Source organism: Sturnus vulgaris, chromosome 5 (genome assembly GCF_052056855.1).
Source record: "Sturnus vulgaris isolate bStuVul1 chromosome 5, bStuVul1.hap1, whole genome shotgun sequence".
Taxonomy (NCBI): domain Eukaryota; kingdom Metazoa; phylum Chordata; class Aves; order Passeriformes; family Sturnidae; genus Sturnus; species Sturnus vulgaris.
Window position 1 is genome coordinate 62,635,715 of NC_142247.1, and position 72,089 is coordinate 62,707,803.

The 72,089-nt window shown below is 38.5% G+C and overlaps 3 protein-coding genes across 3 annotated transcripts in view; 1 reads left to right on the top strand and 2 right to left on the bottom strand.

Moving 5' to 3' along the window:
* Positions 1 to 1,345: 1,345 nt before the first annotated feature.
* FAM185A (family with sequence similarity 185 member A) lies at positions 1,346 to 44,254 on the bottom strand. Its single transcript, XM_014868931.2, has 8 exons — positions 43,873 to 44,254; positions 30,019 to 30,128; positions 27,091 to 27,183; positions 22,614 to 22,752; positions 17,900 to 17,941; positions 13,236 to 13,331; positions 10,796 to 10,930; positions 1,346 to 1,591 (listed from the first exon to the last, which is right to left on the bottom strand). Exons 1-8 carry the CDS (start codon positions 44,237 to 44,239, stop codon positions 1,476 to 1,478), a joined length of 1,098 nt encoding a protein of 365 aa, XP_014724417.2. The 5' UTR covers positions 44,240 to 44,254; the 3' UTR covers positions 1,346 to 1,475.
* A 6,649-nt stretch (positions 44,255 to 50,903) lies between these two features.
* Positions 50,904 to 72,089, top strand: part of CCDC146 (coiled-coil domain containing 146) — a 59,608-nt gene continuing 38,422 nt past the window's right edge. The window contains exon 1 of the mRNA XM_014869050.2: positions 50,904 to 51,056. Within this exon, the coding sequence (XP_014724536.2) occupies positions 50,907 to 51,056 (150 nt within the window). The 5' untranslated portion in view covers positions 50,904 to 50,906. The remainder of the gene's footprint in view (positions 51,057 to 72,089) is intronic.
* FGL2 (fibrinogen like 2) lies at positions 55,891 to 62,518 on the bottom strand. The gene is made up of 2 exons (XM_014869053.2): positions 61,780 to 62,518; positions 55,891 to 59,052 (listed from the first exon to the last, which is right to left on the bottom strand). The coding sequence occupies exons 1-2, from the start codon at positions 62,516 to 62,518 to the stop codon at positions 58,346 to 58,348; spliced, it is 1,446 nt and encodes a 481-aa protein (XP_014724539.2). The 3' UTR covers positions 55,891 to 58,345.

Below are 72,089 nucleotides of genomic sequence, written 5' to 3' on the forward strand. Positions count from 1 at the left end.
TATTTTTCTGGATATCCAAAACCATTATAATTTAATAATTTTGTAACTTTAAAAAGTATCATAATAACTCATGTCTAATAATATTGTAATGCCTTTAGTAATACTATTAAAAATGTTTTATATATTAGTGTTTATATTAAAAATACATATAATTTGTCATATGCATCAGTGCCCACCTCACCCCAACAAACAGTACACACAACAGTAAACAGGAAGTGGAGTTTTTAACCACCCTGAGTTACAGTAGATATGCTGCCTTTGACTCTTGAATTCCATTAGCCAGGGGCAATTATACCTCCTGCAGAATCCTATGGCAAAGGAGAAGTTAATTTCATAATTTACCATTATGACTTACAATACATACACATACATACAACTTATAGCCTGAGGTGACAGTCTGAATTCTCTCCTGCCCCTCACCACCTCCTCAGCTGGCAGGGATTCTTACATTTCAGCTTAAAACATGAATTTCACAACTGCTTTTATAAGGCGCCATAGAGAGGTATGGAAAGGCTTTTAAAAGCTCCACTTACTTTACTGTGTGCTTATATTTCAGTAACACAGAATCCTCCACAAAAATTGGGCCTGCCCTTGTGCAAGGTCTACCTGCTCCCCTCACCTCCCTCCTCTGCCTTCCTGCCTCCAAGAGCTGCCTGGCAGCTTTGCAGGACAGGGGTCTGAGTCACTGCAAACAAAGAGATTCCAGTTCTCATTTACAGGGGCAACACTTCCTTTCTATGGCAGCTTTTCCTTCAGGGGAATATTCATGGGGACTCTCCCCTGAAGTCCAGTTGGAGAAGTGTTCCTCCTTGAAATCAGCCAGATCCATTCACTTTTATTTATTTTAAGAGCAGTAGTAGACATAGCTGGAGTTCTTATTCCTATCCACAAACCAGAGGTTCAGGATGACACGGTGCAAGTTCTGCCATTTCACAGAAATATTTTTACACAGAGAGTACCCCTTGCCCAGGCAGAAACTGCTCAGGGTTCAAACACCAAATAAGAAGACCACATAAGAACTACACTGAAAGTGATTTTTTCCTATCCCTGATACAATTTGGTTGAAGAAAATTCTCTGCATTTTGCATAATTCCCACAGTATTGAGACATTTAATTTGAAAGTATAACAGAGCTTGCAAAGCATGTCACCTTGGAAGTGTTGAAAATGTTTTTTTTTAATTTTTAAATGACATCTCCAAACTTTTGTTTGAAAGCTATCAGCTTTTAAACTGATACAGTAAGTGGGTCAAGTCATATAAATTCTGAATATGTAAGATCATATCATTCTTAAAAGGCACTAATAGTAAACCAGACTGTTTAGCACCAGCACTGTCACAGGCAAATGTTGGGTTAAAATGCTCTCATTTTTAATAGTTTCTCTTTTATATTAAGAATAATCATCCAAAAAGTTTCATAATTTTACAGAAATGTTCCTTTGTAGTTTCTTGATTTAATCTCTTTGGCTTCTTTCACCTTTAAGAACTTTTCAGCTTGACAGACTGGATCCAGCTTTGGCTTTTAAGATACACTTTGCCATTTTGTGTGTCAGCCTTAATCCATTTGTCTGTTTCATCCCTTTGATTCATGTGACCTGGAAAAGAGAGTTGTTTTAGTTTAATTTGACACACAGTAAATATTTCATCTACACATTGTCATTTTTTCCAAGCTCCCTGGAAGCACTTATAGCACTTTAATTTGGTAGAATCTGTGTACTTTTAGCAAAGACTTCTGACATTTCCTTCTTGGTACAGTTTTTTTGCATTAATCTAATTTCCCATAATACATCTTTACAATAGAGTAGTGGTTTTTATTATATAGTACTGCACTTTTTATTCTAAGCTTAGAAACATCTTATGGTGGCTTGACCCTGGTGGGATTTCAGGTACCCAAAGCAACTCTAGCATTCTATTCCTCAAATGAATCGGCCAGAGAAAATATAATAAGAGGCTCATGGGTCAGGATAAGGACAGGAAGAGTTCAGTCACCAGTTACTGTCACAGGGAAAACAAACTCGACTTGGGAAAAGAATTAATTTCATTTATTCCCAATCAAATCAGAGAAGGGTAATAAGAAATAAAGCCAAATCTTAAAAACATATCCCACTCACTCCTCCCTTTGTTCCAGCTGCTGATTTCTCTACTTCCTCCCCACCAGGGGCACAGGGGAATGAAGAATGAGGGTTTTGGTCAGCTCATGCATTATCTCTGCCACTCCTTCCTCTGCAGGAGGAGAATTCCTCATGCTCTTCCCCTGCTCTGGCATAGAGTCCTCCACAAGCTGCAGAGGGATCTCTGCACCCTTCCAGGGGCTGCAGGGGAATCTCTACTCTGCCATCTGGAGCACCTCCTGCCCCTGCTTCTGCACTGCCTGCACATCAGCAGGGCTCTTTCTGCCACATATTTTCACTCCTCTCTCCAGCTGCTGGTGTGCAGCAAGGTTTTTCTCCTTTAACTGTGTTATTCACCATCACTGATGGGTTCAGCCCTGGCCAGCAGTGGGTCCACCTTGGAGCAGGCTGGCTCTGTAGGACACAGGGGAAGCTTCTCGCAGGTTTCTCACAGAATCATCCCTAGAGCCCCTCCCACTACTAAAACCTTGCCACACAAACCCTACATGTACTGGTTTTCTCTGGAATAGGGTTAATTTTTTTTATAGTAGCTAGGATGGACCATGTTTTAGACTTCTGCTGAAAACAGTGCTGACAATATACAAAATCTGTTATTTCTGAGTGGCCTTTTCACAGCATTAGGGCCTTTTCTGCTTCTAATACTGCCCTGCCAGTGACGAGGCTGGGGGCACACAATAAGCTGTGAGGGGACAGAACCAGGACCAAATGACCAAAGGGATGTTCTGAACTGTATGGTGTTGTGTTCTGTAACAGAGCTGGCAGAAGGAGGAGCAGGGGACATTCAGAGTTATGACATTTGTCTGACCCAGTACCTGTTATGTGAGATAAATCCCTGCTTTCCTGGGGATGGCCGAACACCTGCCTGCCCTGGGAAGTAGTGAAAGGATCCCTTATTTTGTTTGGCTTGTGTGCACAGCTTTTGCTTTATCCATCTGTCTTAATCACAAAGTCTTTTTATCCCAACCCATTAATTTTCCCACTTTTACTTTTCTGCTTCTCTCCCCCATTCCACTGGTGGGGAGTGAGTGGCTGCCTGGTGCTCAACAGCCAGTTCTGGTTAAACCATGACTCTACATGAGATACTAATCTGGCTAAGTAATTTCAAAGATTTTAAATTGTTATTGTAAACACTGAAAAGAGGCATAGTAAGACCTCATTGTCCAGATAACCTGACATTTTGCTACTATTACTGTTTCCTTATGATAATGGCCTAAACCCCACCCCCACAACACTGAGGTATATGTCTTCTTATGTGTTTCACATAAACTTTGTATTCACAGCCATGCTCTGAAAAGCTCACTGTATAACAAAAAAGAGAGTTCAATTCAGTGTCATTTAAAAATTAAATAACTGAGGCCAAGAGACAATAAGCGACCTTCCAAATTTATACAAAAGATTTGTGTCCATATAGGGAATTAAATTTGGATCCTTAAAGTCCCAAATCAGTGCCTTTATCACAAGATCAACCTTCACTTTGGTTTATCTTCACAAAATATCATTTATTATTACTTTAGCGTTCATTATGTGTGAATTCTAAGTTTAGAACTAATTTGAGCCTGGAATAGCAAGAGGATGGCAGCAAAGCAGATTCTGAACCAACTTTGCAAACATGCTCTGCTCTGACCTGTAACACAGCTGAAATTAAATTTTGGCCACAGCAAACAGTGGCAAAACTCCAACTGACATCACTGCATTGGTTTCCACAACTCAGGCCTACGTGCCAGAACTTTTCAATAGCGTTTCAGTGCTTTAGCAGTTCTATGTGGGATTCATTTAAGTTCATGGGCCAAACCCACAGCAATTCACAATATGTTGAGATATGGTTTGGAAGTACAGAGCTCTCAGAGAAGTCCAACAATGTCAGAGTCACTTCAGTGTCCCCTGTTATTAGACTACAACATGCCTTCAGGTGTCTCCATGGGGATGTCCTAGTACAATTTCTGCATTCCTCATTGCTCCAGACAGCAGCAGTCTCAATCATACTCAGTGTCAGTATCATTCCTACAGTAAAGCAGAATCCTCAGACCTACTCACTATCTAATTGGAGACTTAAATCTGTGATGAATCACCAAGTTGGACACATGTGTTGGTTATGGAATCCATTAAAATTGAATTACTGATTTTCAATAGTATTGTATCAGAGAGTACAGAACGAAAGTTAAAACAGAATCTGTCCTTCAAGCATAGATAGCCCTTAAAACATTTCATCAGTCTGGTTTTCAAACAGGAAACAACCTTCAGGTGATAAGAAATTGAACCAACGAAGAAATATAAAGAAAAATTTCAGCTGATCCTGTAACAGAGTTGTAGAACACTAAAAATACCGCTTTTTCTCCTAGGGAGAGAGGACACAATAAATGTAAGCAAAGATACACTTCCAGAAAGTGCATATTGGAGTGCTTGGTCCCAGCTCCTCTCGCTCATGTTTTTGTGACTATGGCTTGTACTTCTGTACAAGAAACAAACACTGAAGCACGAATCAGTGCTGTAAATGGTTTCATGCACTGCTTACATCTTGGCAAAAAAAGTTAAAGGAGAGTTTAGAGAACATAGGAACAAATTTACAAGAGCCATTTTAAAGCTACATTACTGTCTGAGCTGTTTCACATTTTGTTTTTGCTATGTGAATGTAAAAGAAAAAGTTTTGTTCCTTATACTTCTTCTGGAAATTTGCCTGTGAGGCAAATACTAAGATTATTAAGCCCATCACTAGTAGAAGGTTCAAAGTTATTTCTGATATTTAAATAGCTCTGGGTATGAGGCACTAATCAAGCAACAAGGTTTAGTTGAAAACCTTTTGACAATCGCTTGGGTCTTAACTGTACTCACTGCTGGTACTCTGAACACTGTGAGAACATAAGTGGATTTTGAGGAAGACTTTGCTAGCTTGATTAAATCACAAAAGCAAACAGCCCCATGGACTGAGAAAGGGGCGGGGGGGATTAATTTCAAAACCCACCAGTCAAGACAGCAGCACGAGATCAGAAGACAGATACACCATCATGCTGTGTGGCCACCTTTTCAATTTAATGCCCAGGGAAAAGGTTGTGTTCCCCCCAACCCCAACTGAACTCCTTGTGGTGTTTAAAGGAAAGTAACACTTTGCAAAACTTTATACAGTCAAGTATTGACTGTGTATTTACTTGTCTTCCTAGAGACTGGAGAAGTTGAGAGCTCTATTTTCATACCACAAAACACAAGAAGAGGATCATATTTTAAGTGTTGTTCATTGGTAGCGTTAGTGCTGTGGTATATATCAAAAGGCTGTGAACAGCTTGAGTTGAATGCAAGCTGAAAGCAATAAAAATCTGTAGGATAGCATCTCATCTAATGTGTTTAATAAAAGTTGGATGAACTTTCTATTTGACTCAAAGGAATGTAATCTTTTCCAGATACAACCTGGGTCTTTGTTTATTTTTTTAAGATACTGCTTAAGGATCAAGGCTTCACAGAGGGCAGTGTGTAGAGGGACATTATAAAACAAAGCTCTTCCCACTCAATTCTAATGGCCAAGAGTCAATAAAAACTGCTTCTAAGAAAGAAGGAAAGTTCTGAAGTGCCTTGAGAACAGACAAAACAGGGGGGGCCATAACAGCAGATAGTGTTACATCTGGGATCAGAACTGCAATGCTGACTGCAACAAACCCAAGACAGCTGCACAGTGGGAGAAGGAGCTCTACACTTGGGCAGCTGGTAAGCTTCAGATAAAACCTGAAGTTTCAGCAGACCGACAAAATACAAGCTTTCAGTTATTTCCCTTTTAAAGGCACGTTGCTTGTCTCATGTTATTCACTGCTCCTTCAGCTGTGTTTGTATTCAACCCTTGAACTCCAGGCAGCTAAAAACACAGACATTACCTTGGAGTAAACAATAGAGAATTTCTCATAATGAAGACTCTTAAACATCCAATCCATAAAGCTTTGTGCTTGGTATAAGAAACTCAGGCAGTCAGCCCACTCTGGCACACTGGCCTTAAAGCAATCCTAAAGGGAAGGGCACAGCATTCCATAGGCTGCTCTCCCAGTACTACTGTATGAGGGACCACTGAGTGAACAGTGAGAAGTAATTATTCCTGATGGCAGGAAACATCTGTCTAGATCTCCTTTGCTCCAGCAGGGAACATCAGGCAGATGTTAAAGTTTTAATATTTCAGTGAATGCCTGGGTTGACTGCTGTAAGGAGAAAGGTGCTTCTCACCACAATCTATGAGGAGAACCAGGCAGGATGAGAGGACCTGAAGCATGTTAATAAGAGAAACCTGAAAAGTCAGACAGGACAGTAGTGTCAATGTCCATCTTTTCAAAGGAATCTGGTAATTACAGACAGGCTGACTCTCCAGAGGCACAGGAAGAGGGAGGCCAGCTAAGAAGTTCTGCAGTATTAAAGGAATAATTGGATACTTGATCAACCCATAACGTAGAGGCAATGTGAACCTGAACATTTTCACAGGGGAAAAGGAGTTAGAGAAGTCAATGGAGGATTTCCTCTCCATGTCCTGGATACACATCTGAGGGAAGGCCTAAGTTAACATGGGAGAGTCCTATTACCTGCATGGTCACCAGAGGCATGGCTCAGAGGAACACTGCTCTCAGGTGGCTTAGCAAAGCTCTTGTGCTGCAGCTGGGATGGAGTTAGTACCAAAACCTGAAAGCCCTGTTAACTGCTGCAATTGTTGTCATGCTGACAACAACTGGGAGCAAGTATGTCTTGACTTGGGAAAAAACAATAACTCCCAAAGCATATGCTCTTTGAATAAAGACAGAAAAAAACCAAAGAGGTTTGCCAGTTGAGAAAGTAAAAACAGGGAGGCACAATAACAATGACAAATATCCACAGCCTCTGAGGAGCACCTGGGACATGGTGGGACATGGTGGGACTTTTACCATGGAAACTCACACAGCTGCTGCAAAACAGATGAAGTGCCTGTAAAGTTAAAAGATTACTCAGCACCAAGCAGATGGCATCAGGTGAAAAGTTGCCACTGGATATGAACTTGGCACTAGAACTGGGACAGAGATGAAGAAACATGCAAAAATCAGGCAAGTCCCTGGCACCACTCAGAGATGAGATTTATATAGTTTATTTTCCAGACAATTAGGTTTGGAAATTTACTCCATTAGCTACAACGACTCAAAAGTCTCTGAATGACTGCAAGACTTTTTCCAGCAAGTTTACAGTGGTCAACACACAAGCTGGCAACCAAGGGGCTGCAGTGTGTCCAGTGGCTGCATTTCATTTAGTCCCCATCCACCCACATGCCTGATAACCTTCCTGTGTTACTGTGGAGTGGGTGGGAGCAGATGGTCACAGCAACGTGAGACAAGAGAAAACAGGGCTGAAAGCCTCTCCTGAGGAAGCAGTGAATTTGGTCTGAGGTGCTCACATCACCTGGTCTTCACAACCTGCAGTACAGTACTGATAGTCCTACTGCCTCCCCAGACAAGTGCTACAAGGAAGTTTACCTTGCTACTTAACTAACTTTCCTTTACCATAAGGTCAAGTTATAATTTTCAGTCCTATTGCCAGGGGACAGAACAATTTATTTCTTTATTACTCTGTAGCAACTTCTTATATACTAGAAAAATGCATCTTCTCTTCCCTTTGTCTTCTCTTTTGAGACAAAACCACAACTTTTCAGTCTTCTCTCATTAATCATGATTTTAAGACTGATCACATGTTCTCCTTTAGATACTCTACAGTTTGAAGCACAGTACTCAAAACTGGACACATTCCAGCAAAGTATTACTAATGCCATGTAAAGCCAAAGGATTATTTTGAGTTTTACAGAACCATCATGTTAATATGCTGGTTTTTTCACTAGTGCAACACTACTGTTTCCTGATATTATTTAAATATCGCTTCTCTTGGGACTACACAGGAAATTGTTCCTATCCCCATACTTTGAACTTAACTTATTGGAAAATGGCCTAAAAAGCATGTAAATCAAAATTATATGAACTTTAACCTTGACCTTCAACATGTTTGCAACTCCTTTGACATAATGTCTCCTAAGCTCCTTTTCTGCTTAAATATTTAACACCTTTCAGCCTGCTACTCTTTCTCTTACCACATGTAGTACCTATAGCTAATTACTCATAGGCATAAGGTTTAAGAACACAGGCAGACCTGGAGACAGGAAAAAGGGAGAAATTGAGCAGTAAGGGCTTCCCTTCTTGCCAGGGAAAAGAAAGAACACCTTGACATGATTGCAATTAGAAATTACTGTAATTACTCAAGCATTCTAAAGGCAAACAGCCAAACACTTTCACTGATGGAAGCTGGACCAGTGCTTAGTATGAACTCTGTTTCTGTAACATTACATTATACCATACATACTACTTCTAAGACTACCTACTGATGCCAATGGAAATAGATGCCTTGCCTTTGCAAATTGCTTCAAAGAATAAACTCCCTGTCACTGTTCTCTAGTTCTCTCCCTTTCTCAGCAAGAGTTTCAATTTCGCAGGAAAGTCCCTTCTTTTCCTAAAACAGCAAAACACATTTTCACACTCTCATCCCTCTGTCTCTAGAGCTCTCACTCAAGACTTCAATCATTTTGCTTTCACTAAATCCCACTCTATTCCTTGGCTATCTGGAAAAACCCTGGATATGAGGGCTTGTGGGACTGTAGTGTACTGACTGCCCTCTCAGTGTGGAAGTGGGTAAATGATAACTGCTCTAAAGCAGTAGGGAAGGCTTTCCTAAAGCAGGAAAGTGCAGGACAAAGTGCATGTTTACCCAAGTCAAAGAACTCTGCCCTGTCTTCCCACTGGACAGCCTTTTCTCTAAAGCCTTCAAATATTCCCAGAGGCAAGTAAACTTCTTAACAGGTCACAGTTCCTGTGCTATTCACACGAGAATTGGATTTTCTGAAAAATCATGTTTTCAAACTAATCTTTGAACTCAAAAGCATAAAACTCCTAAACTGCCATGCTCTTGTGATACAGCTTTTAACCACTTGGCAAAACCCCTCTTCACTATCTATTTTACATTTCTTCAGTCACAGCAGCAGGACAACTACAGACCTTGTACCTGAAACTTCAACAGTGAATAATGTTCTCAGGATACAAAAATGGTATTAAATGATTTTCAATTATTTTTGAATCTAATTATACAAGAAAATTATCAAATATCACCCTTAGGAAAAAGCAATTGCTGATAGTGAGGGGGCAGGTGCTTTGCCCGCAGAAAGAATACAACATAAGGTAAAGAGAAATGGAAGCAGGAAGTATCTCCCTTGTTATGTAATGCCTTAACTTCTTTAAACAACTGATAATCATTAACCTAATGCTGTTGCCTTTGCATAATTCTTGATGATTTCTGTGCCTTTGAGATGTGTATATTTGAGAATTAATTAATCAGAGTAATTTTTGGCCTCAAGTACCAAGATAATTTCCATACAGAACAGTGGGTTGAAAAATTGCATCTGCTTCAGTGATGGCTGTCCTACACAAACACTGACTGGGTTGTGAAACCAGAGAAGTCATTCAGCTGTGTATATTTGAAACACCACTCTTATCTTTAATGTTGCCAAAGTACAAGATGATTGATTGGCCAGTGGTCCTCATTCACTGAGAAGTCTCGTTTTACTGCTGAGGTGATTATTCCACAGAGTCTTGCTGGAATCTTGGGTCCTTCCACAGATTTCTAGCCTGAAAACTTCTAATTATGGTTTTTAAAGAAACTATATTTAATAACCACTACTAAATGGAATAGATATATAAGCAGGCTCCATACTAAAATTATGTAACTACACTTCTAATGTTTCCTGACTTTGAGATTACCATCTTACATGGGGGAGGAAAAGAAAGAGTTTTTTGTACATGTTTTCTTAGGCTTAAAACCAGAGCAAAACTCAAAGCCTTACCCAATCTGCTATCACATCAGGTCACATTGACATAACACGTTCAAACATAAAGCTGGAGCCCTCAGACACATTAAGTTAATGTTTTCTCTAGAGCAAACTGTGTAATTGGTAAAAGCAACAGCCTTAAATTCCAGATAGCCACATCTGGAGTGGGGGAGAGAAATGCACACCCTGACAGTGAATTGTGTAACTGTTTTCTAAAGCAGGAAAGAATAAGACCTGGGATTCTAAGTTCAATTTTAAACTCCTTACAAGAATACTTCCAGTAACTTCAGCTACCTTTCCATGTACTCTCTCTATTCCTCCAGCTCCAGCTTCTTCTGCTTTTCTCATCTCCCACTCATCATTTCTCAGCCTATCTCCTGCACTACTGTACATTTATAAATATGCCATATATCCCTTTTATTTCCCCCTTTGACTCAGAAACAGACAGATTTTTTTAATTATATTTTTAATATCACAGATTGCCTAGGAAAGTCTGTGTGACTTTCTAAGCCAACAAAGCAATGGGTCAAATTCAGCTCTGGATTATCTCCCACAGATTCACTGGACTAGCGCTAAGGAGGAATTTGGCTCTAAGACTTTTGTTAGAAGAAGTTGATTACATTCACAAGTCATTTACCAAATAAAATTTTTAAGTCATCCAGTAACATGGGGAGTACAACAGCACAAGCAAACATCTGAATGTGAAGCAGATTAAACAAGCAGCCGCCAAGGACAATAAACTAATAAAGAAATGTGGATGCCTTTGACTTAGGCCAGACAGACATTCATTGGAAGCCAAGATTAGTAAGCCTTACCACTTAGAGTCACATGATCATCTTCAGAGGCACTCTGTGTTTCTTTTAACTTGATCTCTGAGCTCACATCCACTTTTCTTCCAGAAAGCTCTAAATAGGCTTTGAGAGATGCAGGTACCTTGACTGTAATTGAACCTGGTATAAATTTAAGTGAAAGCTAGTCAGTTTAATCCTGAGATCAAAGCATGAAATAGTCCATTATTTCACTAACTTGAATCAAATCATCATTTGGTTGTGCTTGGTTAGGTTTTTTAAAAAGTCTTCAGAAACAGTAACCTCTTTTTTTTTTGTCACTGAAAGGATAAATGAAGGTATCTTCATTTATCATTAACAGAGTATGTCACATACAGAAAATGGTATCACAGTATTTCCTTCACAGACATGAAAATAAATAGTGATATACACTTCTAGCAATGTCTTTTGATAGAGGATCTTATTACAGGAATGATCAACAGAAGTAAATATAATAGATCTCACAAGTATTATGACTCTAAGTTCATCTTCCAGTTGCATATTGACATTCCTGAGCAAGGACAGAGCATCAGACTTGACAAATAACCCAGTCACTGCATGGCAAATGACGAAAAAATTGCTCCTCTGGCAGGATGAGACATTGCTCACTTACTGTGAACACTGGTGATTGTCTTTGCTTTACTGCTTAGGGCCAGCTGTTCACATCCTCCAACAGACACAGTCTCAAAACTGACCAACCACTTTAGACTATACATCACTAAAATGTAAACTAGTAGCAAAATCACAGCTTTGGTGGCCTGAATAAGTCTACTTTGAGATTATCACCAGAAATTCTGACTTCTGCTTCCCCTAAATATGTGCATCTATGCCTCAGGCCAAAGGCAGAGAGTGGGCCTCCAACCTGCCCACATTAGTCATCTTTGGAATAACTCAGTCACAAAGCTTGAAAGCTCTCTCTTATACATTAGATGAAAACCATGAAAAAATTAGAATATGTTTCTTTTTTACGTGCTCCTTATTTTTAGCTCTATTTGCAACATTCACTTTAGAAAAACACAAAACAGTTTCTTGACACACATCCCAGAAGCTTAAGCAGAACATGGTAAGAATAACAGCTAAGTAGCACCAGAAAGCAACCCTAGCTAAGCAATTTAGACTCAGCAGAATCACTTGCCTGTGACAATTCTGATGAACAAATAACTTCCAGTATAATTTAGGTCTGCATTTTGCTGGATACACAAAAGCCTTAGAATAAGAAAGGGAAAAGGCCTTCATCTTCAGGTCTTCTTTGGAGAGTTGCTCAGTGATGACTCACAAAAACCAACACACATGCAGCTCATTTATCACAAAAGGGACTTTTTTCTACACTGCAGCTGTCAGCAGTTATTCTGAATTTACAGGGTAAACAAACAGAACTTCAACTTTGCCTTTACTAAACTGTGCTGCCAGAAGAGATGTCAAAAAATATTCTGAGAAGAACATTAATTAGCTTTTATTAAATACATTCCTCTTTTCTTCTAGCTCAAAGAGGCATTAACTTAACAAAATAAGTGACACAAAAGGCAACAAGAAATAATATAAAAATAAATTTCTTTGCACTAATGAAACCAAAATAGATTGCACAGAAAGATGCAAAATTATTTCAATTCATTGACACTATCAGTTCCCTTTTGAGTAACCATTAGGTTTAAACAGGGCACAGGCATTGTCTCACAGGAGACAGAAGTGGACCAAATACCATGTTCATTTAAAACCACCTGAAGTGCCTGATATGACATTAAAGTCATGAATAAAAATGCTCTAGTGTGTTTTGGCGTGTTTTGGATTTTTTTGTATTTTGTGCTTTTTGGTGTTTTGCGTTTTTTTTTCCCAAACTAGAATGAACAAGATGTATTCAGGGCTCTGTACTTTACAGTATCATATTTTCAGAATGTCAAAACTATGAATTCAACTTTAGGTGTGAACTTTTATCTAAGAAGAGAAATTTTAATGAGTAAGCCGGAGAGAAAATGAAGGAAAAATGGTAATGCAAGGCTCTCCCATCTTTGTTTTTCTGCCTTCAAATTTTCATAGTAGGACATTTCAGTCAGGAAGGAAAAAATGGATGTGTGCCAGTTATCACTGAACACACAGCATCATGGAGAAAACTGTGCTCAAGGCAAAGGAACACTGTAACCTGAGTCAGCTCTGCAGAAATTCTGCTGCATATATTACCAGGAAAAAAAAAAAAACATTGAAAAACACAAACGCTTATAATCCATCTTAAATATTCTTGTCCCTTACAGAGATTATTGTATTTTAAGTATTTATAGGTATCTTCCAATAATAATGCAAAAAAAAAGTAAATAACGAACAATCACAAACTATTTTTTACAGATAGATAAAAAAGCCCCAAAACAAACCCTTATCTCCTTTTCTTTTACATCAAAATCTGCCACAAAAAAAAAAAATTATTTAGTTTGCTAACCTTTCTGGGATTTCAGATCCACTTTTCTTAATTGACTGACATAAACATCTATTGTCCCATGATACGTAGAAGCTTTTAGACTTCCATCTGATGAATCTAAAAAACAAAAGAAAAGAACTTGTGTATTATTCACTTTTTAAGTAAGCATTTGGAAGAACGTTTCTTTGTACCTCAAATGGATTTTTATCAATTCTTCTGTGCTTGAGAAGTATCATAGTAATTTACATAATGTCAGCCTTCACAGAGAAAAACAGGTTTCTTAAAAAAAAGGTATCTTCCCAGTCCAGAATGGGGCACACTCGGTCCTCAGGCTGTAATTCTGCTGTTCTCCATCTATAAGAACCCAACAGCAGTGCACATCTTTCTACAGGAATGTCTTTATATTTGTGTGAAAATCAAGCATGAAACTTGAATACTGAGATCTCTTTTATTTGTCCAAAAGAGTTCATTTGCTCAGACTCTGTGCAGGAAGAACTTTACCCAAGAAAGCTACTCCATGCAAAAACCAAGCAGCTGTTCACTAAAACATCTTATTACACAGAATAACTGAACACAGGCTTTGTAAAGTCAATAAATCTGAATTATCAACAAATGTGTTGGTATGTGCAGGAAAACAGCATTTGTTCTATACCCTGGAATACGGAGGCCTACATTTACTGTTATGTCTTATTAGCAGAAATTTATTATCCTAAAACTTTGAGAAGAAGCATTTTTACAAATAGAAAATCTTTAAGAAGCTTTAACTGTACATTTGAGTAGTCTTTATTTGCAATGTATTCCAATTTTAAATACTTCTACAACGTTAAGTGAAGTCTCAAAGAGTTTACTTTCAAACTACTGAACAGGCTTATACCCAATAAAAATTGTAAAGAAATTATGAAGAAACTCTAGAGTAGCATAAAAAATTATATTTGTACATGAGCAAAGTACTGAGAGGTATTTTTAGAGACAATGCTAGAAATTCAAGTATTGGCAAGAAATCCTAAGATACTGATAGAGACTGGTTTCTGAATATGCATAGAAAAAACCCAACAGTCAAACTGTTAGAAGTAGCTAAAATAAAATAAAACCTGAATGAAATTTCCCATTTTAAAAAGTAAGAGCATTAATGAGAGAATGAACTTAATTATTCATAACAAGGATTATATTAATATTTTATGCTTGCCATACAGTTTTAGCTCTAAGTAAACTCATCTGGAGCTTTTCTGACCCCAGGTTTCAAGCACAGATGCCAAAGATCAGTGCATTGCTTACAACAGCAAAAACACAGAAAAGGATCTTCATCCCACAGCTAAAGCTGATTTCTTTGGACAGAAAAGTAATTTTAAAAAAGGCAGCTAGTCCATACTTAGTTGAGAAACTGAGAAGGGCTTTGGCTAAAAAGAAAACAACAACTAGAAGTGGATGTGAATGTTTCTGCCATCTCAAGACTTTGTATTAAAGAAGATCTGTTCAAAATCTGGCAAAAAAAAAAACCTCTTCATTAATAATGAAGAGTTTTACTTGTCTAACTGAAAATGAAAGATCAGTTTTAACCAATGACTTTTTAGAAGGTTGTTCATAATAGTTGAAAAGACAAAGTCATTAGAAATGGAAAATTTGACACGCATCAACCTTTTTAACGCACATTTTAAGTGATCACTAGAAGTTTTCATGCAAAGCTGTTTTTGCAGATATTCCCCACCAAATTTAGTAACAGCCAATCACCAACTCTCTCTCCTTAATCTTGACAGAGATTAAGATTCAATTTAAGATACAAGTAAGAATACCAAGAAATATGGAATTGTTCATCACTTCTGCAAAGTCCATAGAGATGCTGTTTTATGTTTGTGTCTCTAACTCTTAACAAATAAAGGGGAATAAAAGGAAAATGGATTTTAAAAACTCCCAAAGATGAGGAACAAAAAGTGCCCAAATCTAAATAAATTAATATTTCAACTATGAAAAATTACCCTATACTAAGAAGCGTAGGCTGATTGGATAAAATACATAACAATGTAATGGAGACAATACATATTTCATGGTTATGACAATAAAATCTAAGGCAATTTAATTTCAAATATATATCCAGTGCTTGCTGATATGAATGTGAATACCTGAAGGTAAAAATAAGGAAAAAATGTATAGTTTGAATTCAGAGTTTGCTAAGGACTGAGAGGGAAAAGCTTTTCTCCAGATTTTTCAAGGGGGAGAACAAGGACAAAGCCTTTTACTAGAAACTGAACAGATGGTCACTCTTGAGCAGCTTTAGCAGTTTAAGAATTTACTGGTACTAGAGAAAAAAAGATGAGAAAAACGAGCACAGTGAAGCAAGATGTTCTTGGCAAGGACAAAAGTCTTTGTTAAGTTTTATGAAAATTAAATAGAGCTTGAAGAATAAAACCTAAATCACATAACTTGAGAAAGTCTGCACAGCAAGATGAGTGAAAGGCCTACAAAGGCAACATTTAATATCACTTCTCCCTTCACTTTATCAGCCAAGCACTAAAGAAAGGATTAAACACAAGTGATCTTTCATTAAATCTAAGCAAAAACCTACTTTTCCTAATACCACCTAAAGACTGACCTTGTTCATGGTAAAATCAGTGACAAAATCAATGTCTATAGGAACACAAAATATTTATTATGATTTGATTACAGAGTGGAGGAAGCATAAAATTCCAACATATCTTAAGTGTGATGAAGATTTAATTCCTGCTATCTACTATTTTGTGTTGATAGAAAACTGGCAAATATTCTTGGTTTAGTTCATTGTTCTAATACTGTCATATGAAAAGTAAAAGAAACTGAAATGTATTCACTAAATATACCTCACTATAATTTATTATTTAGAATTCACTAAATTGCACATACTACTGAAAAATCCTTAGCAGTCCTGACCATACTTACCATGGGGACCCAGCAGAACAAATGATGCACACAAAGCAAAGAAATCACTCATGAAAACAATTCCTTTCCTAACTAAATTATCCAGGCTATCCTTTTACCTCTTAATGATCTATTTTCTACCCCAATTTTAAGTTATATTCATTGGTTGTAAAGGCCATGGTCTCTTTTTGATAAATTACTCTGCTCCTAAAAAGCCCAAACCACGTGGCTTGTCTAGCTTGGAGAAAAGGAATCTGGGGTGACCTCACTGCTCTCTGCAGCTTCCTGAGGAGGGGAAGGGCACAAGGAGATGCTGAGCTTTTCTCCCTGGTGTCCAGCAAAAGGTTGCATGCGAATGGTTCTTTTTTAGGAAGCATTCTTTTACAGAGAGAGTGCTCAAACACTGGAACAGGGTTCCCAGAGAGGGGCTTATGCCCCAAGCATGTCACTGTTTAAGAGCCCCTAAAGAAGACACTTCAGCCCTTGGCCAGGCAGTTGTTCTGGATGATCACTGCAGGTCCCTTGCAACTGAAATAAGGGATAAGGCCTCGAGCAAACTGGTTGAGTAGTAGGTGTTCTCATTTTTAGAGTTGAAAATCTGGATCTTAGAAGTTTTTTACCTTTAGAAAAATCCATAAAATTCCAGAGATGTTTAATACTCTTTAGTATTATTTAGTACTCTAACTAGTGCTGTCAGAATTGAAATCTGAAAAATAAAGTTTCTTCAACTGTAAGATGTGTCTTAATACTGAAGCTGAACCTCGTTAGTTAAGGAAAATAATCATCATCTGTTGATGGAAAAAGCTACCTTAAAAACCTTTATTTAACCACTCTTCATACACTATGAGTTTATTTAAGAGAAGGAAAAACAGCCTAGCAAGTTGAATTTAATTCTGTGGTTTAATGACTAACTCATAAGAATGTGTCTTGCATTCATTTTCCAGGAATGTTAATGCAGAGCTCTTAGAAACATAAGAAGAGTTGTTAACGGTCCCTGAACAATTCTTAGAGATTGTCCCTGAAATACGCTTAGTGAGTGACTACACTTCACACCACCAGCAGAAGTCTTCAAGATTTGGGCCTGAGGAAATCTTTGTACAATCAAAAAATACACTGAGCCTTGTCTACAATTCTGTTACTTCAATCTTCTGCCATAGCAATAATTAGAATTTGAGTTTCTCCCTTTGGTGTTTGTGTGCTGAAAAATGCACTGATATAAGGTATCAGTGATACCACAACTGATAGCTGAGTTACCCTGTCATACAAATGCCCAGGTTCCCAAAAAATGTTTATGAGCTATTTTCATTTCTGAAGGGAAAACTATTAGCATAATAGTTTGAAAACACTGAAATTATCAAAAGCCTTCCCATCACCTCCCCAAATAAGTAATACTACAATGATTAGCTTCCTTATATAAAACTTAAACGCAGCTAATCACTGACAGCAAGAAGTGTAAGATAGAGAACTACCTTAATAAGGGCACAACTGTGTTTGACGTAGACTTAAGAATCTTCTCGTGTCCTTTTATCCCATCCTAATCTCCCAGATGATCCCTAGGCTCAGTCTAACTTGTGTGAAGTCCAGCAGCTACAGGGTATCAGTGAGATCGTGTGCCTTGCCCAACCACAAAAGGCTGAGTTTGGAAAGGGCCACACTTCACACTTACCAGTGCTACTCCTGAAAAGGAGGCAAAAACATTGGTGTGAAATCACCTCCTCTTTACTTCCCCTGTGAATATTTAGATTTTAGAAAGGGGAAGGTAACAGCAAGAGAGACAGAGAGAAGGCAGAACCTACCGACTGTGATACTCCCTGCTTTGGTCTGTAGGTTGGTATTACCTATAATGAAAAGGGGAAAAATGTTAAAAACATATTATTGAAACATATTATCTATTTATTTTTTATATTGCAACTTTACAAGCAAAAGCCTCAACACACGTGGGTAACAATCAAGTGATTCCAGACAAGAAAAACATTGAGTAAAGCCACAGACACCACCTGGATTTGAGGGAGAAAAAAATGTAGAGAGGCACATGCAAAGCTAATATTGTTTTATTTTATTTCAGGCAATTTTTTGTTAATTGCTCTGACGCCTGCAACAGCACTATGGATGATTTAAGTTCAATTGCATGAATAACATAAACAGTTACTATTTTCTCTTTTATATACCTATACCCCATCTCTGCTGGAAGGAATCTCGTGTGCCATCTGCAAAGGCTACTTCCTGGACCCACTGAACATTTCCTACTCCCTCCAAACTTATTCTTACGTGCATGACAACCCCTTATCAACGTTTCCATTGGCTTCAGTCAGAGTATGTTGGGCAAAGTGGAGAACATCAAACAAAGGGGGTAAGGCATAAAATGTGGAATGGTCTTCTACTGAACTTGCATCACTTTAAACAGCCACAGGTGTTCCAGCCTTAGAATTTCAAAATACTTATTCTGCCCTTTCACCTAGAACATCAAGAGAATCTGGAAGGATGACAGATGTACCTCATAACAGAAGAGACATCTGCACTACTGACAGTCTAACTAAATTGTAGGAACTTCTACAGTTCCATGTATAAATGTGCCACAGAAAATGCTTTAAATTAAAAACCAAACCACACCATGTCATCCCTGCCATTCTCTCATCCTCTCAGGAGAAAGGCTGAAGAAAAAGGCTGATCACAGAAACCGACTACAGTTTAGTAATACACAGTAGTCGTAATTTTCAGATCTTTCAGAAGAGGTTTTAAAAATGGCAAATAGATAAAGCTCTACCCTATCTTATGTAATTACACAGTGGTAAACAACCATTAGGGCAGAGTGCATTCCACTGTATATGACCTGTATTTTTCTTAGTGGTTCATGGGCTGAAAGCTAGAAAAGAAGCCTATCATCAACAGTCTTAAATTCATCTTTTCAGGCACATACTGTACAAAATACTTTGGAGTTCTGAAAATCAGAGCAGAAACAAAAGCATTTTTCAATGACCTTGAAAGATGTTTGGCTTCACTCTTTGCTGTTTTTAAAAGGCATGCCATAATTATCCTACTCTTTTTCTCATTTTATCATGACTGGCATTTAGTTTGGTACAACCTACAAAAAGACCTAGGGTTTTGTTAACTGGCAGCTCCCATGGAGCAGGTGAAGATAGATTATATATTCTGTCAGCATATAGCACTTGGGTCTGTTCTTTGTTTTTCTGGGGGTTTTCTTTGCTGTTTTGATAAATAGATCCTTGAAAAATATTCAACAAGTAGAAATCAAATTCCTTCAAGACACATACTTATATGGCAGAACCACTGATGCTGTGCAATGTCAACACAACATACTGGTGTGAAAAGTTCACCTCAAACATCTAGCTAGAACAAAAGCTGCTTTGGAAGCAGACAGGAATGTCTTGCACTGTCTATAGACACTGCATTTTCGGTCATGTACCTGTTCTCTGAAGGCCAGAACTTAGGATTTGAAGTTAGGCAAGTATTTCTTGGGCTTATCAAGGGCAAAGAGAAAAAGAATGGACTAAAGGTAATTAAACCAAATTCATTACTACAACCAACTGATTTCAGCATTGTAATGCAATACTATATCCAAAACATAATAATTTTATCAGAGCAGTGCCTTGGTGTTTTGGGGGTTTATTGCTTCTGAAGAGAGAGTTATCTTTTCTATCATCTACAATCTTTGCTTCTTCAATGAACATAGTAAAATTTCAAATTACAGTATTGCAATCAGGATCAGTATAGGACCAGGGGCAAAAGATTGCTTTGGGGATGTAAAGGCAACATTTCATGTTGTGTTATTTATATTCCTTCCATTTGTTTTGGAGGCTCTCAACAAGGCAGGACTATTTCAATGCACAAAAAAGGGAAACCATTATGCAACTTTTTACCACTTTAGAAATTACTTTTATTTTCACTTCTTTATAGACATGTCTGTAATTTAGTCTGATGAAATTTTAAAATGTAAATTTACAATTCCACTCTACATACAGTGAAATCCAGAAATGTAGCTGAAATATATGGAACACACTTTGGTACATGAAGAGATATATTTTCTCTTATTATTTAAGAGGGATTATAGAATGCCAAGCTCAAGCATTGGACTGCACTACCTTTGGAAGATGGCAGATATTCTACTTTGTCTTATTCAAGTCATTCACAAGGCAGTTATATGTTCACCCTTTCCTGTAGATACATTAATGCATAAATATATAAAGGAACCTCAATAACCTTGTTTTCCAGGGTGATTGCTTTAGATAATTGAATAGGTACTAGACTATGACAGAAGAAAAGGTCAAGAGGAAATATAAACTCAACTAGACAAGGCCTCGAGCAAGCTTGGTCTAACTGAGCCCACTTTAAACATTATTTGGGAAGGAATTTGATATCTTGTCCAAATTTAAGCTACATTTATAAAATAAATTAATAGTTAATACAACTCAAATCAAGACTTTGGAACCTGCAAAGAGGGGTTTCCTGCTCCTCCCATGTGCCCCTTGGCAGAGAAGGCTCACTGTAATGTTATTTTCTCTTAGATAAAGAAATTTCTCAGGATGAAATTTCTTTTACAGATGTCAACTCAAAAGCTTAATAGCACGGGACATCTGTAATGCCTGTTACAGAAGCTGATGAAAATTACCCCAAATTAACTCATTTCAAAACAATGCATTACTCATTTGCCACTGGAGCATGAAGCATGCAAATGAGCAGTTGTGAAAGTCTGAGCTGTACCAGTGTTGTGACTGTACAGCCTAAGTTTCAACCATAGAATGTGTCTCACACAGGTTTGTAAAGTCTATGCTGCCCTAACTTAAATTTTCCCAGTGCAAAACCAATGAAATCTAGCTTAGTTTTGTGCAGGATGTCCTGATTTGATGCCATCTATAGTGTCAGCTGTAGGGAAATGGTGACTTTAGTTGCCCAAGACACAATCTGTCCAGGTGTCTACAGACAAAACTATTGCAATTGAGCTACCTCATGAGCAAAAATCAGAAGTAACCATTTTTTTCTAGAAGAAATTTATAGTAGGAGTTATCTTGTCTGCTAATACATGTTTGTATGTGTACTTTAAAAACCTTTGCTCTTACTATGAAAGCATGATTGGGGAACATGATATTTTACAGAAAATATTTTTTTCTCCAAAAAATAGGATAAAATTACCAAGCAAATGTTAATGTGCAATTAAAAAAAAAAAAACATACAGCTAAAACATTAGTGTTCCAAACTCATATAGCAGAGAGGTCATAAAAAAATCCTGAAGTAACATAAGAAATGTCTGCATAATTTGGATACAATTCTATTTGTTTCCAGGCTGTTCTTCAGCTTAATGGCAACAGACATTACTGAAGGAAGTAACTTATTAACTACAGCTATGATTTCATTTTTGTAACAAGAAAATAAAAACAAACTCTTGGATGTCCACAAAAACATGAACCTGCTCCCAAATTGATCACTCCACAATATCATTACACTGTATAAAAGTTAGAAAAAGCCAAACCAGCATGACTTATCAGACAGAAGTTCCAAAAATAATACAAGTCTACACGTTAGAAAAATACAATAGCAAGAGAAAAAGCAGCTTATTTCTCTCAGTGTATGCTAAAATTAACTTTACCTAAGAGGTCTAGAAACCATTTTCACATTTAATATAAATGGACAGAGGAGGTGCTTCTTCAATGCAGAAATAAGTAATTTCTCAAGCAAGATGACAACATAAAATTGCTAACAAATTGTAGCAAATTCTTTTTAAGGGATATAGCTGAAAATTTGGAACTCTGACAGAGCTGAGTAATTTTCTTTGTACATCTTCCAGCTTGTTTTACTCAATGTTAAATCACCACAAACGCATTATAGCACAGTCTGAATTCAGTGGGAGTTTTGTTAAATTAGAAAACCACACCAGATTTGAACCTCAACTGCTGCTTAAATAAAAGACTCTGTAGTTTATTAGTTTTAGATCTACGGGAAGGACACCAAAGGGTGGATGGTTTAGAGACTGCTAAGAAGTCTAAGTTCTAAGAAGTTCTAAGAACTTCTTCTAAAAACAGAAATTGTCACCATTCTTAATATAAGGTGCCAGCAAACACACAGGCTATTTCTAATAAAAAATTCTAATTGTTACTCTCTACTACAATAGTTCTTAGTAGATGATCTGTCTAAGATTTGCTTCTCCTATGAAGACGATAAAGGATGGGGAGAGGGAAAGAGAAACCTCTTGACAACTTTTAGTATCATTTTCATTGCTGAATTTTAGAATATTTTGATGTTCTTAGTATGTGTGACATTTCTTTCCTATAACACACACTTTTTGCTATTAATAATTGGGCTTATGAAACTGTTTTCAAAAACAAAGTCTGCTAGGTGGCAAAAAATCAATTAAGTCTCTAATAAAGATAGAACTGTTTTGCTCATATACTGTGCACAGCTGATTTAGTGATAGTTACTGCATTAGTCCATTTGTTACTGTGAACACTACTGAATACCTTCAAGGCAGCTTAATTTGTGATATATTTTCCTTCTTACCATGAACACTTCCCAACATAATATCACCAGATTCTGAAGAGAGAGATGCTGATTCTGCATAGAGATACTTAGTTTTCAGCAGCCCATCTTCAGTAGATATATTGATGGTTGTCCCTTGCAGCTTCTCTATATTTACACTCTAGGAGAAAGAAACATAATCGAAAATTTGTCATCACAGCTTGAAAAAGCAGTGGGAAGTAACACTATTAAGTCACAAAACAAATGGAAAGCAGTTGTTAGTGCAGGAGAAATGGAATCAGGTTCTTATTTAAAAGCTACACAGGACAAAACAAAAAAACTTCTCATCCAAGAGCTCTGACTTAAGAGCTAATGATGCTTTACTACATTCCTATGAGTTATTACATCCATTATTCAGGTGAAGAACCCAAGTAGTCACAAACAGATGAAAGAAAACTCTGATTTAATTTTCAAAAATTAAACACTTAATTTTCAAAAGCAAAAGAAGGATTAACTTTAATTATGAAGACTGAATCTTCGTAGAGCATTATGACACTTAGAGCATTGGTGATCAATTCTCTGCCACCAAACTGAAACATCCACTGTCTTTGTTACATACATACAGCTATTTATAAAGATTTTTAACTGGCTTAATTTGTAGATATATCTTTGGTGAAGGTTTGCAAAAAAGCCCCACCCAGATGCCCTTTTGCTCAGGATAATTTTCCTATTACCTTGGTTACTCAGGCTTCTATTCTTGGACTTAAGCCTCAAGACATACAAAGCCCTGAAAAAACAGTGATAAGATCTCTATTTCTACGTTTTTTCAATAGAAACAGAGAAAAAAGACAGAATATGAAAAGTTGCAGTATGGATTTGGGAAATAAAAGGTGACAGATTAAGTTATCTCTGTAAAAATGATGAGTCACGTGATAGAATCTCAATCTATTTGAACAAAACAGAACAATTCAAATGCTTGTGCAACAACCATATCAAACTGAATTCTATTCTCAGTTAAATTTGATTTATGATGGAAGCATGCAATAGGTCATACTTGAACCCCTACTCAATTTGTTTTTATTTTGCTTATGCAGACTTTCAGTGAATTGCACAAAATCCTTATTCACTACATGAAACAAAATATGGCTTTCTCGATCAAACTGTGCCTCACTCAATTTTTAAATCCTCCTTGTCATTTTAGCATTACCATCTTGTGCAAAAAAAGTTGATATAAAAAATAAATCTGTCAACACTTCCAGTCTAATATTATATAAATAAGTTATGGATGAAGCAAGAGGTATTCTGACAAATAGCCACTAGTGCTGCACAAACTCGGTGCTGCACTGTATCCCAAAAACTGAGCTGAAGAAACTGATTTAGTATGGACTGTATGACAGCCAAATTATTCTGTGGCCTTACCCTACCCATCCATTCACAAAGAGCCACTAAATTATAAGATTACAGAATGGACTACTGGCTTAAGACTTTTCCCATGATGCTACAATACAGATTAGACCACCAATAATTTAGCAAGATACATTAAACTTTAAGAAAATCAAAGTGCTATGCATAATCCATAGCAGAATTAGAAATACATGACAGTCAGTGTCTACAACCACTGCAGGTGTTGCTGCTTAGAATTATGCTACAGATATAAAGAAAATCCAATAATAAAAGGCATAACTTGACACTACTGAAACAGACAGCAATTCAGCTTTTCATCTTCTACGGCTTGCAACAAAACCTTAATAACCAGAGATCTTACAGGTTAATTTGCATTGCATCTGTCCTAGGAAAGCTTCCAGAGTCTCCTCCACTCCCTTGCCCTGCATGGCAAAGAGCAAACCTGCTGTGACACATGGCCACAGCAACAAGTAAAGGGAAAGCCACTCTTATTTCAGGCTCTATGATCCAACCTGTTCTAAGAGTTCAGTGACTTGCAAAGAACATTTCCCATTTGAGCAGAGCCATCACTGATATCAGCACAATGAAAGTAGAACAAAGCACACTTTAAAGAGAAGGAATAAAATTAAAATATCTGCATAGTTTGGATACCAACTGGCTGCCTTGTGGCATTCCTAACCAGGCAAAGGGAAGTTCTCTTACTATAGAATGCACGTTTTAACTCTATTTTAATATATTATTTTATTTTAAAATTAAGTGCTTTATTGTAAACAATCTCACATACCAACTCATTTACCAGCCTCAACTACCTTCCTTAAAATTGCACAGTAATATAAAGAGTTGTCTCAGCTCCAGATCAGAAGAAGTTCCTATAAACAATGAAACAAAAACTACCAATACAAAGAACATTTGTTTCAGGACAACTCAAATCAGGGTAGAGGCATGGAGGAGGGGGAAGTCAGACTGCTCAAGTATAAGAATAAAAAAGTATTTTAGATGGGGAAAGCATGGAAAAATAGGATTGCTTTTCAATGAAAACAAATATGTTTTCAACCTCAAATTCTTTAACTCTTGTGATTTTTGGCAGAACATAGATGTCTGGCTCTACTAAGCAAGTGTTATAGAAAAGTCCCCATGGCACAGATTAGCTAATAACTCCCCAGCCAAACAAATTTCATTAAGTTTTGTCCATTTAACCACCAGATCTTCTGGAAGAAATTCCTTCCCTTGGGCATAGAGCCTTGGGGCTTGCAGTTACTAAAACTGACCACATGCTCAAGTTCCACTGGTTTCATCAGCATAAGTCAGACTGAGAAGGCTTTACACCTGAACACATTTTCAAGATAAAACTAACATCTTGCTATGTTTAAATAAGACATATACAGCTCCTTCTCCACAAATCCCTGCTCTTGGCCTTCCTTTCTGTGCTATCATTGTTCAAATGTTTTACTAGTGTCTTCTCCCACTTCCCCTCCTTAAAAAATATCCTTCATTTCTCAAGTGTTTAGTGCCTTTTACCACATCCTCTCCCTCCCCACCTCCAGGAGAGGGCTGGAAATGCTGACAGAGCCATAATTACATAATGATGACTGCAACCGATGGAAGAAACATCTCACACAAACACACAGAGGAGACATAAGGCTGACTGATTATTAACAGAAGTGACCAATTGAGAAATCTGTCCTTCCTAACTACACTACAAAGTTTGTTAGTGAGAAGTTCAATAACATAAGCCAAAATATTGTTCTGTAGCTGTGAATTCGTGCTAAAATGACTCACTTCACTCAAGTTACTACAGCTTTACAACTCTAAGATTGACTTCTTGTAGTATTACACACTATATACAAATATTTATGATCACAAAGAAGCACTTCAACTTAATCTGTATGACATTTATTTTACATTTTCAGAAGGATGATTTCTGAAAATTCTTTAAAAATGCTAAAAAGCATTTAAAGGCTCAAAGTAAAACAAATTTTGAACTATATTATCCCATACAGATATAATAATTACATTTATTACATAAAAGGCAGTCTCACACCCATTTACAAAGAAGCATAGATAAATTAATGCTGACAGTTTTTGGAAAATCCAATGGCAAGTTGCCTAGTTTACAGCAGGACATTAAGAACAGCTCACAGCTGACTCTAGGTAAGTGAACTGATCTGGGGGCCCAGCCTACAAGGTGGACAACACGGCCAAACAGCATAGAGGTGACTTTGGGTGCCTGGAACTTAATAGTTTGGTCTCAAATCTATCCTTGGTAAGTGAGAGTTGCCCCCACTCTGACTCTTCCACTGCTGCTGGTTTAAAGGTGCCCATGGATTCTGACAGAGCACACATCCAAGCCACTTCAGGCTTGGCTTGGCTCCACATGTTCATACAGCAATGCCTCACATCTAATGAATCCTAATGCAACCAGTTCCATGGACATTACAATACCTAAAAACAAGGCTGGGTGTGAGAAATGTAGGGAGTTTAGCTCTACGTTATTTTATATAAAGGAGAATTGCCTACTTCTGCCAAGCAACAAAACCAGAGTAGTTTGGGTTAGTCTCATACTGCCATCTACTGAAAAAAACAAGTTAGTTCTCTACAAAACTGTTCTGTTTGTGATTCTTCTCACTGCATCTCACAGCAAGATTACATGTGACTGTATTTCCTCAGCTGCAAAGAAGTCTGCACTTCTACTCTTCCATTCTTACAGCTACATAACACTAGAAGTGTACAGCATTTACAAATGTCAAGCCACTATCTACAAGACACTAAATTAAACTCCTGAGCCTTCTGCAGAATCCAAGTGCCTACATATTAGCCAAGGAGAGAGTTTAATAATGTTGTGAGGGGTCTATATAATTAAAGCTGATGGGTTGTATCAGTAGAACAACCTCTGTACTGATGGAATGATCACATACTTATTCCTGCTTTCTGTGGAGCCTGTTTATCAATCCAAATCCAAGCACAGGATAATATAATTTAACAGACAAACCTAAGACACAGTGAAATTACAACCAATGAGGATTATTTACATATTCTTTAGCACGTTCTTTGAATTTAGTCCCTTTACAGCAAATGAAATTAAGCCATTGAAAAGAAAGTTTTACTTCCTACTTACCCCCTTTTCTGTTGCACAAATATCTGTATTTCCATAAAGTGTTCCAAGACCAATTACCTTGCCACCATTTGTTCGTATATCAATTTTATGGCTCTGAAAAATATTTAAAAGTCATATAATTAGGATAACTTGTTCTCTAGTTATGGTTATATTGTTTTTTAAGTTGTACCACATTAACCACTGGAAGCCTTAGTCCTGCAAGCAGAACTAGATTCTACAGTGTTTCACTGCATACAAATTCTAATATTTAAAAATCATATCTAAATAACTAGAATGTTCTCTCCTCACACAGAAACATGATGAATTAAATGTTTCAATGCGGCATCACAGTTCCTTTGAGGCAATTACACCAGGCTTGCTATCAGAATAATGGTTAAACAGAAAATCCTCCAGATATGTAACTTGAGGAGAATATGTGAACTTGCACGATTGGAAAAACTAGTGTACAGCATGGGCTCACCAGTGTGGCCACTGAGAGTTCAGTAAAATAAAGCCACAACACACTAATTCCCCCCATACCAAATTATTAGAATATCTTCCTAAAAGAAAAAACAACCAACCAGGCTTTCAGAGGTAGGTATCTCTAGAGACACCTAACAGACAGAAGGATTTGCTGAGAGAAGAAAGTTACAATGGTCAAGTAGCTTTTTCACTACGAGGAAATATTCCAGCAGCTGAAAGAATAAAGCACTAACTTTTCATAGGGCTTCTCTGAGCAAGGGAGAAAGGTTTGAATAAGGAAGAGGCAAAAGGCTGTCAAGATCTTAACAGATGTCAGAGGAAAACCAGGAAAGTTTGTTCAGGAGAAGAGAAGGACACTGGAAGAGGAGGAATCAGGCTCAGACCTGGTGTGTGGAAAGGAAGCATGGCAGTGTGAGTGAGATGCCTGGAAATTCTTGTTATCACCAGCACAGTCAAGGAGTCAGGAGTAACTGAGGAGCAAGGAAACATAATTAAAAGGTCTCCCTGCTGGCACTGTCATAATAAGAAGCATGACAAAAAAAATAAAAAGAAGAAGCACTACTTTCTCAATAAAGAATTTGAAGACTAAATGCCATAACTGTATTTGGTATTACAATAAAATCCCCCTCAAATCTCACTGGCTGGGTAATGTCTACCACACCAAAACTGCCAGACAAAATCCATTAAAAAGCCTCATAGAGGCTCCTCCTTTCTGTTCAATTACTAGTATGCATGATTAAGCTATGTAGAATTCAAATCTCTAAGTCTTTTATAAAGACACTACAGATTGTATTAAAAAAACACAGCATTTTAAAAATTACAATTTATAGAAAAACTTTCTGCAAGTTAAGAAAATCAGCAGTTGTGAAGCTGTTTGCTGGTGCTCTTGAATAATCCCTACATGACCAGATTTTTTTCACTTAATCATTCATCAGTGATCATTTTCTCTCTCCTGTAAAGAAAGAGTCTCCTGCTTTGTTAGTTAATGAGGTTTGTTAATAACAGAAAACCAACATTAAAATAGCATTAATCCAACCAGGGGAGGGCACTATCACTTCAGTTTGCTCAGTATAGTAAATTCCCTAAAAGGGAATCAGCTCTTATGCTTCACTACAGCATCTGGTCCGTAAGATTTTTAGTAGTTTTGGGAAAACCCTGAAGGCTAGTACTTTTGTTTCTCCCAAATAATTCTGCTTCTCTGATAATATAGAATATAATTCCTGAAGCTTTATTAGAAAAAATTAGCTCAGTCACCTTACTAGAACTACAGTACTTAAAAACAAGATTAGACTAAAACCCAGCTCTTAATTTTTAAAATCCAAGATATTTCACATCTTGGATTGTATTTGAAACAAGACTCGCAGAAGGTAAGTTAGCAGTCTTTCCTCAAAACCATCTTTTTCCATGACACCACAAAAATTCTTGATGCGATGGCATGCCATGATTACTGTCATTATTGCTGGCCAAAACTACCTTGTTTTCTCATATTATGTGGTTTCTCATGCACTGCTGTTCTCATTACATAACAGAATAGTTTAAAATTAAAAGTTTAGATAGGCATCACATAGTACTGTTAACTTCTGTTGGATTTTAGGTACTTCTATATGAGTAAAATGGTCAATTACACAGAATCTGAAAGGTTCAAGTTGTCTATAGCTCCCTAGATGTAGAGAAAACCTAGCTCTATGGTATATTACACCTCTGCCTAAGCTCAGTTTTCCCTATGTCTGTTATAAAATCATCTCTTACCACAATAGAGAAAAACGTAGAAAAAAAATTCATATCTGAAAAATGTGGCCCTTCTTTTGAATTTATACCAATTCTGCAGGTGCAATCCCAAACAATCAAGTGACCTTGATTCCAAATAGCACCTAAGACAGATAAACTGTGATTTATTTTACAACAGCTAATGTCAGCAAACTTGAAGTGTTAAGACTGAAAAAATAAGGTCATGCCTATGATATATACAGTATATATCAGATACATTTCAGTCAGGTATTTTGGACATGTAATGTATAACTTCTGATTGAAAATTAAGGGGATTGTCAAAAGCTCTGATATACCAATTATTAAAAACATACAAAAAATCCACAAACACACAAAAATCAGCAGCATGCTGCAAAGTCTTGATTGAGCAGGCATAACTATTAATCTACCAGACAGGAAATCCCAATCTTTTTTTGTTTCTTTGAGGGGCAGGGAAGACAGGGATCAGGCTTTTACTGCTGTCACTGTTTCTGCTGGCTTTGGCTACCACGGATACATGGACTTCTGACTCCACATTATTTACTGTTATTGACTCTGTGCAGCAATTGTATGCAATAATTAAAGGTGAGGTGCCATACACAGAGCAATACGAGTGTTCCAAGGAGAAATACTCCTCATCGCCAGAACTGGTATTTAAGTTTTGACACAATATCTCACCACACAACCCCTTTTCAAACAGTGAGGGAGGGTTCTTTGTACCTTTATTGACTGCAAGACACTAGTCCCCTTCTCTGTTTCGATTTTGCAGTTATCACATTCTATTTTCTGAATCTTCACGCAGCCAGTCCCTGACGTTTTGATATCCAAATCTAGAATCAAAAGAGTTTTATTAGCAACAGAACAAAAAAGGCCAGATTGTCACCAGTGGGTTCTGGGGTCCCTGTGGGATCCCCAAGACTGCCAAAGCAGTCCTCAGTGACAGGGCACGACTCCAAGCCTTGCCTGGATAGACTCTGCCTTGCAGCTCCCCCTCAAACCAGCAGGGTGAAGAGATCGGAACAGGAAGAGAGGTACAATTCCATAGTTTATTCTGTGAAGGTGTCCAGTCCAGCATATTCAACTGTTTGGGTTTTTCGGGGGTTTTTATATCTTTTGACTGTTTTACATTTTGCACCAAATACCAAGGGAATTCTACATTCTGACCAATCCATGAAAGACTTTACATTCAAAACCAGCCTAAAGATACTAAAGGAAAATGAACCACTAATATTACAGATAACAGGGGGTCCACTAATGGGGGTTAGAATTCCTTTTTGAATTTGTCATTTAACAAGCAGTTTCTTATCTTTAAGCTATGGTTTTCCATGGGGTCTGTTCTAGGGACACAGAGGGGCTCTCTGCTTTATGAATGTTTTCTGCTCCCTCCACAACTCCTCTCTCTGTATTTACTAAAAAAGGCGCTTCCAGCAACTTTCTTAGAACATTGAACAAAGCATGCAAATATAACTAATACAATAATAACTAACTAATATGATAATAGCTACAATTAAAATCCATAGAAGTCCCTTGACCAAAGATACAGCCCACCCCGTCAGTCCCCATTTTACAAAAAGGTTGTTGAGCCAGTCTGGGGTGGTTTCTACTTTCACATTTTTCATGAGGTCCCTCAGTTTCTGGATGTTTGCCTGGATGGATGTTGAACATGATGAGAGATTGAAGCAGCACATCCCTTCAAAGTCTTCACAGCCATGTCTGTGGGCGAGCAGCAGGAAGGCGATTGCAGCTCGATTTTTAGGGATGCATGTCTCATGGTTTCTTCATCCAGTGGTGTGAAGAAGCTCTGAATTCTGGATGGGCCATTCATCTGCTACAAAGGGAATTCCTACTATACATGTGGAAAGTGGATTATCAAGGTTGCCCATAGACAGGCACATGTTATCTTGTTTTAATGTCTTTGCTAAAGTCACCCAGACATTGTGTTTGGGTTGTGGACTGATCCAGCTGAAGGCATATGGCACGATGAAGAGGATCCAGGCAGCAGTGAGGACAGCATCAATGGAGATAATTTTCATCTTTGGACAAGGATGGACCTTCTGATAGGGAATATAAGTAAAATCACTTATTTTTTATGATGGGGTGGGGAGGCAGGGTTATATTTGGCTCTGGGGAGCTTTTGTTGTTGTCTGTTGGAGTAGGTTTTGCCGTGCCTAGGTATGGTTTTATGTTTTTTCCTGGGAACCATTTTTTGGTCCAGATGGCAGGGAGACACAAGCGTACCCCCTTCCCCAAGTTATTAATTGGAAAGGTCAAGAGACCTGATGTGTTTCTGGGTCTTTCACCAGCACTAGTGGTTTTTCAGTGAGCTTTGCTTGGGTTGAGTTTGCAAAATGTTGGAGTATTGGAGGGTCTGGTTCTGACTTGGTGCCATTTAGGAAATTGATGATGTAGAGAGCTTTGCAGAGTCTTTCTACTGGAGATAAAATTTCTGTGTCTCTCCGCTGTTGGTGAAGGACTCTTTGGAAGGTTTGACGAGTTCTCTCTATAATGGACTGTCCTGTGGAATTTCCAGGAATGGTTTGAATGTGTTCAATTCCCCATTTGCCGAGGAACTCTTCAAATTTGTGAGAGATGTAGGCGGGTCCATTATCAGTTTTGATCTTTTTTGGAACTCCCAGAGTGGCAAATGCTAGGAGAAAATGCTTGATAACGTGAGTGGCTGTTTCTCCTGCATGAGCCAATGCAAAAACTGCTCCAGAATACGTGTCAACAGACACTTGCACATACTTAGACTTTCCAAAAGGTGGGAAATGGGTCACATCAGACTGCCACAGCTGGCAGCTGTTCAGGCCTCTGGGATTGGCTCCCATACCCATAAAGGGCACTTGGTAGTTTCGACAATTTGGGCATGCTGCAACAATGACTTTTGCTGGGCATTTTGGAATTTTAAACATTCTCATAAGGGCAGGTACATTCTGGTGGAAAAATGAATGTGACAGCTTTGCTTGAGCAACAATGTTGGGGATGTCTGCAGTCTCGACTGGCATGGCCAGGGCATCCGCTTTCCTGTTTCCCTCCGTAATAAAACCTGGGAGGTCGGTGTGTGACCTAACATGCATGATATGGTAGGGTAATTTTCTGTTGGAAATTAGGGTTATTAATGTAGAAATCAATTGGTGTAATTTTGGATTGGAGACTTCCTTGAGGGAAGCATGTTCTGCTCTCATAGCTATACCAGACATGTAAGCTGAATCTGTGACCAGGTTAAAGGGTTTTTCTTTGAATTTCTCAAAGGCTCTAACAACGGCTGCCAATTCTGCAATTTGTGGAGATCCCTCTACAGTTTGGACATCAGATTCCCATTTGTCAGTTTTGGGGTTTTTCCAAGTCATGACAGACTTGTGAGAGGAACCTGAGCCTTCTGTAAAAACAGAGCACTGAGAGGTGATCTACTTTGAACAAGTTTTGGGACCAGACTGAAGGTTGCACTTCAATTAAAAAGTTTGTGTTTTGGTATGCGAATAGAAATTTGGCCTGTATAGCTATCTAGAGCAAATTGAAGATTTTCATTGGTTTGGAGCAGATTTTCCAAATCTCCTGTGGTCAGGGGCAGGTAAATGCATGTGAACTCACACCCTGAAAGAGAGCAGAGGCGGGTTCTGGCCTTTTCTCTCAGATGTATCATGATTTCCTAAAATGTGGTAATTGTCTTTGTGGGCTGATTGCTTGTAAAAATCCATTCAGGGATCAACAAGGGGTCTGTGAGTTGAGGGTCCCATTGAAAAATCAGTCCACAGAAGCGAGGGGCCTTTCCTAAAATGACAAACTGAAAAGGCAAATTTGGCTCAAGTCTGTGTGCTTGACGTGAAGACATGGCTTCCTGAACTTTGATGATGGATTGTTGGGCTTCTGGGGTGAGTGTGCATGGGGAGTCCAGGTCTTTGTTGCCACAGAGGAGGTTGAACAGAGGGGTGAGGTCTTCTGTTGTGAGTCCCAGTAGAGGGTGGATCCAGTTGGTGTATCCACACAAGCTGTGTAGGTCTCCTAAGGTTTTTGGGTCGTCTCAAATGGAGACCTGCTGAGGTACATTGGTCCTTTCTCAGATTAGAAGTCCCAGATACTTCCAGGGGCTGGTGTATTGTACTTTGTCTTCACAGATTTCAAATCCTGTTTTTCCTATGGTCTGAATGGTTGTTTTGACAGCTTTTTCTAAGTACGTCTTTTCTGATGCACAAACTAGGATGTTGTCCATGGAGTGATGAATGATTGCTTCTGGGAATCCTTCTCGAACAGGAGAAAGGATGTGGACAACATACCATTGGCAAACAGCTGGAGAATTTGAGTCCTTGGGGAAGGAAAAGCCAATGGTAACTTTTGAGAGGAGCTTCTCTGTTGAAAGAGGGGACAGAGAAGGTGAACCGTGGTGCGTCTTGGGGATGCAATGGGATGCTGAAAAAGCAATCTTTGATGTCAATGACCACAAGTGTCCAGTCTCAAGGCAGCATCAATGGGGAGGGCAGGCCAGGCTGGAGAGGACCCATGTCTTCAATGATGCTGTTGATTTTGCGAAGGTCGTGGAGGAGTTTCCACCTGTCTGTTCCAGGTTTTTCAGGACGAAGACTGGTGAGTTCCATGGGCTACTGGATTCAACAATGTGGCCTTTTGCTAACCATTCTTCAACGAGGGCTTGCAATGCATGCAGTTTGACCTTTGAAAGGGGCCCTTAGTCCTGCCATTGGGGGTCATCAGTCTTCCAGGTGAGTCGAGGAGTGGATGGGACAGTGCGCACTTCAGTGGCCCCCATCAGAAATCCCGACTTTGGACTCAGAGAGAAGCTCCCCATTGGGTTAGGGCATCTCTGCCCCATAGGGTGAGGGAGGCTCTTACCATGAATGGTTGGATGGTTGCCAGTTTTCCTTCAGGCCCTTCCATGACAATGTTGCATCTGCTCCTCATGGAAACGGTGGCTCCCCCAATTCCAGCCAGCGTGCCTGCTGCAGGTTGAAGTTCTCAATGTGGTGGCCATTCCGAGCAGGCAATGATGGTGACATCAGCACCGGTGTCTATCATTCCTGGTTTTTTAATTTTTTCCCCATAGCAGAAAAGGTTGCACTCGAGGATGAGTTTGTTTGCACCCATAATTTGTGCCCACAATATTGTAGGGTTGGGAGGGATCCGTTCTATGTGATTTTTTGGAAGCAGGAAGGCTTGTGCAATGGGTGTATTCTGTGGAAGAAAAAAGGGACTGTCTGTGCAACACAACTGGACAAAGATTTCTTTTCCAGGTGCTACAGTTTGTATTTCAGGTAAAATGGAAATTTGTGGTGGACCATGGAAACTGTCACCAAGGATTAAAATGTCCCAAGGACCAGCTTGTGGTCCATACTTTCCTGTGGGGATACGATAAAATTTTTCATCTGTAATGTTTAAAGACAAAACAGTTACCAATTGACACCAGGTTCCCATCAAAATCTCCCCAAATATTGGTTCTGCCTGATGTAGTCTGGAATTTTTGAGGACAATGGGGTTTGATGTCCCTCGCTTGTCATGATTGGGGCTGGTCAGAAGGCAGCTTTTGGTTTGTTGTTTGCACCCAGAGCTGAAACCAGGCTGCATTGGAAGTTTTTTGACTGCTGTTGTGGTTTTTGCTGCCTTTGCGGTTTCCAGTAGTTGTTGGGGTTTGGGGTGGGTGGTTTGTCAGGGCAGTTTTTTATAAAATGTCCAAGTTCCCCACAGCAAAAAAACCGAGCATTGTCTGTGGACACCATTGCTGCAAAGGCTCCAGAAACTCCATCAGCAATGCCCTTGGCAACTGCTTTGGCCACGGTGTTTTCAGTGGACATGTGGCATGTGCAGCTTTCCACCATCTGCTCAATGGTGGGATTGGTGTCTGTAGGTAAAGCTCTTAAAATGGTTTTGCATTGTTCGTTTGCATTGCTTAAAGCAAGTTTTCTTTAAAGTTCCTTTTGTGCTTCTGTGCTCTCAATTTGTTTTTCAAGAGCATCCTTGAGCCTGTCTACAAATTTTATAAAAGTCTCATCTATCCCTTGCTTCATATTAGAGAAATGCAAGCTAGGAAGTGAGTCATCAAAAGTAAGAAGAAATGAGGTTTTGGCTGCATTAGCAATGTCTTGCAGTGTTTCTTCAGGTATAGAGTTAGCTTGTTCTGAAGGTTTAGAAAAATCACCTTCTCCAGCCATTTGTTCGACATTAAAATTCTGTCGATTAGCATTTTTAGAATATTTATCAGATGGTATTTTTAATTGTTTTTTCCAATGCCTTTCCCATAACATAAATTCGGCCAGAGATAGAAGGCAATTGGCCAAATTTCTGAGATCATGTGGAACCATCACAAAAGCAGCAAAGAAAACCTCTAAAAAATTTCTAAAAATGTGTGCTGATCTGCCATGTTCGTTTGCAATTTTTGCCAATTCCATTAATTGTTTCGTGTCAATTGATTGCCATTCTGATCTGTTTGTAGATCCTCCTCTGTGGCCTCGTTTATAAATCACAGGAAAGGCAGAGATTTTTTTGGCTCATTGCCAGTTACCATCTCGGGTTGCTTGTAACTTTGCATTTGCCCATAGATCTGCTTCTTCTGAATCAGGGGCATGTGAGTCACTGCCACTGTATTCAGAGGAAGAGGAGCATCTTCCTCGGGCGCGATGCTGTTTAGAAGGCGAGGGGGGAGGTTGGAGCAGAGGATTGGAATGCGGGGGGGCGGCGCGGAGGATTGTAAGTGGCTGCACTGCATGGATTGGCCAGAGGGTGGCGCTGGCACAGCAGCGATCGCAGTTGTGCCAGCCGCGCACCTTTGGTGCCGCACGGGCGGCGCCATTGAAATCGGATACGTGCTCAGGGATGGGGGTGTGGGGCCGCCGCGCAGGGGGAGGCGTTCGGAGGGCGCGGAGGATGGGAATGCACTGGGACCGCGCTATTGGAGTGGAGCGAGGGTTTGGGGAGAGCGGGGATGTTTGTTGGGGGCACGACTGGATCCGTGTACGCAACTGGGACAGGAGAAGGAACAGAGGGGCCAGCGGGGACTGAGAAAGCATGAAGGGAAGACGGTAACACATTACTCGGCACAGTAACGGGAACAGGGGGTCCCCTGTCCTGGGGCAGTGTTAGGGAACGATCCAGTGTGGGAAAACGCGGGGTTATGTGGGGAGGTGTTGAGACTTGTCTGTGTGACTTGGGAAGTAGCGGATCCGAACGAAAGAGACACTGCATTGCATGGGAAATGAGGTAGAGAGGGGTTAGAGGCGGTAACCACGGGAACGGGTTCTGGGGCAGGGAAAATAGAGTTGGGAGGGGGTTTAGGGCTGTGTTGCCGGAATGGGGCTGGGCTATGGTGACAGGCGGGTGAGTGACAGCTTGGAGGTGCGGAGAATTTGCTGTGTAAAGGGCAGAGTTTGGGAACTCTGTAGCGAAGTTGGTTTCTATAGACACGTTATTAGTCGGGAGAGACAGAGATAGCCGGGGGCTCGTGGGGAGGTGGAATGCAAAGAGGGGGAGGGGACGGAGAGTCGGGCTGGCATGGAGGGAAAATTTTGGAGCGCAGAGAGGGGAGGGGAGAGTTTTCAAGGTTAGGGGAATTCGCGGTCGTGTGAACAAAGGGGTGCCTGGCTTGTGGGGATGTAGGAGGCACGTTGTGGGGGGGCACTGGCTGTTCTATGGGGCTGGAATTGGGGGGAGTTGTAGGCTGGGGAGGGCAGGCGGTGGTTGGGATGGCAAATGTGGTTTGGGAAGGCAGGAATTGATTTCGGGGTGAAGCAGAGTGAGAACCTGGAGCGGCGGCTATGTGTGTTTGGCCTGGGGGATGAGTAAGAATGTCGGTGTCTATGGAGACGGCGCTTGTAGGGGCGGGAAGTGGAGGAGGGGGAACGGGGATGGTGATTGTGGAAGGAACAAACTGGTTATTAAAGTTGGTTATTACAGTTGGAAAAGTGAGCAGAAATCCATTTTATAAATCTCTTTAAAACAGTCTTAGAACAAGAGCGTTTTGTAAAAGAGAAGTTGTCAGCAGAAAAAGTTTGTCTTATTATATTATATAGATCCCTTTAATTACGGGAGAGAATATTTTTAGAAAAAGGATTTCCCATAACGGACCCTTTGCCAAATGAGCAGAAAAGAAGAAAACAAAAGAAAGAAAAAAAAAAAAACAAAACCAAGACCCTAGGGGAAGAGAGGCTAATTATACTTACAAAGCTTATGTTTGAGGGGTCACTGACAGCTCGCTCGGTTGCTGGTGACTCCAGTCCTGAGGGGGGAGGGGTCTCAGGATTGTTGAAGCTGATCCGGCAAAGTTAAGTCTTTTAAACGAAGTCTTAACTGCCGAACTTCTGGACACTAGAAAACAGATGCAATCGGAGCGATGCCGTTTGCAGAACGTGGCCAGTGCCCACAACTGTTCGAGCGCCACGTGTCGACGGTGGGTTCTGGGGTCCCCTTGGGATCCCGAAGACTGCCAAAGCAGTCCTCAGTGACAGGGCACGACTCCAAGCCTTGCCTGGATAGAATCTGTCTGGCAGCTCCCCCTCAAACCAGCAGGGTGAAGAGATCGGAACAGGAAGAGAGGCGCAATTCCATAGTTTATTCTGTGAAGGTGTCCAGTCCTGCATATTCAACAGTTCGGGTTTTTCAGGGGTTTTATATCTTTTGAGTGTTTTACATTTTGCACCAATTACCAAGGGAATTCTACATTCTGACCAATGCACAAAGGATTTTACATTCAAAATCAGCCTATAGATACTAAAGGAAAATAAACCACTAATATTACAGATAGGTAACAGGGGGTCCACTAATGGGGGTTAGAATTCCTTTTTGAATTTGTCATTTAACAAGCAGTTTCTTATCTTTAAGCTGTGGTTTTTCATGGGGCCTGTTCTAGGGACACAGAGGGGCTCTGCTTTATGAATGTTTTCTGCTCCCTCCACACCAGATCTCTTTAAGGTAGTATTTGATCATGTTATACAGTAACCACATGTAGCAAGAAAAAAGAGCAGCATCTTTGTTACTTAAGAACCTGCCTGCTGTGTCTGGCCAGGCGCTTGGAACAGCACGAGTAGTCACCATCAACTATGGACACTGAAAGTTTAGTAAGCCAGTGTTGGAGCCATCCAGCTCCAAGAGAGAACATTAAGAAACAGAAGAGTGACTGTAACCTGTGGCAAGGAATGAGTAGGGTGTGAACCTTTAGTGAAGTCTCATCTTTTTTCTTTTATAATTCAATCTCCATCTCCTGTCTACCCTAGCCACCAATTCCATTAGAAATTCTACTTAGACACTTGGGCACCCTGACACATTTTGGGGTAGAAGGTTGGTGTGTGTCTGATGCCACATGTGGAGTAATAAGGTAATAAGGAGTAATAAGGAGTAATAAGCCTTGCTGCTCCACTAGCCAGCACCACGACCCAAAACCAGGCACAGAGGTGTTGGTGTGCATCATTCTCCCAGCCTTCTGGAAAGCCTGATATTCGCCTGGAATGAAGAAGCATGTTTGCCTCTAGTCTGAGCCACATCCCCTGTTCATAGACTCCCACAAAGAACAATCACTAGGTCTTGTAGGTAAGATGCAGGGGCAGGCATTTTTCTGCTACTTGTCTCACCCTTCATTTAAGGAATGGGAATAAGTTTGAGAATGTACAGTCTGGGGATTCTGTCTGAATTAATAATAATTTCTAGTCATTATTTGTATAAATGACCACCATAGTGACTTGTAAAAGGTGACTTGCAGGAGAGGAAAAAAGTCATTTTGTTCTTCTAAGGATAAAAGGCAAAAATAAGAAAAAGAAAAACAGAAGAGCAATCAGAAGTGTTTGCTGCAAGACACAACAGAAGGACTAAGACAGTGAGCCCCATTACTCCCTAAAGGAAAGGAGATTATTTGGTAAAGAAACCTTCATTTAAGCAAATGTGAAAGTCTCCCTTTCACTGCCACTGCCTGCAAAGGTTATCAAAAAGATGAAAAGAATAATCAGAATGTGCACACCAAGCTTTGCCCCAGGAGATTCCCAAGTCAGACCCCTGACCCAGCAGAGCCTGCAGATCAATACTGGCACACTGCTGCCCAGGGCAGGTGCTTCCTGGAACTATGACAACAGTAAGCTGGCAGACCATGAAGACAAGAGACTGAGAACTCCAATTACCAAGAAATGAAAGTTCTGTCACCTGTCAGACTAGGAGAATCCAAGAGACAGAGCTAAAACACAACATCTTTGTAGCAAGCTTGCTACTTTATGGCTGCAGTAGGCCAAGAGGGTAAATTTAGTGAACGATGTAGACTGTGTTCAAATTCCTTAAGAAAAAAGGCTAAAAGAGGTAGACTGGAAAGCAATGTTGGTTTTGAACAAGCTGTCTTGCCCAGACTGCTCAATTCACCCCCTGGACAGCTACACTGTGCTTGGGAAGGTCAGCAATCAAGACTTTTGCTATTTTGCTTTCTGAGAAGAGAGTCACAAAAGCCAGTTTGCTTGTATAAATCTTTGAATTCCATCAGCTTGAAACTCTTCTGCTCTTATTTTCTGTCAAAAGGGACAAGGAAAAGGCTTGAGAGTGTTCAGTTTAGCCATGATACAAACTCACTATGACTTTTACAAGAACAAGGTTCATAAAAAAACTTCTGATCCTGTAGAGCATATTATTGCCATCATTTGAAAGGTGAGTTAGTAGTGTAATCCTGTCATCAAAGATGGGTGCTAAAAGAGGATTCAGAAGTCCGAAAATTCATAAACATGTCATTAAGAAACACCAGGGAATTCTGGAAATACACTTTGTGCCTTGATCCTCTGCAGTCACACACTTTGCTAGCCTTGACATAACAAAAATTAGTGGACAAGGAATTGAGCCCCTCTGTCTCTTTCCCTCTGAGTTCCTGAACCAAGGATAAACAACTCCATAAAGAAACAGGCTGAAAGCTGGATGATATTGCCAATGAAATTTTAACAAGGAGGAACAAGATACAATCTGTTTCAGTGCCAAAACTCCAAAAATAGCCAGTTTGATTCCTCCCTAGCAAAGACAAGGGCTGAAGCCAACTTTAGCCACATAAACCACAAAGAATGCATGAAGAACTTCATGGTGTAAAAGACTTGTATCAGAAATAAAGGTATATAGGAAAAAAGAAACACTTTGGTATCAGAATGTAGGTACTTAAGCACACCAGTTATTAAGCTGCCTTAAGCTATAACACTTGAAATAGACTGGATAATTATTTCTTTTCAGATGACTCAGCAGCCCTAGACTACTAGAATTATCTCAAATTATGGTTATGCAAGCCCTCAATTCAGTTTACTTCTGCATACTCATGCAGTCAATGGACAGTAACCAGAAATCAGAGAGCTGGTTTCAGGTTTAATTAACACATGCAAAAATAAATAAGCTTGATTAAACAGAAATTCCTTGACATCTGCCATCGATGAAGGTTAAATGCATCAGAGATGATTATCAGATCATGTATGATATTGCAATCCTATAGAGAGCTCAAAACTAGACACTAAGACAAACAGAGGAACATTTGGTACTTGCCCTACTATGCTGCCCAGAGGTTGCCTTTGGTTTAAAATAAATACTTAAGCTTAGCATCTTCCACAGATGCTCTTCATTCAGGCTCTAAGGAGTTTTAGATAACTTGCAGCTTCCTGGATAAGCTCCAACCTAAATTGCAAAAGCTGTTATGAAATGCCTTAACTTCCAAAGTGAAGCAAACAAGAAGACTGAACTTCTTACAGCTAAGTGACTGCTAGAGCTCAGGCAAAACTCTCTAAGCAGAACAGAGTTAATATCTTCCTCGTGCATCCAAGGAAAGCCAGAGAAAAGCCAAAATGTTTGCAGAGCAACAACAGTTCCTCTCTGGTTTGAGATGTCTTTTTATAAGGGGTAAGATCTTTTACTTACGCAATGATATTTAATGGATAATTCTTTTCTAAATAAATAAACGGATCAACTCAAGCACAAAGTAATACTCAGAAGATCAAAAAAACAAACTAGAGCTGAAATAACACTTAAAAGTAGAAACTCAGTGGCAAGCAAAAATTCTACTTCACTGAGTAAAAACTTAAAACACCCAAACCCCACAACCTTGCATTTTTGCAAATATATCTCTAGATGCACCTGGATGACAGCACAAACAATACTAAAATCCTGCCAATTATGGGGTGACAAAGAACAACTTGTGGAAGGACATTATAATCCAGATTGTCCAGGGACCTGAATTGCATGAGCTTACCACAAACCCAAGTGGAACAGCTTAGAAATCTACAAAAAAAGAAAACCTGTGGCAAGAAGAAAGCCCCTATGACTGTCTGCAGTGTTGGCTCACATTCAGAAGATAGTAAGAATCTCCAAGACAGGACAAAAGCCGAATGATTGTTTTGCATCAATCAGAATTCATTACCAAGACTTTTAGTAAGGTTCCCCATATTGAAACCCTTTATGAAGGCTGAAATTCATCACATCTTAACACAATGAATTCTTGAGAATTCACCTTGAGAATAACCAGCTCTGGAGTGACTTGTAATAGTCACTCAGAAACCCTGGAGAAACTGAAATAATAAAGAGCTACAGTATCCAGACACACTTGGTACCAGAGAATTGCAGGGTAATAAACGGGACACCGGGTTTCTTTGACTATCAGTAATTATAGGATGGACTCTGTGAATGTGCTGCAGACAAGCCAAGGTAATCTTTGTGCTTGGCAAGCAAGGGAGGGGAAAAAAAAAAAAAAAAAGAGCTGTAAGATAGCAACTGAAATTTTCAGGTAAGAGTCAAGACTACAAGACTCTTGGAGAAGACAGTCTGGCTACAGTTCAGTAAATATAGAGGTAACAGCTGATCTGTTTAAGAGAGCAAACTTAGATTTCCAAATGGTTGTAACAATATCTTTAGTTCTATATTGTCTCTCAGCTGTAAGTTATGCACCACCTTCAACAGTACAAGAAGATGGAAATCAATACCAATAGCAAGGTTGAAAACTTTTATCAATGACACCAAATTATTCAGACTAGTTAAAAACTGACAAATTGCAGGAGGACCTTGGAATACCACATACTCAAATGATAAAATAGCAGGAAATTAAATTGTGGGACTCTGCCAAGAGTTTACCCGGAAGCCCTCACCCTGAAACTGTTTCCATGTGAAAAGGGACACTCAGCAGAGAGATCCACTGAGGGGTTGAGCTGTATCAGGCTCTGAAATTCTGTGATGAAAACAGTTGACAGTTAAGAGAATGCTTAGATGAAATATGATTTATATTTGTTCTGTTCTTACTCTTCCCTGAACATCTGTTTATGACCACAGACAGGGCAGTAGGCTGTTGGAGTCACAGTAGGAATAAGTACAGCCATTCTGACAGAGCAAAGCACACAGAGGGCAGGAAGGATGAGATTATATGCACAAATATTCTGTATTGAGTTACAGAATATTTGTGCATATATTAGTTGCTAGGAAACAAAACAGACCCTAAGATGTGATAAACATATTTAAGAAACATCCTTTTAGTTATAAGTAGTGTTTAAAAAAAAAAAAAAAAGTAAATTATAGGGATGAGTAAGACTGGAAAATGTGAGAATGATGTTATGTCAAACCCATTGGATGTCTCCACTTTGAATTATATCCAGTTCAGGTCTTTCTAAAAGGAAACAGGAAAAAATAAAAGCACATTGCAGAATTTTCCCTAAGACACAGAGTAGGAAAAAAGGTAAATTAAGATGAAAGTTGCAGAATATCTTTGCTGTATGTAAGATATTTTACAAAAGTTATAGATTACATGTATGAAGAGTAAGTAGGGTGGGATTATTGATCATTTCTCATATCACAACTGCAGCAGGATATTAAATGAGATAATGCAGCAGTCTTCAACATCTTTAAGCAAAACAAGAGACCAGGTGCATAATACATCAAAAAGATTTTTTCGCATGGTGAAACATTCTGCACTGTATAGGAAATTGCCCAAATCCATAGGAAAAAAACCAAAAACACATTAATGACTGAACACAAACCTCTGAGTTTGTACTCCCTAAACTTAGGGCCACTGTCAGAACTTCACTGTGTGTTCAGCAGAGATGCTTATTGGTTTCAGCTGCTCTCCCAGATTGTGTTCCATACAAGAAAACCTGCACAGATTGTAGTCCTATGCCCAAAAAGATAATGCAATGTTTGTGCTGGACAAGGGAGCCCTTTTTGGTATTCCATCTGTACCGTTTCCCTATAGGCTTTTTTGATCCTGTGGATAGCCACAGAGCATAACAAACACTAGTGGAGCTGGTGAATCCCCCAGCCCTACTGAGCAGCCCCTGGAGAGCAGGAGTGCCCAGCTCCTGCTGAGGATGCTGTGTCGGAGCCGAGACTTCGGAGCAGCAGCAGCCAGAGCACAAATGACAGCGCGCTCGAAGCCGCTCACTCACCAGTCAAGCATTAGCACCAACTACAGCCGGCAAAAGGGTCAGCACCAAATCACGCACCCGAACACCCCGGCAGTCCAGAACAGGGAACAAATCGGGATGTTCTGAATTAGCGAGGGCGCGAGGCCGTTTCCCAACACCGGCTCCCAGCCGAGGCAGCAGCGCCAGCCCAGCCCTGCCGGGATCCCCCCGACCCCTGCGCCTCCCCCGCACTCACCGAACTTCACCGGCGTCCGGACGTCCACGGCGGTCTTGCTGTCCACGCCGTCGGCCACGATCGCCACCTGCCCCAGCGCCTCGTCGTGCTCCACCCGCACCGGGTCCCGCTCCCGCCCGGGGCTGCCGCCGCTCACGGCCACCAGCAGCCGGTCCGCGCCCGGGCAGCGCTGCGGGTCCAGCGGGCGGATGCTCACCTGGCACGGTACCCGCACCCGCAGCCGCCCCCGCGGGCTCACCGACAGCGCCCACTCCCGCGGCGGGGGCGGACCGGGGCCGCTGCGACCGCGGCGGGGCACGGGCGGTGCCCACCACCCGCCCGCCGCTCGCACAGCCAGGGCCACCCAACGCGGGGACAGCGCCCTCATTGCCGCCGGAGGAGCGGGAGCGCCCGGGACGGAACGGACGTGACGGGGCCGCTCCTGGCGGGCGGCCGTGACCCCCGGCCGGTCACGTGGCGCGGCTGCACGCGGGGAGCGGCACCGGCACGGCCGGTAAACAGGCGGTGGCTCCGCCGCGGGGCCTCCTGGGAGTCGTAGTTGTGCAGAGCGCGGAAGAAACTACAGCCGTGTCCACGGACCTATCGGAGAGCGGGGAGGGTGGGGTATTGCCGAGACTCTGCTGCTATTGGGCGGCGAGGCTGGACGTCGGAGCCAATCAGAAGCGGGGGCGGCTGAGGCGGGCGGAAGGCGGTGCGCGGGTCGCCATAGTGACGGGGACGCCGCTCGGCCGGGCCGGGCTGGGCTCTGCGGCGGCCGGGGGTGACTCGAGGGGACCGGGGCCGAGGTCGGGGCTGGGACCGAGGCCAAGAGAGGCAAAGCCGCGGCTCCGACGTCGAGGCGAGAAGCAAGGCAAGCGGCGCCGCCACAGCCTTGTCCGAGGAGTCCCTGAGGCGCGGGAGAGCGACCCCCGGGCGGGGCCCGGGGCGGTGCCGTGTCGCGCGTGAGGAGACGAGGTACCCCGGGGCAGCCTGTCCCTCACTGCTCTTACACCTGCAGCGAGCCTGCGTGTATTGAAATGTCCTCGGTCAGTCGGTATAAAAGCAGTTTGGCAGATGTGTTGGAAAACCAGTTATTTGTTGTTGGCTTTTTGAAGTGATATCACAAAGCACCAGAATTGCTCTCTGTCAGTAAGTTTTGGTCAATATGTAATGTGTTGCACTGCTTTTAGTAATTCTGAAGCCAAGTCAGGGGCTGAATTCTTGTAACAGTTGTCGTTTAGTGCCAATAATGAGAGAGAAAAATGCACAGAAAGCTGCATTGTCTTAGCAAGATTGCAACACAAGAAATAATGAAATCTGGGCCCGTTACTTAATTACTGTCTCCCTTTTGCACTCCATGTGTTTCTTTTTCATAAATAACCATGCAAGCATGATACTTAGTCATCAAATACTTTTCATCTCATTAGCTCTATTTCCATTTCTGTCACTGTCTGGCTTTGATTATTTATGAATCTGAAATGACATCTCAGTGTCCAAGAGAAGATTGTCCTATGTTTTTGGTCCATCGGAATTTTCACTGTGGAAATTTTAATGAAGATTCATATTCACCAATAAAGCCCTTCAAGTTAAATTAGTTCATTGGTTTACATTACTCAGTCTAAAAATCATTAGTTTAAACGCAAAAAGGGCCAGCCTGCTTTATGATAGTTTAGTATACAAAAAATGAATTCTACAAAGTCAAAAAAGTATCAAGAAAAAGCTTGGGACATGATGGAGGCTGGAAGGTTTTTTCCCCAAGTCTTCAGAAATAGTTGATTTTGGGAAAAAAAATCTACAAAATTCTCACCCTTGAGACCAATACTAAATTTAGAAGTCAGATTGTTTGTCAGGGGGAAAGTTACAGATGTTAAAGAGGTGTGTTGCAATGTGCTATAACTCCACTAGATGACAGACGGTTCAGCGAATAACTCTGATCCGACTGTTCGAGGGAATCCTGTCCCTGGTGAGGTGGGGATCACTGCTGCCCCCTTCTCCCTGGGTCCGTGCTGCTGTTCCTGATCCTTGGCTCCCACCTCCTCTAAAACGACAGTGCTGCTTTCCCACAGCCCCTTTTTCCCCCGGGACTTTGGTATTTGATGCTCCTCATGTGGACAGAGGTTTATCAGTACCCACAATCCGCAGTAAACTGTGCTGCATCACCTTTAATTGTGTCAGGCTTTGCATAGCTGAGACCTTAGTCCAAGAAACCATTCCAAGATGCTTCAGCCTCAGTTATGTTTATATTTCATTGTTGCTGTTGGGTTTTCTCATTAGATACAGTCTAAGCATACTCATATGGTTAAAAATACTGAACAAAACAGCTAAAAAGTAATTGCTAGGAAGAAGTTCTTTCTCCATGCATATGAAACCTCATATGTTTAATGTTTTACTTATGTCATCTATATTTTTGCTATATTGATTCTGTTTAACTTTCATGCTTTTGTTGGGTCAGCTGGTATAGCATGTAGCAGACTCCAACAGTGAAAGAATAATTATTTATTTAATTAATTGCTTTCCTCTTTCATTTTCTGACATGTAATTTGCAGGAAAAGAAAGCTGTCTCAAATTTATAAGTGAAGATTTGATTAGAACTCCTCTTTTGATAGCTGCATGATTTCTTAGTGAATTACAATCTTTATTTGCCATTTTACCAGATATTGGTGTTGTATGCCAAAGAATATTCATTATTTCATGGAAAACATCAAAAAACCCTAGAATTTATAGAAGTTCTATAAAGTGATATAAAGCAGATTTTAAGCCAAAGCATTATCAGCATTTCCCTTTCAGGCTAAGGTGAGAGAGAGATTTCAAGGGAAGAGGAATGAAATAAGAAGTATTCACAGGAGAGGCTGTAGAAGGAATACATTTTTCTAATTTTTTTTATTTGGAATTTATCACAGAATAATAAGAGTATAAACTTAGTCTGCCTGAGCAGGATTAATTTTACTCATTTGCTATAATTGTAATGAGGAAATAATGTGACTTCATTTCTTAAAATAAATAAAAAATAAATACAATAAATAAACTTATTTCTTAAAATAGGGCCACCTTTATTTGAATTTATTTTTTTTAGTGGTGCATTTCTGAACTGCTTCCTTGAATCTTCTTATTTCTCAGCATGTGTCTAGGGTTCAGTAGGTAGGCAAATTATGTTTTGTTTGTTTCCTCCTCTGTACTTTAGCATTGCAAAGCACGCAATGGTTTGGATTTCAGGGATTTTTTGTTTGTTTGTCACACTACCAGAAATTTTCTGAGGAAATTGAGTTCCTCATGGAAACCACATGAAATGGGAAGTGACAAATTTTAGCATTCAAATTCTCCTTATCTTAGCCATATCTAATTAGAACTCCAGCAGATAAAGTCTGTGTGTGGCTCAGGGTAGTTCTATCCCAAATAGCAGAGACTTGAAAACAAAGGAAAACAGCAGAACTTATGACAGAAATTGTTGAGCAGTTTAGGTACATGGTGTGCTCTCATTTTCCTGAAGTGGTGAGGTTGTACAGTCTACTCAAACAATCCATTCTGATTTACATGCCTGTGATAATGTCCTATTGTACATGATGTGGTTTTAAATGCAATTATTGTTTAATGCTGGCATGGTTTTGTTGTTTAATGGCACATCCATTCATGCTGAAGCACAGGCTCTGCCCAATTAAAACAGAAGGTCTTCTACTTTAACGTTAGGGAAAAAGCATAAGAAAATAAAATTTTAGGGGATGGAAAGAGGATCACTGTGTGATTGAATAAATCTATGGTGCTCCTGTTTTTAATATCTGTAGGTCTCATAGGTCTCATCCCTTCTCTTTGAAGAGGATGTGGTAGAACTGAAGAAGTTTGGAGAAGGAGGATAAGGACAGTGGAAGGCAGAGAAGGGCTGTCATGCCACTGACAGCAGGTGGATTGTCTTCATCAGCTTAGAAAAAGGATTGTAAAGTGATGATTCAGCATTAGGAATAAACCTAGTGGCATAGAAAAGTTGTGATTATTCAGTGACTCATCCAGTAAAAGAACTAGAGTGACATCAAGGAGTCAGATTCAAAAGCAACAAGAAGCACTGGTTATTCATTTGGTAAAATGAAAATCTCCATTCCCCTGGATTTTACTAATACTGAAAGTTTTGTATGAGTTCAAGGAGAAAGGAGATGGGTTCAGGGAAGCATCACCATACCATGACTGGTGGGTACTTCTGTGCCTCCCCAGCATCCACTTGTAGGCTGGAAGTGTGCAGAGACAGCTGATTCATCTTCATACATGGATCTGCATCTCTTTATGTTCAGAATAAAATTTTACTACTTTTTGCACCTATCAGTCTGAAAAGAATCAATGTAGCTAAGAGTCACCTAGCTGGATTCTGCACTGATTTGTGTATGAACATTGCTGTTTTCTAGAGAGAGAGAGAGAAGTAAATATGCTGAAATTACTTTGGGGAATCCGAGTTCAGACTTTTATTATTAGTGCCCTGAAGCTGTTTCACAAGACAATTCTCAGCCTGATTTGACCCAGGCTCCAAAACAGCCTTGTAATTCCTGTTCTCTGCAATTCAGTGTTTTGGATCAAGGCTGTGATATTATTTGCAGTTCTATAGTTTGAAAACATCCATACTTGTTGGACTATTCTGTGAAGTTAGAAATTAAAACAACTTTCATTCGTATTTCAATTAGACAGCTTATTTAGCAGATACTACAAAGATACAAATTTTCCACTTTGCTTTTTGAAGTTTATAGATCCAATTTTATGTAAGCTGAATTATATATTTAGCAATGTAGTAGGAAATGGAAGAATGCTAATCTTATTTTAATGTCCCATAAACCTATTTATGCTTTGTTTATGTCTGCCCCCTCTTAAAACTGCATGGAGACGAGGGCTTGTCACAATAGCTGAGCCTGTCTAATGGTTTTTCTCTATCAGATTTCTGTAGTTGTGTCTTAACATAAAACTATAAACTTTTCAGATTCAGAAGATTTTTTTTTTTGTTGTCTCCCTGCCCAGCAAACTGGAGTCTTGGTGAGGACTCTTTTGTACTACTGTACTGGGAGGAGATATATTTTTGATTGATGTCAACTGTATGTTTCACTTAAAAGTATCAACAAATATGCCTACACCCATGAAACTCTCACATTTTGGCATTGTTCCACTTAGAGTTTCTGCCACAGTGCTTTTCCCTCTGTCTAAATTCTCAGTTGAGAGGAACAAATAAAGCAGCAGTAGCCATAAACACAAAATGCATATGCTAAATTATTCAGCAGTTCTTAACAGATGAAAAATCACTTGCTATTTATAAATGTGTATACATGTTTAGGTACAGTAACTCCGATTTTATTTCTTGGCCTCTATGATGTTTACAGTTATTTCACAATGTTTTGACTTCTCAGAGGGATCTTGAAATTGCTTTTTTTTCCATAAGCAAATAGAGACACTGAAAGCTCTCTAAAAGTCAAAATGTTCCTGAAGGAATTCCAAACAGTACTGAAGAAAGTAATAAACTCACCAGTTTAACTTTCACTACCTTTATAGACAAGTGACTTTTCAAAAGGGGAATACAAACAATGCAACATTTTTTTATCAATTTCCCACCACAATTATAAAAAGAAATTATATTTTTCTTAACAGTCAGCTTTCTGGCTGTGGAGTGCCAAATTGCACTGTCTGTTTCATTGAAAAGATCTGGTATACATTATTGAAATAGTATCAAAATTTTTTCTTAATTTTATTACAGTTTTAATTTTGGTTGTCCTTGATTTATAGTAAGATGCTCTCTTTTAAAAAAGAGAAAGGTCTCCCATATGTTATGTGAAAGGCTGAATGATGTCAAGACTGCATAAATTGAAGAGGATTCTGCATCTTTGACAGCTGATACGGGTTTTGCACTGATGTGGTTCCATTGCAGAATACAATGTCCTCTGCATAACAGCTAATGTAGAAAGACCTTCTGGTGTCAGGTGAACATTTGCAAAAGTTGACAATCTTTCTCCCAAAATTTTTCACTAAAATACTGTGATACTGATCTGTCCATTCCTGTTGTCTACAAACAACTTCAGTGAACTTGTGAAGGAATTCTTGAATTCCTCCATCTACACTCCATTTCCCCTTTGAGCTGTGCTTTGCTCTACAAATGTTCAGTGGCTCCCCTATCTCATATCTCATATATCATGGCAAGATTTCTGTGTGCCTCACAAGTCCCTCTTCCCTCTCTTCCCTCTGTAAGATGCTTATTGCCTCTGTTGGATCATCCCATGTCTCATATCTTTCTCTGAAATGTTTTTGTCACCTTTCATGCTTCTTCATGCAAAAGGTATTTTAAAATACTTTGGATATACAAAACCCTTAAGACACCAGAAGATGGCATAGCATAAATTCCCATTTGATGTAATGATGAGGCCCAACCTGATGGACATTGCTGTCTATCAGGGTACCAGGAGCATTGTATCCCCTTGTATTCCACCTCCTATTTCCCTCATCCTTCTTGGCATTTTCACACACCTCAAAGAGTTCTGATGATTGAAGCTTGGGAACATAATGCTCAAGTGCTGGACCAAGATGGTAAACACAAAGTGAAATATAGAAACTTTATGGCATTAAGTCTCATCTTGCTGAGAAGTGAGTACTGAATGTCCTTGATCTAATTCTTTCTAATGAAAGTATCTTAGAGATTTCTATTCCTAAATGACAGAAATGAATATGGGATTTTCTATAATACTAATATAGCAAAATTATGTTTTCCAACAAATCTGCTTGTTCCAACCTTCTTTAATTTCTCTCTCTCTGCATTTATTAAAAGACTGTGTTACCTAACTGGAATAAGAGCTTTCTTCAGGATATTTTTAAAATACTCAAGAGGATGTTAGAGTGATAGTGCAGCCTCTTGCATGAAGTCTTTCATGAAGTTATAACTGTAGACTTACCTAATTTGCTCACAGTGTGATTTACATGGTTTGAATGTGGGTCTGACATGTTGATGTAGTGGTTTTTACACTTATGCATTTATCTTTCACTATCATATCCCTGGATCTAATGAACTGTATTGGTATTTTTGTTACTTTCTAGAGCTTTAAACAATGAGTCAGGCTGATGAAGGAGGGCCCACTGACACAGAACTGGCAGCTGAGAATGAGTCACCTACCTGTGTGCTGACTCCAACAGCTCCTAGCCAGGAAGAGGGACCCACTGACGTAACAGCAAGTCCTGCATTTCAATGTTTAGATGAGGTACCGTGTGCCCCAGATTTCTCTGTCTGTAACAGTAATTATTCTGAGGTGTATCTTTTGCTGTTAGCAATTGAAGGTTGTTACCACAGACTATCTATATCATCCCCATTTCTTTGATTTTTTTTCAAAGTGGTAAGAAAATTTTGTGAAGCAGTGTCATACTCTTGCTGGGGATGCTGTGCTTGATAGATAATCATGTTATTTTTTTCAGTGATCGTGGCCTTAAGGGGAATGAGAATACAGAGGTCTTGATTTTGGTCTTGTAGTATTCTATCCACAGAGGTAATTGCATCATGGTTTTTTAAAAGGCTCCATAGCTGCAGGAAAAATCACAGGTAAGTGGCTCCTGAGGCACTATTAATTGATGCTGGTAATAGAAGAAACCTTTTGGAGCTCAGTTTCTTTTGTGATTTTTTTGTGTTAAGGAGTATTTTGGAATACTAGAAATATTGAATCTGCAGATATTTGTCTAATTTGTTCTTAAATCTTTAATTGGTGGAGATAGCTTGCTGTTTCCAGCATGTCATCATTGCCAGGGTTTTATAAAAACCTTTCCCTATTATCCCAGTTTAAGTTTCCTTTGTAGTGAATAATGCAGCTTTCTTCTTGCCTTTCCCACATTAAAAAGGGAGGCCAGAGAATTTCTGCCCTCTTTCTAGTAAAAATGTACATCTCTCTCTTGTATCCTTATCAGGCTTTGTTCATACTTCATGTTTTGCTTGACGTTCGTACCTAAAGTTCATTTACCTTGGACTCTTTCCATCTTGGATCTGTCAGATCAGTTTGCTACGCTGGCTCTCACTCTGCCTAATATCTAAGGTCAGGAGAAAGGACAGGGCAAGAATTTGTAGTGAAGAGGAAAATAGGACTGGCCTTTTGCTATCCTGCTATTAGATCATACTGAACATAGCTTGAAGCTGCTGCTTTCAGTCCAGTGCCAGTGTATGGGGAGCCCACACCTTCCACTATTGTTGCAGCACAAACTCACTTTATTCTCAGTCCAGGGCAACAACAAAAGTGCTCCCACATCCTTTCTAAACTGTATTCTGCATTTCTGCTTTGATTTCCTTAGTTTTAATCATGATGAAAAGTAATTTTTGTAGACTTATTCTAGAAAATTATTAGATTATTTGCCTGATTTTTTTTCTCAAAAAAAAAATCTTTCCAAAGCGGTTATTCTGCATATCAAATTTAAAGCTAACTTGTTTAACACTGATAACATTGTAAAACATTAATGGCCAATACAGGGTAAACAGTATTTAGAGTTGTTTGCAACTCAAGAAAAAACATGCTATGGAAAAATAAAGTAAGCAATTTGCATAATATCTCATAAATGAGGTCGTCTGGTCATTTTCTCTCTTTCTAGAAGAGAACTATGACTCATTTATTTTACCATAATTTTTAACAGCTTGCACTTGTACTTTACTGGTGAGTTTGGCTTCTCATCACTTAGTCACATTTCTTCTCTTCCACTGACATATTTGTTTTCTTTTTGTTGAACTTTATACATAATTCAGGGATAAATATATGACTTTGGTCACCATAGAGGTTCTTGCATTGGTGCTGGCTTCAACTACTAGGAATAGCTTTCGGGATTTTTCCACAGAAGCAGAATTGTATTGTATTATCTCGGTTTCACTGACTGGTCATTTATGCCTGCACAGCATGTATTTACCAGAAGAGACACCTTCTGTTATTCTAAGATTTCTTTAAAAACAGATATATGCTTTCTTCCTGTCAAGCAAGTCTTGTTTTTCTCATGTAAGCAGCAGATACTCAAACATACAAAGAGCAAGAAGTCAAGCATGCACACTCCACCTCCTTTGTTTTTAATAAAACATAGTAACATTGTTTAGCTTTGTGGGTTAGGTAGAAATATTAAATACTTGATAGAGTTCAAACAAAAGCCACCCAATTCATAATTACCTCTTTTCACCAAGTGTTTTTATTTATTAACAAGTTGAGATTTCCTGTTCTATTGGTTAAGATACTGCCTGCCATACATTCACAAAATGAACTTTCCACTTCTTTTAGCCTTTGTTGTTATGTCCTTGGAATAAAGATCTTTGCTGTAACACTTCTAATTTAATTTCTTGAATTGTGAATTTTCCTCATATCTTGTCTTCATCCAGTGTTAGAAATACATCAATCTGCATCTGCTAATAACTTTCATGGAAAACGATATAGTCTTGTACCTGTGTGATGAAATAAATATATTACTTGAATAAATGCTACATTAAGATGCAATAAATTATGCTGGTTTTATTTTTATTTTAGTGCATTATAGGCCATGTATATGTAATCTGATTCTTAAAAGGCTGCAAAAATATATTGAATTTTGGTCCTGGCCCAACAAAAAAGCGTATAAATATGTTGGCACAGACAGCTAACAGATGTTGTCTCCACCTCCATGCACAGTAATCTGACTGCTAATTAAATAAACTTTTTTTGACTTTATTGAAATGGTCACTTGGGAAGTCAGCTAGGGCTGATAATATGTCTGTAAGCTAGAATATGGTTTTTTGCAACCGCTTCCAGCAAGCAGGAAATAGTTTGTATTGTGAATATTAAAGCAAATTGTTTGAAAGTATTTATGATGTCTTGTTTTTCTATGCTGTTATAAAGTCAAGTGTGCAGGTTTCATACCCTACACAGGAACTGAAGCTCTCTAGTGTGAGACTAGGGGAAGGAATAACCTGTAACTGTAACATCTTGCATTTTGGCCTTTTCTCAGCCATTTCTGATGCTCATGAGATTTGACAAGTATATTGCTATATTGTTTTCCAAACCTATCCCCCCTCTTCCTGTTTTCTCAGCTAAAATATGTAGGCAAATTTCTACTAAAAATTGGTCTATCTGGCCTTGTATGTCAGCACAACCCTGTGTTGAGGAAGGCAGAGCAGTGTTAACCAATCATGCATTCAATAAAAACATGAGTGGTGGAGAATCATCTGTTACACACATGAGGTTACTTTAAATGTTAAAAAGGGGATTCCTGGTTTTATTCAAAGCACCTGTGTCCAAATACTCCTGAATAAACAGAGCCTTAAATATCTGCATGAGAAAGAATCCTTGTATTTGGATCTAGCATATGGAAGTTAAACTTCAGAGTAGAGAGGCTTTTGTACTCTGTCTAAAGAAAGGTAGGAGAATTTCTGTTTCCCAAAGTGCATCCTGTTTCTCCTTAATAATCATTCACTCTGTGTAATTGCTTAAAAGTGTGTAAAACCTACTATTATTTTGTACAATGTAATTTTAAATGATGGCATACTGTTTCTGCTGAAGTGTAATCTTAATTAAACTTCCAGTTTATCTTGATTACATGAACATAATCAGGTAATTTGGGTTACTTTTTTTCATTATTAGTTTCAAAATTGATTCGTCTTTTACTGAGATCAGAAAAAACTGATGAATAAGGACTTAAAAAACAATACTGCTTTCATAATTTCCATTTCTCATTACTTGTGTGAGGATTGGACTTGGCATACTGTCTTAAAACTGTATTTTCTGTTTCTGGTTACCATTGAGTGTGACAGCCAAGGTAACTTCTGGCAGAAGAACTATAACTCCATAAAAGTTTAATTAAAGCAGTGAATGAAAGAGATCAATTTAGTATGTGAAATGTTTGCATCTAGCAGGCCCTACAGATGGTATTGATCAGCCATTTTTCTTTAAAACTTACGTCAATGTCTTCAGGCCTATGTGTACCACTTTGTCTTTTTTTTTTCCTGAAAGTAAAAGGACACAAAAAAAACCCCTTAAAATATATTAAACTTATTTAAATCCTCTTTCTTTGCAGGCCAGTATTTAAATATATTGTTTGTTTATTTTCTCTTTGAAAATTCAAAGTCACATCCTGCCTGCTTTGGTTTTTACGTGACATGTAAATCATAGAAGCTAGGTAAATTTGGCAGTTCTGTTTGATTTTGGTTTAGTTTGTCAAAAGAGCTCTGGGTAGGGATTGGCAATCATCTTAAGGTATTTTCCAAATAAACACATAAAAGTAAGGTTTTTTCCCCACCAGTTTATCAAGCTATGTATTATTCTCAACTTACTGCAAGTTTGACTGCGGTCTTTCCCAATAAACACAATTAAGGAAACAGGTATTTGCATTTAAAAGGGAAGGAAAAAGCACCAGTGCTTTCAAACCTTCTTTTTATTTCTTCTCTGCTTTGTTTGGGATTTTTTTCTAGTTTGGCTTTGTTTTGTTTAAGCAATATGTAGAAAGCCAAGACATTACAGCTTGCTTGGCTGATCACATTGAATAGATGGGCTTGTGTCTTTATATTTTGGAAACAAGCCATAGGAGTTTTGCTAGCAAACCCCCTGTTAGTAATTTTTTCCACTAAAATTCAACATTTAAATATTAGCAGGATTAAATCCACAAGTGTTTTCATATACTAATCAGTGTTACATAGATGTTTTCCTTAGATTGAAAGCCATGTTTTGAATTCTTGAGCCTTAGGCAGGGATCAAGGTCTTCTTCTTTGTATTAAAAATGGTATTATTTAATTTGGGGTCGTATTTGTATTCACATGCTTTGATGACCCTTGTATGTGATCTGAAAGTCTAAACATAGGTTTGCTTCTCCTCTTTCATGTTAAAGAAGAGGTTGTGTAAACTCTTCATTGGACAATTAATTTTTCCTCTTCCAAAATATGAATGGTCTCAAAAAAATATCTGAGCCCGTGGTATTATCTGGCACCTGAAGAGCCACAGAACAGATCTCTAAGGAACAATCATTACGAGCAATTACTCTCTTGGCATGTCATGTAGTCTGTGTTGGTTATTGGTGTTTTCTTACTGCTTCAATTGTTACAGAAAATCAATAAAATTATTTATGAGAATTCTTTTATTGGCCTTATGTACATCTATGACAGTAGTCCAGCTTTAACAGTGGGACATTCTTATTTTATTACACCAAGAAAAAACAAGTAATGTTTGCAACAAGTAGATGGAGTTATACTTTGTACAACTAGTACACATTGACAGAGATTCAGCTACAACAGTTCCAGGCAGGTAATAAACAGATTTCTGTAACAGCATTACACTTTCTTTCTCTATTTTTTGCTTTCTGTTTTTAAAGACATGAGACAAAGCTTTTGCAGGTGATTTTAGTCCCATTTGCTTATTCTGCTAAAATTTCAGTGTTTTACAGTTTCCTTTAAACAAGATTTTAAAAGTACAGTTTCTAACAACTTCTAACAACTTAGTAGTAAAAAGACATTTTCAAGTAGAAGCTTGTAGATACGGTAGGTCATACTTAGCTAGTTATCATATAATGAATAGGAGCATTTAATGCAAAATTATTACATATAATCATATGCAATTAGATGTTTGCTCTTTTAACCAATATTTCATCCATTTTTTTTGTTTTGTTTTGTTTAGACAACTATTTTTTATCCCAAAATAAATATTCTATAGCTTCAAAACATATTCTCAAACAAAGATGATACATCTTGCAATTAAAAGTTTTCATTGCTCTTTAAAATTGAAATATATTAAACCAAATTACACTTGAATTATCCTTCAAAGTATTTACTTCTTTAAAATATATATTAATATTTTACAATTTAGCTATTGCCAGTGTTCTTCATTTGCACAACTTATAACTGTAATAGTTTTGTTGTAATCTCAACAACATAGTAGAGATCATATTTATAAAGTATTAGGTCAGATGTATACTTGTATTCTTTTTTTTTATGTGTCTTTTAATCCAAAAAGCTATGCCAGCAATGACCACACTTTAACTGATAAAGAAATAGAGTCTTAGTATAGTTTTTCTGCATCTCAGGATTGGTGTAAGCAAGATTGGTGTAAGCAAGAACGTCTTGCTAAGATAAATTGCATCTCCACTCAATGTTGGTCATTATCTTTATAGAGACATGGCCTAGATATGCACAGTCAAATTTGTGCTCACTATCTGCAATGTGAGATTTAATAACAGTATCTCTAATTTGAAATTCCTGCACTATTTGACAATTTGATTTTTTTATTTGTTATAGTTTAGAAAACAAATTCTTTGATCATATATGTTCTTTCTTGCTTAGAATTGACAATAGGATTTTATGTTTCTGTGGCTACAAAACTGTACTCTAAAAATGGAGAGAACAGTCTTATGTTACAAAACACTTTATAATTTTTTTTTAATTTTTTTTTTTTTAGTTTTAGGATCTAATAATATCTAGATTGAGAAGGTTTTGAATGAGATCTTGAGTTTCTACAAGAGCATCTTGTAACATTTGGCTTACCTAAAGGATTCAGGAGAAAGCAAAATGGCGCTGGAAACTTTTTGTGTGTATTTAGAGGCAATAATGCAAAGAATATGGATTCTTATTGATGTGTCTTCCTGCTCCTTGTCTACCTGCCTAAATGTGCAATAAGCTTTATAATGGCTTCTTTCTCCTACAAATGACAAAAGGACCTTGAGCTTGAATGGAGGAACCAAAAAGAGCGAGAATGTTGTTCAATACATGCTCTCTCCGTGTGTAGATGGGTCACTTAGGGACATGGTTTGGTGTAGACTTGGCAGTTCTGTGTTAACAGTTGGACTCAATGATCTTAAAGGTCCTTTCCAAACTAAACAATTCTATGATTTTTAAATTATTTCCTCTGCTTTTATTCAATTTTTCCATCAGCTTATTTGAAAAAGCTTTGATAAAGGGATGAAATTTGAGGAATCATCTTCATTTTCTTCTTGTTTTCTTCAAGGCCTTTTTTTGTGTCTTTGAGCAAACCATGTGGCCCTCTGTTTTCTAGTCCTTTAAAAATAATAATTTTTAGTACTTTTCCTAATTTATATTAATATTGCTGTAGTATACCTTCAAAATTGTGAAGGATAGATGATGGAAAAAGACTGTTTTAGAGATACTAGGGTTTTTTTCCAAGTGTTGAAAAATTTATATTAGTTACACCCCTGAATTATTTTCAGGTTAAAATGTAGGTATTCATTCAGACACATCTTGTGGAAGACAACATAAAAGTTTTAAATCATAAAATGTGATATATCACAGTCAGTAAAAGCACCAAAAGCAATGTTTAGAATATTTACATAACAAAACCAAGACCTAACTGGTGTTAAGTTTTAGCAATAACTATTCAGGTATTTTAATGCTGGTTTTAATATACTATATGGGTCAAACAGTCTCTAGAAATATTATGTGGAAGTATGTTGTTTTGTCTAGTACAATCTTTTGCCAAACATAACTGAATACTTGATTTCTGAGTATAATACTGAGTATGATTTTGAGTGCATTCCAATGCAAACTAGTTAAGAGAAACGTGTAGAATTACTGCACAAAACTTTTGGGTCTGATCATCATCTTTACTGATTTAAAGGGTTGCCTGTATCCAGTGGGAGTATCATCAGCAACACCATGCCACGTACCCCAGAAAATGCCATCACGAACACCTTTGTATTTCTTGTGGTAGTACCTGCCATTGAGATTGGCTGACAAGCAGGCGTCAAACCACCAGCCAGAGCTGTAGTATGCACCACAGTTTCCTGAGGGATACCTGTCATTGTCCTTGTCTGGGGTTGTGAAGAACTTTTGGTCGTGGTTGTAGTGCCTGCTGTAGTGGAGGGCATCTCCTGCTGTGCCGCTGTAGCCGTGGACGCTGAGACGGTACTTGAGGTACTCGTTGGCCACGTAGAAGTGGTCGTATTTTGCATACTCTCTGATTCCATTGAAATCTTCGAGATCAATTCTCAGTTGCACTTCCTGGCTCCTTGTCAGGAGGTGAATTTTGTCATTGCCTAGCCAAAACTCCCTGCTGAGGTTCCCAAAGCCGTGTTTGTAGTCATTCCAGGTTCTGTTGAAGTTAGTGCTGCCATCCTGACGCCGTTGCAGCACTGTCCAGCCGCCTCCATGAGTTTGCATGTCGCAGTAAACTTCAAAGCTCTCGTTTTTAGGATCAGGGCTAATCCTGTAGATTCCATTACTCCTTCTTCCTGCTATGTAATGGTCAGCACAGTCTCTCTGCATTATTTGTATAACTGGTGAAAGAACAGGTAATATTGGAATAAAGATAATTTCAATTTAAAAATATAAAAAAAATTTACCCAGACTGATATGGCATACAGAACTTGCATTGAAGAGACTTTTACATTGGAAATACTGTTGCAGCAGTTTCAGGTCTAGTGCAAAATACCTTTTCCATCAGATTTACTTTATAACAGATGTCACCTAGGATCTCTGCATCAGATAGGTGTCCAAATAACCCATCTAAACTACATTTTTAAATCAAAATGCCTAATATAAGGGCATTTTGATTATTTGCTTTCCTTTTTGTCCTTTTCTCTAATCTATCCTTTCATTATCTCGTGTAAATTCAACCTGATTTCTTCAGTCCCTGTTTGTAATGCTTTGTGTTTACACACTTGCTGCCTTTTGTATTTAAATGTATAGTTTCACAACCTGCCTACAATTTACAGCTCCATCTGCCAGTATGTCAGAGAAAAAAGTTTGTCCATATGGGAATGTTGTTAACCTGGCTATTGTTAAGTAAACATTATTTGATAGAGAACATAACATCATTAGGAATGCTTTGTGTGTTAATGTTGACTGTACTTTAGGAAGCCGGAAAAAGGTAATAAAATTGTCACATCTGTTGTAGTAATTGCGTGACTCTTGGAAAGAAGAAGGTGACAGTGCTTTCCTGTGTATGTGGAATTGCTGGCTTTACAGAAAGGAAGAATGTTAGCATCTACTGTTATCAGTATCTTTTTCCACCAATGGATGATATGTTTTATTCAGAAGAAAAATATTCCCGGGCTTTTTCCTCAGTGTGAAAATCCATTTTGATCCGTGTCATTTAGTAATGTCATTCTGTTCAACAGCATGGTATTAGAATTCCATATTCTTAAGATATATGGAGAGCTCTCAGAAGTTCTCAATTAAGAGTCAAAACCATAATGTTCATTTCTATTGCAGATTTGAATGTATGGGTGTGTTCATTTGCAGGGTCTGTTGCAATTTTTCCTAGAAAATTTAAACGAACTACTTCTTGAACGGGAGGAGTGAACTCAGGCTGTAGCAGGGAGTAAGAGTCAGGCCTTGTTTGCCAGGAAACTGGACATTTATGAAACCATGAAGTATAGGAGTCAAAGACTTTAAAGCCAAATCTAAATCCACAATAAATTCTCTGAACTTCATCTAAAATCTTTGGTGGACTAAATTTCAGAGCAGTTTTTAACGGAGAATATACATTTCAGATAAAATGCTTCCATAATCAAATTCAACTCCTATTTAAATACAATTTTACTATTACTTTCAGTGGATGCAGGAATAGCTCCTAAATAGGAAAAAGTTGTAGCTGTTTTCCTTGCTAGTTTTAATAATGAATATATTACTGCTACAAATGCTTTTATCATGTTGCTGTAAAATAGGGGAGTGTCTATATGATCATGTGCCCCGAACACTACCCAGCATTTCAGTAAATGTGAAGAATACTGAAAATTTATTTAGTTTGTTATTTAGTCTGTTTTGAAGTACTCTACTTGAATGTGATTTATTGCCCATTATTAATATAACAAAAGATTACTCATTCTTTCTGTGAATGTTTTGTATCTGAATGAATATAATTTATTTGTAGTGATTTTTATCTGGTTTGATTACTGATATAGTAAAAACATTACCTTTATTATTACTTACTCGCTCTTTTCAAAGAAGAACACTTTCAAGAATTTCAGTTGTACATACACTGTGTGCTTGCAGATCCTTCTATTTTCAATATGTATAGATAGAAGGACAATTTTATTTTAATCTTGGATGCTAAGCAAGAGACTTAAAAGATTGTAATGCAGCCTGCTCTTTTTCTGTTTTGTCTCTTGAGAGCTTTATCTTCTTATGTTTGAGATCTAAGTGGTAGAATACACTGACAATCTAGGGAACATTTCTCGTTTTCAAGGATTCTTATATGTAATATAAAAACTTTGACTTTTAGAAAACCCCTCAATGTTGCCTTAATGTCAGCAAGCATTATAAAGAGAGCATTAGTTCTATTCCTTTATTAGGAGGATTAAATGGTAAAAGAAAAGAGTGTTTTTTCAGTGATAACACCTGTCTTCTGTTTTATACTGCTTATATATTTAGTGTTAAAATGGTGATACTTTTGTTACCCAGTCAAGAAATGTTGTTAGTAAACCTTTTTTAGCTGAGCCTTTCAAATGTTTGCTGTGATGATAAGAACATTATTTTATTATCCATCAGTTGAAAACTAAGCATTTTGTTAGATTCACTTGATGATTAATGATGCCTTGCCCCCTTTTCAGAATATCTGCAGTTTTGCAGTGAGAAAAAATAAAAAGGCAGTTTTCTAAGGCACACCTTGAGAAAATTTACCCCTTCTCCTCCAAGGAAAAAAATATGTCTAGGTCACTGATGCTTAATATTTCTTATGAAGGGTATTACGATGTAAAATAAAGTTAATTTTTCATGTTTATTTATTAAAATTGCAAAAAATCGTCCTTTAAAAATTAATGTTTTAAATCTCTTAATGAAGTCCAATTCAGAGGGACTGAACACCTGCAGCTCTCAGTAACCCTCTAGTGGCTGCTGAAATGTTTTACAGGAGTATAAATAAACACTAAAAGAGTAGATACTTGTGAAGTTAATAACACAGCTATTTGGGTAAAATGTATATTAAATTGTTTACCTAATACGGGTGAAATGCACTCATAAGGAAAGCTTATACAGGCAGTAAGAATTAACAGATTACATACCAGGTTTTGCTTGCATTGCTGGACACTTAGAAGAGCATTTGTTATCCAGGTTGTTCACAGCAAATGTCAAATTTGCAACTTTGCTGTCAACATAATGTTCCACATTGTTCATGTTTACGAGGCTCAGCTTCTCTAACCGACCCTGCAGTGTCTGAATCTGGCTCTTTGCATTTTTTAAGCTGGTTGCCATTCTGTTAACTTTGCTTTGCAGTTCCTTTACTCTGTTATCTTGGCTTTCATCGTTTTCTGCAGTGTTAGGTAGCAGGAATTCATTACTTTTTTCTCTTTCTTGGTTGTCATCTGCTTGCAGCTTGCAATCCTGGCAGCATTTCTTCAGCTTGTTTACTGATTCTTTAAGCGTCTGTACTTCTTTGAGAGTCTTCTCAAGCAGTTTGAATTCTTTGGGTATCTGGAAGGTCATCGGAGGCAAATTTATCTGATAAGGACAATCCTCTCCTTCATCACATTTCCGATTAGCTTTGAGCTTTATGGGACAAGTCTCAGTAAGTTTTGCTTCTTTAGCATTCTCTTCCTCTTCTAAAATTACTGCAAAAACATTTGTTAAAGCAAGGAGCGTTGACTTCAGCAAGACTATGTAAATGAGGAGCTTCATCTTCACGGAGAAACAAGCAGTATGAGGAAGTATGCAGAAGTGGAACAACTTTATGAGGGCAGCTTGAAGCCTGTGAGTTATCAGACAGCCTACACTGTTCTCAGAAATGGGTGGGAGTGCTTGCATCACGAGTGATTAATAGCAGAGCAAAGTTAGGTAGTGCTTGCAAGACTAGCACATTTCAGTGAGTATTTCTGACTCAGAGCTACTGTATGTAAGCAAGATGATGAAATGCATGTGTGCTGGTAAATTATGTAGGTTAATTTCATTCCTTGTTGTACATGGATTTTCTTTTTTTGGTAAAAAAGCAGGTAGAGAAAGTGAAAGCCAGCCCTTTTCCCAGTTTGAGGTTTATAATAGCAATAGCTTTACTGACAGTCAGTCCCCTTTTCCCTAATTTCTTTTTTTAACTTAATAGAGATATTCGTATAAATTATTTAAAACCCCAAACATATTGAAACACAAGTGTAGTTTTGGTTCCAAACATTTTTCAGAATAGAGTCACACATTCAGGAGGATGAACAGCAATTTCTTCTTACTATTGCACCTAGCCCACCTTAAAATAATTATCTGAATATTCATCATCTCTATGGCACATAGTTAAAATTCACTATTATCTGATTTGGGGTATTTCTAATTGAGCCTTTTTAAGTGAAGGGAAGTGAACTTAAGACAGTTTGCCCTTTGGTGCATGAGATCCTACTTTTTAGATTAATTGTACAGGAAACCCAAAGAAAATCCTGATGTTCTGAGTGATGTCCCAAATTCTAAATCTAAAGTGAGGCAGAGACCTAGGGAAGGAACTCTCTTCTGTTTGAGGTATTGCTCATCTTTCTATTGTGCCTCATATCAACTTCCAGAGTTAATCATATACTTTGCATGACTGATCACTAGAAATAAAATTCTTCTCCAGGTGACAATTTCCAGTTTCATTCTACAGCCACCTTTGCCATTCTCATGTGATACCTCTGCACTTTTAATGATCTATGTAATTTTCCTTGTGCCTCAAAACAAGACTACATGGATATGTCTTTGTGCATTCACAGCTCAGTCAAGAGTCAACTTGCAGGAGTAAAGGGTATTTACAGCAGTTATTGTTTAATTAGTACAGTCTGAACCATTTCTTTCCCTAAGACCTATTTGAAATTACTCATAACACAGATTAAACATTAAGCAGACATTAGTCACACGTGTAATCCACAAGTTCGTGATCTCTGTAATGTTGCTAACTTTTATACACACCACATGCTTATATTGATAGTACAGGAGGGAGGCTTGGTAAGGAAACCTTCTTGTCTAACCCCTGCAACAATTCCTTCAGATTTCCTGCATAGCACAAAACTTTAGGTGCTTTCTTGGGAGATGAGTTTTGAATGTACCTTTCTTGTATTCTAAATGAACATCCCAGGACCTGCCACGATGCCTTTAGTTATGTGGCAAAACTGTATCTCCCCCTGTCAGATCATGATATTTCCCCAGCAATGAGGTGAAAGGCACTCCCTGCCATTCAGGTGTAAGGTGCTGACATCACTTTTGTTTTGTTAAAAATGCATCAAAACTGAAATGTTTGTAAAAGATAAAACGTATTATTTTAATTTGCAAGTAAAACTTTTAATTTTTTTATTAACAGGATGCTATTTTTTTCATTGTATCAGTCTAAAATCGGGTAAATCTGAAGCCTTGTTCTTGTGTATGGCTGCTACTGTCAGATGAAGGAAAGCTATACCAGCCTCTTTGGAGGGTTAAATCCTTGTTATTTGGGAAGCCACATTCCCCCCACACTCTTGTTTGTTTAGCTTGCAATTAACTCTGCTATCTGTTTTGTGACTTTGAACTGGAAAAACTGTTCTGTATTTGTAAAAATGAATCATAATTATCCTTGATAGACCACATTCTATGATTTGCCTTGAAATATTTCAATGTGTAACAAATATTGTTGTAATTTGTGATTGCTGTGCTGCGTTGAAAACCTAAACTATCTTTAAAATTTCGTAACATTTAGAAGGGCAGAAATTTTTGGTCATACTGAATGCAAAAAGGAAGTTCAGACAGTAAGGTGAGGAATCTGAACTTTTCAAGCATCTCTATCTGAGCCATCCTTTCCTTAGTCTCATATATATCTTCCTTTTGGGATATTTACTTCCTCCTTTGGATGAGACTTCAGTAATCTTGAGTTGTTTTATTATCCTCCTGATTCCATTATTGGTCTAATGTTCTGCTGCTAAGCTGTCACCAGTCTGCTTGGAGTCCAGCAGATCCATTTCTCCACCAGTCTGTACGCGTCTCCTACCTGGAACGCTCTTGTAATTGAGTACTGGTCTTTCTTCCTGTTCTGTCAGGGAGTGTCCATTCCCAGCAATTTGTCACATCTCTTTTCTTTCTTCAGGAACCCAAAATAGTATGACACAGCCTGTTTCATGTCTCTTATCCTTCTTGGAATAAATGAAGCAAACTTTCAAATCTGAGTTTTTCAGCAAAGAGGAAGGACATTGAGTAGTCTTAAGCTGTGAGATGCTGATGCAGTTTAACTAATGGCAGAAATATTGGTCCAGATTTAAACTAAGACCTGCTGTTTGTTTATAAACAGAGTTTCTTCCCAGATGGGGTTTCTCTAGATCCAGCATATTCTGCATAATACTTAAAACTTTAAATTAGTTAAGCAATCACGAACTCCAAAAGCCAATCTTTTTCAACTGTGAAAGGATCTAACTGTATAACAGCTGATGACTGTAACTGAGAAGTTTCTGCTAAGGTCTTTGCTTTTTACTTAAAGCTAATTTTCTTGTAGCTTTTAATCTCTTTTAGTCTACCTTTTAGGATTTTTTTTTCCTGTGGACTGAAGAGATATCTTTATCATACAGACATCTTCCTAAAGGTAAAGAAATTAACTGACAGCTCAAGATACTTTGAAATTCTACTGAAGATTTTAATTCTGTTCACAGAACTAACTAGTGATTAGAAGTTTAAAGAAGTTATATATTTTGTTTTATCAGACTTGTCTGAGGTTGTTTATCCAAAGTTTATCAAAACCAGCATGAACCATTTCCCATGAATTTTTAGAGTAAGTTTCTTTTTCTGGCAGATAATGGAATGTAGGTCAAACAGAAAACAACAAAGTTATGACTGTAGGCAGATGTTAATTTAACTAGTGACTATGGCAATTTAAAACACAACAGCTTGGCATCTGTTTGACTTCTGTCTTTGTTCGGGAGTCAACATCTCCTGCAGAAAAATTGCTGCAAAATATCCAGATTTGTCTAAGCAGTTCAAATGATAGGTATGTACAAACCTGAAGTACATTGGGGTTCATTCTTATGGTCCATTGTGGTGGCAGAGATGGAATGTGTTGAAATTCAACTGCTGCTGTAATATTTCTGATTTTTTTTTGTAGACTTCAGCGGTTCTGCGATACATTTTGACTGAGAAAGAGAATGGCAAGTAATTAGATGAATTTTCAGGTTTTTCCACCATGTGGAATATATACCAAAAGTCCATACTAGAAACTAATTCTGATTTAGAATTCTTTCTGATTAACGATATTGTTTTCTTTTTTAGCTTAGTAGTTATTCTTATGCAAGCAGTCCTTATGTTGTCTACTGGATTGTGGGGTTACCTATCCAACTTCCTCATGTGTCTGTGAGAACATATCAGAACACAAAAGGAAAGGCAGTCCTATTCCATTTGATACTATAAATATTATTATTCGGATACAAATTACATAGAAATAGTGGCTGTATGACTTTCCTACCTGCTTAAATTGTTCACTGCTTTATTTATAAATTCTGGCAACAGGCAGAAAGGTGCCACTGACATAGAGCACATGTAAGCAGTGGACATGATATGTCTATCAGCAACTGTAAATATAATTAATAATTTATAATATAACTATAAAATTCATGTGGTTAAAGAAAATAGCTCGTTCTGTTAAGGTGAGGACCATATTTTTAAAGAAGTAGAACCACAAAACTATGTTCTTATTAATTCTCTTTTTCCCATGACATCTGATCTGCCTGCTCAAAATGTACAGTTTACTGCTGACTATTTCCTTTATCTGTAGCCATAGAAGATGCTGTAGTTAGCTCAATACGAAGAGAATAAACCCAAATGCACTTTCACAGTGATGAGATATCAAACACAAAAGCCTCTCTCTCCTATGTCTTTTCAGAAAAATTCCTTTCTGGTTCCTGAAAACCTGCTCCAATAAAAGCAGCAAGTGTAAGACTGTGCTGGTTACTTACTGTCCTGATTTTGGCTTTGTAACCAAACAAAATTTGATGACAGTAGGATAGCTATGTCCTTTCCTGAAATTCCTGTCTTATCAGTCTGCTGTGCCCTCTTTTCTGAGCCATGAAAGACTCAATTGGCCAGCAGTATATTCTCACCCACTGTACCATCTTGATTGTGGCTGATGTTTATATTTTCCAAGTAGGGATTGCTTTTTCCCATGAGCAGGCCACAAAACTACTGTTATGTACTATGCCTTGGGAAAGAATTTAGGATATTATTTTTCCTAGTCATTATTTGTTAGTTTTAGGAGGCTCTTCAGCAGTTTATTTTTCATTAAAGGATGCCTGGTTCATCCATCTGTAATTTAAAAAGTGAAATTGTAGAAGTTCAGTGTAAGGCAGTACAGTGTATCTACTGTAAGTGTACTTATGATTTCTGTGCATGCCTTTTCTCCCACCTGACTTCACTTGTACAACCAATAACCTCATGGCTTCAAGTGTTGTTTGTTTGTCACCTAAATTAAAAGTTTACGAAACTCATTGACAAATACTTTTCTACTTGAAAAGCTAATAAATAGGCTTTTTGTATGGACTTCCCATACTTATTCTGAAGTCCACTTCCTGTAATAATTGTTTGTAGTTGCAGGTGAGAGGGATGACACCTTATTTTTGAACTCCAATTACAGTATCTATTTAAAACCCTCAGTGCATTTTTCTTTACTTTCTATCGTCGTAACCTTTCCCTAGAATAATGACTTAAGCAAGGCATATCATTCTCTAAATATCTGCAGTATAGCTATTTCAGTGTGTACTTTCAATGTTTCCCAATCTCCAAAATGGAATGCAGAATTGCATACCAATAGCTACAATTTATTGCAAACTATGTGTTTACAGTCTTAAATTAGTGACTTTTGTCTTCTTGTTTTAAAATACTTTGAAATATGTGCTGAAGCCTAAAATATTGTTAAGTAGGGAAATTGTATATAATTTTGGAAGTGTTAGTCTTCCATATGTGTAGGAATACTTGAGACATTGAAAAATACATGATGGCTGAATAAGAAGTGTAAAGATTATATTTTCTTGTGTTGTGTTTGGATTTTTTTAAAGAGGCTGCAAACACAACCTTTTAATTGGTTTTCCTTCATTTTTGGATGCTTCATCTTGAAGTAGCCAGGACATGATCTTCAGAATTAGTGAGAAGTTATAGTTTTGAACTTGCTCTGAGCAGTGGGCTGAACTTGAGGAGGAATCCTCAGTTCCCTTAGTGCATTATCATGGGTCCAAGAGTTGGAGATACCAGGCGCAGGCAAGCCAAATTCCTACGTATATGAAACACCTAGAGATATCCCTAGTCCTGTGGTTCTGTGGAGACTGGACAGAAATGCAAGAGTCATTGACAGAGGCCACACAACTGACACCGTGAATGGTTTCAAGCATCAACACTTTATTATTCCCCAGTGCAACCTTTTACACCCTTTTCACATGCATAACACCTGCCTGCCCTTTTTTGTGATTGGTCAAGACCCATGAGCATTCCATGCTTCTTTTTCCTTCAGTGCTGTTCATCTGTCTTACACAGCTACAACTTCTCAGGGGCAAGATTTCCTGCAGCACTATCTCTATTCTTTTACAATCCATTGTCCCACAAGTTATAGCATGGGTTTGGTGTGCCTGTATGTGTTGCCCTGCTATGATGTTGAAACAACCCCTGAGAAAGTGGCATTGCCTTCTCGCCCTGAATAAGGCACACCTGAGCTGTGTGCTGTGTCCAAATTGTGTGGCTTCATGAGGATTTTGACAGAGGAGGCAGAGCTCTCTATTCAAAGAGGAGAACTTACCCTTTCTCTTTACTGAATGTTTAACCTTTTAAATAAAATACGAAAGAGGTTAAGAAAAGCTCTTCAAATAAACAGCACAGAAGGAAAATTCCAAACCTGACAAAACAGATTGGCCAGAAGAGCCATATGCCAAGGGGCTAATACTATATGAAATCTTGAGTGTATACAAACTATAAAATATATTAATCCCTTGATGTTTTTCTCTAGTCTACTATTAGGAGGGGAAAGAGTTGTTTGATGAGACATTTCATATGTTTGAAATAGCAAGTGAATATAAAACGTTGGCTATTCTATGTGTTAAAATAACATTAAGTGTAGTCAAAATGTCTTGTTACAGTTACAAAGCCTACAATTTAGCATTCCATTTGAGCTTAGAATACATTTCAGTTGTTTTGCAGTAACTGCAAGCATAATTAGAAACACGTGTTAGCTACATCATTTCTCCAAAATGCAGAGATTCTAGGCACAGCTGATATTGAGTCTTTGCTAAGAAGCCTCAGTTGCTTCACTTGAATAACGATTGTAAGTGATTGATGTTAAGCAGTAATTTCTTGGTGGCAACTTTATCTTCTGTGCTTATTTTGTGTGCTTTTTTTATCAAAAAACTGCGAAGAGTTAGACTGATATTCAGATTCCATCATCTATTTATGTTTAAGATTTGGCTGAATTTTATTAATTTCTGGAGAGTCCCAAAAGAACTTTAAGAGCCTTGAAATTTGAAATGGGAGATGTTCCTAGAGTTTTTATTTATACCACATTTAAATAAGAGAAAATTTGTTTTGGAATTTCAGATGAGTTCCTTGCTGCATTGTTTTGAGCTGACTGTCAGAATTGAATATAATCTGATAAAATGGAGAATGCCCACTGCACTTAATGCAGAGTGAGGAGGTGTTGATAAAGTTAGGGCCTGATTTCACTAGTTTTGCTCACATGGATGAGTACCTCATTTATCAGATGGGTCCTCTCTCTTCTGTAGTTTTAATTCCCATTCCTATTCTAGCATATTCTTTCTTACAAACATCTCTGTCCTTCCAACCTTGGAGAAACTACTGTGGTCTTAGATCCAGTGGCTTGTGTACCTGAAGTCAAGCTGGAAGGATATAAAAGAGATCTCTCAGTGTATAGCCTCACATCGTGCTCACTTTTTCTTGGAATTTTCATCAGGAGATTTTGAAGATAGGTCTGGTGGGGAACTGCTGGTAACAAGTGAATATGAACTTGTAGAGAGAAGTTTCTCAGGTGTACAGAACAACTATTTGAGCATAAGTAGGTTCTGTTTTTTTCTCATGGACTCCTATATTTAAATGATTCCTGCTCAGAGACAGAAAATCTACCTTTTCCTGATAGAAAAATATTAAGGATATGTCCTTCCCTTTCATCTTTTCTGCAAATTTTTCCTTCACATATTTTGTAATAGGACTGAATTATGCAGGACTTTACTTCATGGACCTTTTCACAGATTGAAGGACACAAATTTGCTTTGGGACTTGGGTTTGGATTTGGTTTTGCTTTTTTATGCTTTGTTTTGTTTTGTTTTTCTGGTAGAAAAGCCAGACTTCAAATTGCCTAGCAATATGAAAAATTGTAACAAAATTAGAAAATCACAAGGGTAACTTAAGGGTAACTTAATAAGGTAAAATAAACATAATAGGAACTTTACATTAAAAGGAAAAGATTCAAGTAAATCCAGTAATAAGTCACACAGTTCCATATTTTTAATGTAATTGCATTTATGGGAGTGTGGGGAAAGGGAAAGCAGAAAGTTGCCAGGCAACCATTAGTTAAACCATTCATCCAAATTTCCAGTAATTCTGCATTTAGATAATGAAAATTTATTCTGGTTTATCTAGATGATCTATCAATGTTGAGTGTGTTTGAAAATGTATGGGGTCCCAGTTCCTTATAAAATGAGAAAGAGACAATCTGAGAAAAGCAAAATACATTAAAGTACAACTGATGTGGAATGGGACTGGAAGACTCAACAACTTAGGAATACTTATCCAACTATATTCCAGACTCCAGATCTGAGATCACCAGTATAATAAAATTACCTCACTTCTTACAAGGGCATGATGGTTAACAAGGACTGAAAAAAGAAAGTCATCCTCAATTGCCAGTTACAAGCCCTTTTTTCCCCTCACTTCTCCATCTTCTCACTTGCTCTTTTACTTTTCAGTGTAGCAATGAGACCTACATTTCACCTAACCCAGCAGTTAACCAGTGAGAGCTTCCAAGCAATAAAATGAACTATGGGTGCATAAATACTGTTGATTATTTTGTCATTAATGTGGGACAGCCGCCTTGAAAGAATTTCATATCTTTATATCAGGGGCATCATCTCTTCTTACCTGGTTTTATCATCACAATTAATACAATTTTTCTAGAGGCTAGGATCACATGTTTGCTCCCTTCTTCCACAAATTATTTCTTCCCATCAAACAATTGCCTCTTTCCCTCTGCCCTCCCAAGAATCTTGGAGAAAACAGTATACCTTTCATAACAAATAGGCTTTAATAACACCAATAATAACAAGGTTTTAATAAAAAAAAAATCCTGGTACCAGGGTAGCCCAGTGCTGTCTCTTTGATGGCTCTCCCAATAATGCTGTGGCAATGGGAACTATCTGGTGATGAAACTTTCCAGGAGGTCTCACTGCCTTTGACATGCTGGTATGCCATCCATGCAGTCTGTCTTGTGTAGTCCCACTGCTACAAGTCTTCACGCTGCATAGGACCAACCTTCCAGAAATAGAGCTCTTAGCTCTGAACTGAACTGAGAAATGAGGTATGAAGTCTGTAAGAAGTTTATGGATATAAAGAAGACACAACCTCCAGGATAAACAAGTTTATTTCTGTGGAAGCATTGTCAAACATGGTGTAGATCTGCAGTGAGAAGCTAAGTAGTAAAAAAATTGTAACTCACAGGTACAGATCAGAGGAGTGTGGAGAAAGCATATTAGTGAGGTACCACACAAATAGGACTATGAGGCTAGAAATAATTTGGTTGAGAAAGGGAAATGTTTTCTTTTTCACAGAAGACCTAGACAGTATTTTCAACTTAAGTGAACAGTATCTTTGATCGTAGAGAATGCCAAAATAAATATTTGTGAGCTGCTTATCTTTAATCTGATGCAAACAAATGAAAGGCAGACCTTCTATTCTCAGGGTCTCAGGGAGCAAAGTTTTGCTACCATGAAATATTTTTAAACAAATCTTCAAAAATACTTAAACAGTTACCAAGAAAATATATACTTCCTTTGACATATTGGCATGCATTCTGCTTCAGCCATAGATTAGTTCTAGATGGTTTCTTCTGAATATTCTGAAGGTTGTATTATAACTGCTGGGATTTTCTTGGTGCTGTAATAATTTCACTTCTTATTTCAGGAGATCTGCATAATCACATTTCTTGGCAGGGTCCCGTAGAATTTGCAGATTTGACTTGCTGCCCCACAGGGCTAGCCATGGACTTTTATAGAGGTGGATCAGCTTACATTTTAAAATTGGATTTAACCTGGTTCTCCTTACTTGTGACCAATGGAGGGGAAGAAAGATTTTCTAAAGAAATATCACCCAGGAATAGCATGGCCAGCAGGACAAGGGTAATGATTGTCCCACTGCACTCAGCAATGGT

Bases quoted from the DNA above. Each gene is read 5' to 3' on its own strand.
- FAM185A (XM_014868931.2), bottom strand. From the start codon at position 44,239: ATGAGGGCGCTGTCCCCGCGTTGGGTGGCCCTGGCTGTGCGAGCGGCG. The intron at 22,753-27,090 runs GTAAGTAGGAAG...TCTTTCTCCTAG, and splicing joins TTTGTGCAACAGAAAAGGGG to AGTGTAAATATAGAGAAGCT. The intron at 10,931-13,235 runs GTTAGCAAACTA...AATTTATACCAG, and splicing joins GGATCTGAAATCCCAGAAAG to GTTCAATTACAGTCAAGGTA.
- FGL2 (XM_014869053.2), bottom strand. From the start codon at position 62,518: ATGCAAGCACTCCCACCCATTTCTGAGAACAGTGTAGGCTGTCTGATA. The intron at 59,053-61,779 runs GTATGTAATCTG...TTCTTTCACCAG, and splicing joins AGCAATGCAAGCAAAACCTG to TTATACAAATAATGCAGAGA.